Genomic DNA, 72,089 nt, shown 5'->3' on the forward strand with positions numbered 1-72,089 from the left:
CAGGAAAATATAGGGTGGAATAGCTCTCGTGAATATTAATACTGTAGGGTAAGGATTTTATGTTCTGATGATCTAGGATACATCAGAATGTTGAAGGAATACTTCACTTCAACATTTGCTTATCAGTCTCAACAATGGACTGAAAGGACACACAGAATATGTTGGAAAATCATACTACTGTATATTATATACTGTAGTTTTCTAACTGCTGTATATCTATACTGCAGGAATACTGGCTACTATATAGTCTTATACTGTAGTTCTGCCGGCATACTTCCGGCTAGGGTAGTACCTGGCGGCACTAACTGACAGAGAAAGAAAGAATGGGTAGAAGGGGTACCGTATTATTATAGTTTAGTACAATAAAAAGGGTTGTAGGGACTACTATCTCTACTGCCTTCTTTCCAGAATGAGGATTCAAATGGAAGGGAAAAGAATGTATTCATTCTAGCTTCCATCCAGCCACAATATCTGTTGCTGGCTGTACTACCGGTTACAGGGTTTGTGGATGGCAGTCCAAGAGAGGACTGAAGAATACTCAAAGTTCTAATGGGTCCCCCACCGGCAGCCGTAATGGCCGGCACAACCTTTCCCGGAGCTTTTTGCTTCCATTAGAGGGAAGGTCGAAGCAGCAATCTAGCCGCCTTTGTAGGAGCCCGGCCGGCATCGTAATCAGCCCGGCAAGCGGGGAGATTGTAGAATACCGGCCACAGATGTTGTGACGACCAGGCAGTCACTAAAGGACAAAAGGGGAAGGGAAAAAGGTCTTATATTTTTTCATAGAAAGAAGGTGGCATGTCTTCCTCCCACTTTCAACAGCAAAACAAGGAAACATAGTTTCCTATGTTGGCCCCGTCTTGGGGGGGCAGAATAATAACGATTCCTCAGCCTAAGACATTGCCGGATATATGACATGTCTTCTAGACCACAAGGGAGAAGGTGGCGGCAACTGTACTACCACTTTCGGTTGTGGACTAGGAAGCCGGGCTTCCTATGCCGGCAACTGTGAAACCGGCAGGAGAATGACTAATCCTCCATCAGTAGAGTTACCGACAACAAGACTGAATACTCTGAGTTACTGTTGTAATTCAAAGCCGGGATACTCACCGGCAAAGAGGATAAACAGAAACACTATCCCAGTCAAGCTGGAGTACACTACTCTATAGCAAGACCAAAGACAGGGTTGCCGCCTAATGGCGGCACTGGGAGGAAAGGAAGGGTTTATCCTTAAATCTCTAAAAGAGACGAGTATCAAATTATGTTAGTAATTCTAGGAGATGTGCTATCTCTGATTGAATTAATAAAACGATACAAGAGGATAAATGGGGATAACGTTACTAAAGTATACTTAAACGCATCAGGCTTGCCTAACTTGAGTCGGGATCTCGGCTACGCTACGTCACCGAGGCCCCTATCGTATACTATCGAAACATTAAACAGAAGAGGAAATATTACATGTATAATCTTATCTTCACTAGTATAATTTGCCTAAATAGCTATAATTCATTAAAGCTAAATACCGGGAACGCCGTACTACTAACTAAATAAAGAATTTATGTTTACTACAGCAGTCCAAAATGGCCTCTTCCGGTGATGGCTCTGCTCCACTAAACACATCTATATTATGGTAAATTAACTGTGAGAAGGGAGCCAAAAATTATACACAGGAAAGATTAAATACTCAACTTTCCAGAGGATGAAGATGCTGAAGATTGCATAGTAATAATCATTGAAATAGTAACAAAACCGAGAGCAGTTGGGAGATACACCGTGCTTAATTCGCTACTACAAAAGGAATAGTTTGCCGGGGTGGTACAGGGAGGGGATCCACTGAGTAACCTTGATAGCGGCTCCCCTTCAATTTCGCCACTCTTCCCCCTCAAACTCTATTTGGGGTGAAGATTGCCATGTGTTGTATCAAGAAATACGTCCCCTGATATTATGCGATATCCTTAAAAGATATATCAAGGATACTCGCGCCAGGAGTTACAATTCTAGAAACCTGTGGTTAATTCTCTGGGAGTATCACTGTAGCCAATTATCCTTTAGAAAGCTGCCTAAAGGAACCTTCCATCAGGACGACTTGGCCATCTCACCCAAAAATAGATTTTTCGCTTTGCTCAAAATCCGTTTATCCTTCTGAGTTATGATGTCCAATACCTCGTGATGCAGGACACACTCATCATCTTCCTTCATTCCTCATTTTTTTTTCAATGAAGCATGTTTATTAGAAGACGATGAAGTATTCATGATCCATGTCATTATAGATATGAAGAACAAAAGACAGGATGGGCTCCTCAAATTATTACAGAGCCAATAAGCTTCCTGAGGATTTTGGTAACCCATGTCCTTGCAAGATCTGTTACAAACCAAATTCATGTGAAAGCAGAAAGAACTCAGTATCAAGCTTAAGATTTTGTGCTTGTGGAAATTCAAACACATGCAAAAATAAAAATATATAAGGCCAGTTATATATATTGTATTTATAAAGGCACTGGTGGATGAGACAGCTAGATATTCGGCACCCCCTTGAATAAGTTTTGAAAGGAGTTTTCAGTCCATAGTACGATCGATTGATTGGTTGTAATTCCAGTTAAGGACAGCCCAATAAAGGCCACGGGACTTGCAGAATGTGGCACTGTATAATTATCATGCATATACAGTCTGATTGACACATTCACGGAGATTACAGATAATCATTTATACCTTTTTGCCATAGTAAATTCTTTATCACTTGCTTTAACTCTTTATTTATTAAATGTTATAACACTTATGTTCAGCTGATCCTATAACAGTTAATTCAAGATATCATGAAGTGAGTAAAGCTTTTGTATTGATAGAATTGATGAATAATAGGACAATTCATCAATTTAATCATATATTATATCCTTATATAAGAACAATTTGCCAATAAACTGCACACAAAAGTGTTCATATGGTTTGGAAAAATGTTTTGAACAAATTCAGTACCTTGTAGTTTTCATGAAGAAGCATCTGTTTTCGAGATATAGACGGTGTTCTGATTGGATCCGGCGGATATCTTGGCGGCCATTTTGGAGGAAATCTCCCCATACTAGAAATGTGTACCCAAGCCAGAAATCATCCCTGGACATCATACAACCCTTTTATGAAGAGAACAGCTGTATATGCTTCCGTGACACCTAGACTAGCTATTGATTATGGAGAGAAAGTTGGAAGGACTCTGGGCATTTATCAATAGAGAATAGATTGGAATAGTAGGGCGTTGGATCAGAAATCCTGATATCATTACATTTCGAATAAAATTAGGAACAAGTGTCTATGAAGGGTACAAAAAAGGGGTCTGGTATATCAAATGATTTATTGTAATAGGCTGACCTGTTGTGGTCAGATCATAGCTAAGTAAGTTACAGCTACATTATTTGTATCTTGAGTAGAATAAAAGATCTTGTCCTAGGTGGATTATCAATCATCAGCTTGTTCTTAGTCAATTGAAGTGCAGGGCAGGTTCTAGAAGTCCAAGTCCAGGCAAAACTGCCAATTTTAACGTTGAGGAATCACTCAAGCCAAAGAAGAAATCCTGAAACGCTCTTTGCACTTATTTAACTTTGCTCAAAGTTTATACACATGCATTCACTTTTATACCCTTACAGTCTAACATTACTCTTATCAACTCCCTTATATACACCCTAAACGAAAATAAATTATTTACGTATATCAAGAAATTAACATCAACACTGGACTTCTCAAGCATAAAAATTCCAATTTAAAATTATTCTCAAAGAATCTATCAGGTGATCTTAGAAAGTATCTTATTTAAAACCCCATAAACACTCAACCATCTTTTTTAATCCTAAGATGACAGTGAATTTGGTTACCATACCGTCCAACTGTATACCCAACATCAGTAGACCAAATGTCTCATTATTGGTACTCCTTCTCCACCGGGCAGTACAAGTTACTCTACTGTACTCTCTCAAATTCCAAAAGCCACTGCAAACTAAGCGGTCACTCAAAAATTCCATGACTCATTCATCAGCTACAAAAGAAGACACAATTAGTGGACGAGAGCAATGAGGTGCAGAAAAAAAAAATAAAGATGAATTCCCCCCTTTTCAATTTGCCTCACATTGTCGACCCACAATGATTCTGTCCGTCGTTTAAATTTTTTTTTTTCTTTGAAAAAGTCTTAATTACGCACATTCACGCTTTGGGGCAGAATCTCTACGTTGAATTAGTGAGCCCTCTTACTTTCTGATTCTAACAGATTTCTCTCACTCAAAATCAGACCTTACATTCAGTTCCATTTTATCTTTCATTCTAGGTTCTATTTGTCCTTTGTTCACCTTCTTTCCTTTCATTCACATTGTCACTCTCTTCACGCTCTTTGACTGTACTAAAATTACCTATTATGTCACCCAAGTTTTGTAACCTTTCTTTTTCATTTTTTTTGGTATCACATCAATATCTTGTATATTCTCATTCTTTCTTTCTTCAACGCTCTTCGTCAAACTTGCCACAGAGGTGTCTTGGCTTTCTACTGTAAACGTACAAAATATAAAACTTGTAAGTATAACTGTTTAGATATACTGTATAATGTATATTTCCTCCAGTTTTCCACATGAAAATTTTGTTCTACATTACTTACTCGTAAACTCTTATCCCTCCCATTGCTCTGTTATATTCTGGATTTCTACTTTCTTCTACTTTCATAAATGAGCAATTGCTTATTTTAGATTTACTTTTGAGTATTCATTCAAGGGAGACTTACTCAAATGATTTACTCTGGCAGTTCCCTCCGCCTACACAACTGTCTGCAGGGTGTCCTCTCTTCAATTATATTTCCATGCACAAGGCCCCATTCCAGTAGACAGCTCTAGCCATGTGACCAGATTTCTTTGTACCATACAGTAGCAAATTTCTCTTGCAGAATAACAATAATCAACCTTCCTTTTTTTATCACGGGTTTTGAAACTTTCTCTTTTTCTCTCTTCCTCTCTTGTATACCTTTCATTAGCTTTCTCCTACGTATAATATGCTTTTGGTCTTGTGAACCTCCAAAATTTCATTATATATATATATATATATATATATATATATATATATATATATATATATATATATATATATATATATATAGCCTATATATATAAAATGTGTGTGTATATTGTTTTGGTAATAGAATGGCATTTTAAAAACCTTGATATTTTATGACCAATGCAGTATTATCCAGTCTATGGAATACTTCGCTATTTGTGAGGTTTTCATCTTCATACCTCATCACCGTAGTTTAAAACCAAAGACAAATAACAATTATAAATTACAACATTACATAATTGTCTTTTGTAAACTAGAAAATAGACAAAATAAAAAATCAAAAGCTGTTGAAAATTTAAAGAAACTAATGTCGCAATAAACAATGTCAGGACGCTGTCTAGGGAGGATATTACTGTGTTACCACTAGAAGAGCTAAAATAAAGAAATGAGAATATAGTAAGATTGAGTGAAATTAGACGAACTGGGGAATCTTATATAGAGTTAAAAGAGGGTCATATCTTTTGCCTCAGATGACATGAAAGGAACAAAGAAAATGGAGCGGGATTTCTTATCTATCAAAATCGTGCAGGTAACATAGAGGAATTTTATAGTATCATCGATGGAATTATATATCGATTATCAAAGTAAATAAAAGTATAAAATGAAGATCATTCAAACGTATGCACCAATAACATACAATACAGAGGAAAGGGAAAAGAATGTATTCATTCTAGCTTCCATCCAGCCACAATATCTGTTGCTGGCTGTACTACCGGTTACAGGGTTTGTGGATGGCAGTCCAAGAGAGGACTGAAGAATACTCAAAGTTCTAATGGGTCCCCCACCGGCAGCCGTAATGGCCGGCACAACCTTTCCCGGAGCTTTTTGCTTCCATTAGGGATATCTGGAGATATCTTTAAAAAAACATGAGACTCTATTTGCATTTGGTTTCGGTGATTTCTATGGCAAAGTTATTCAAAAGAAGAGAGGAGAATCAGCTGCAGGCAAATTTGGAGTAGACACAAGAAATGACCTTGTAGAATTTGCTGAAGAAAATAATCTAAAAATCACTTTTTTTTTTTTTTTTTTTTTTTTTTTCTTATAAAAACGATTATAGCAAATGGTCAGCAAGAAGCCCAAGAGTAGAAATAAAAAACTAAATAAATTTTAGTCTCAGTGGAAAGGTTAATTCAGTTGAAGATGTAACTGTGCTAAACAAATTAAAGTTAAATGACAATAGAATTGTGAGAAGTAAAATTTGTCTAGATCTAAGGAAAGAAAAAAAATAATTCTAAGCAAGAAAATAAACACTCCTGTAATAAGAGAAAAATAGGATGGGTTTAGTTTAGCAATACAAAATAGGTAATCTAAGCTACATGACAAAATGAAAGGAAGTAAACAAGAAATGAACTGTAATTAAACCAAATTTGTATTGAAATCAGCACAAGAGATAGGTGGAAAAGTTTCTGAACAATATCAAAGAAAACTATTATAAAACACCCAAAATCTAATAAAGGGAAGATTGGAAATAAGAGTAAAATCCAAGTGAGATTCAATAGAATTCACAGAAATATCCAAAACAACAAACGAACTAAAATCCAAGACATTCGTAAAATCCATCAGACCAAACTTGTTGAAATACTAAAGAGAGGAAGAAACATCAAGTTAATAAAATAAAAGAATTGGAATATGGTGTTAACCGATGAAAATGGATGTTTCAATAAAAGATATGGAGTGATAAAAATTGCAGAGGATTTCTATACAATGCCATACAATGGTAAAATAAGAATAGCTTTGCAAATAGAAATAATGAAAAACCTGAGCCGGTACTGAATGTAACAGTAGGAGTAAAGAAAGCCTTAAAATACATGAAAAAACGCAAAGCTAACGAATATGGCCTAACAAATGATTTAATAATAGAGTGCTTGCAAGACTGCTCTATATCTTCAGGTTAAAATAAAAATCATCACTATATTATTTCACTAAAAGAGAGAAACAAAAGACCTGAAAAATAACCGCCCAATATGCTTTTCTCAGTAATATGTAAATTATTTACAAAGATCATATTAGGCAAAATGGAAAAAACTAGACTTTTATCAGCCAAGAGAGCAGGCAAGTTTTTGATCGGATATTCAACAACTGACCATATCCATGTAATTAACTAGATAATGGAATAATATACTTTAACATGAAAATGGATGTTAACAAAAACCTATTCGAGAAATTGTTTTTGAATGATAATTATTATGAATAAGTTACTAAATTTATGCATTTAATATCTTTGAATCTTTTCTGAGTGACTACATTTATGTAGTTTAATAACTTTTAATCTTTTCTGAAATAACAGATGGAAAAGTAAATTTTTTGGCAAAATAGGGGTCACTATATTTCCTCCCGCCCCCACCGTCCCCCTACTGCTACGTTTCTGCATATCTATAGATGGAGAGATACAAGGAATTCCCCTCATGAGATTCTTACGTCAAGCCACCAAGTAAGATCGTAAATGTAATAACTGCTGCATTGGGACAGGAAGGAAGGGGGAATCCCTGGTCGCTAGCCCTTGTTGCTTCAAACATCAACGAATCGATTTCCAGTGGAGAGCACTTAAAGCACAGGCTTCTCTAGAAACACCAGATGACCTAGGAGAATTTGTCAAGCTGAGTGATTAGGGACAGGTGTGCTACCTCCATGATCTTTCTGGGACAAGTCTCCTAAGGAAAGACGTTTCCTGTCGATCAGCTTCAGTACATCATCCTTTGTTTATGCATGATATACGACTTTGCCACTTTGATCACAATCCTCAGTTAATATAAAAGAAGAGTTGTTGTGATCCTCTCTTCAAGAAGAGCCATTGGAGGGAATTTATCTTGCCGATGTACGTCGTTATAATCAAGCAAGGAAGAGCCTATGAGGAGACCAGGATCAGCTAATCGTCAAGATACCTCAACAAATCAAAGTTCTATTGCTATATCTATTCAAAACATAATATAATGGGTGCACTAAATTTTCATTATTCAAATCAACCTTTTCAGCGATTCTAGTTATAAAGTCTAAGATTTTGTTCAACCGATTTGCTTCTGCTCTTTCACGTTTTCGTTTATCGTATTATTCTTGTTGTTCGTGACATTAGTTTAAAGTCTAGGAAACTCCTTCTTGAAATAGTCTTCAGGTTTAAAGCTCTCTGGTATTGCCGCTATAAACTGTTCTTCCTCCTTGAAAGAGAAATAGATTAATCTCAACGCTACCATCGAAAGGTTTGGAACTGGACTCAACGATATACACACGCAATGATACCACAATTACATTCATCAAAACGAATTTACCTTGAATAATGTTTTCAAACAAATACCAATCTTCCTGCTGTTAGACCAGACAATGATTTATCAAAAAATTTGGAAAGGAATATTGTATGCATTGCGTAAATAATGTATTTCCATGTGAATAATAATAATAATAATAATAATAATAATAATAATAATAATAATAATAAACCATTCATTCATTCAAGTGTTGAAAAGCTGCTCCAGAATGGCACTGCCTTAATCCCAAGCTGGAGTTTGCTGTGGACTAGGGCACTGAATATGATAGGAGAAATGAAAGTCTTCCAGGCCTTCCTCGACAGTATCTACTCATTATACAGCTAGTCACCAAAGAACGCCAAGGTGGTAAGAGGATGTGCTTACAACCTTCACATAATCCTCAAGAAGATCGGTAAAGGATTCAGTGTCCGATGTGTAGCTTCTTCATAAAGGGCAGTCTCTGCAGTAAGGCTGTTCTTTCCAGCCTTTGACAAACATTTCGTGGAACATCAGAAAATGAGACAAGGAATGGCAGAGAGAGGGCCCAATTCAAAAGGTTGCACTCCACGTTGTGCTCATTCAATTTCCCGAACAGCCTTGTATTGATTACAGATGTTATAAGATAAAAGAACTTATCTGAAAATCTCTAGAACATGGAGATCACACTCCAAGAGGGTCCCCATCACCATGACAATGTATTCTTAATGCATTCAAAGTCTTAGGGAGTACTCGGGTAAACAAAGTCGCTGCCAACCAAGCAGAAGCGATGGAGCTCAATAGAATGCAGCTAAGTGTGGGTAAGTCTCCCATCATCAATTCTTTCTATTTCATTCAAGCAGTGTTTGAAAACTGGAAATAAAAGCTTTTCACAATCACAGCAAACAGAGCATAGGCCAATGGCCAACAAAAAAGAGATCGGTGACACACTCTTCAATCAAATGGTAGTCCTTAGCTCTGACAATTGGAACCATAACAATTCTCACTTTGGAGAACAGGAGGTGGAGGTTTTAAGTCAGGTCCTAAATATGAATGAAAATAAGATCCACCTTGGGTTCATGGAGAGCAAGATAAATGAAGGCAGAAGAATACCTAACAAAATGAAGAAGCTGTTTATGGCTGTAGACACGCTCTCTCCAAGTAATGCAGGTTGTGAGAAAGGGATTAGCTCAATGAAGATGATAATTTCACAACACAGAAGCAAACTCACAGCCAAGAATGCAGCCAATCTCTTCATCAGCTGTATGGGACCACCGTGTATTCACCGTGTGAATACATGGCTTGGCAGAGGAAGAAAAGGAGTCATCTTAACAAAAGGCAAGGCTTTCCGCTACTCAGAACTCAAGGACAACTCCTACATCCCTCTCTGGAATATGTGGATATCTGTGTGATAACTATTACCTGGAAATGAATGCTTTACTATGAATTAAGTTATGTCCAATTTATACTTCAGGCAGTCAGGGACAAACTCAGGATTTTAGAGGAGCAGGAGGAGCTCAAAGGAAAATAAGTAGTAGTTTTTTGTATCACATGAGCAAGCAACACGGCACAAGCTCTTTTAAAATAGAGCAGTACAGTACCTGCAATAATCTTCTTTTCACCCCTATCTACCAGACAATAATGGCACTTAACCCAATCAGACCATGATATGCATATAGCCTAACCAGACCATGATGATTTAGTCCAGCATGACCATGTTAATACATAGGCCAACCAGACCAAGATTTCACATAGCCCAAACAGATCATGATCCCAATTAGCCCAACCAGTCCTTGATACTAAACAACTTAACTAAAACTTATTGGACCAGAGGCCGACCAGATTGTGATTAAATATAATCCGACCAGACTATGATTTCCCATAGCCGAACCAGACCATGGAACGCATAGTACAGCTCGATCATGACTATAAATAGATCAGTCAGATGTACATGCTGTGCAAGGCACCTGTTAGATAATAACTGAGAAGCAAGGTGAATCCAACTAACATTATTTCGACGGAGCATGAACCTATATACAACCTGTTCCAGGAAAGAATGGCACAAAAACTCAAACACCATGATTCGAGAACATTCAGTCTTTAACAGGTTATCAGTGTGAGGGGAGAGCGATAACGATAATATCCAAAAATCAGAAATACCGTTACAATGTACGTGCATGTGTGATACATGTGTGGTACATGGATCCCCCCTTAAAAAAGACATACATGTGAAATAGGTCGCCCACCTCTGTAGAGGCGCACTGTAGGCGGGTCATCTTGCAAGAGATAAGCAAGTTTAAGGTGATCAATAGAGACTCAGTCTTCTTTACCATGAACATTTAGTACTATCCCAATAGCGACATCGCTGGTATCAGTGGAGAGAAGGAGAGGTACATGTGGCACGGAAAAAGTAAGAGCAGCAGCAGTTGGTAGGGCATTCTTTGCATTGCAGAAAGCCACTTTTTGAAGGGCACCCCACTTCAGGTCTTTTGGCTTACCCTTGAGGGAGGCGTAGAGGGGGGAAAGAGTGGTGACGATGACTGGCAGGAAATGGTGATAATAGTTGATCATGCCCAAGAATTCTTGCAGTGCTTTGATGGTTTAGGGAAAGGGAAAATTCTGAACGGCTGCTACCTTCTCACGGAGTGGGTGGTCAACTTCAGGAGTGATGCGATGTCCTGAGAATGATATTTTGTTGACGCCAATGGTACACTTGTCGTACTGGATTACAAGGCTATTCTGTTGTAAGCCGTCGAACGTGATGCGTAGATGATGGAGGTGCTCCTCTTTGGAGGAAGAGAACACAAGTATATCGTCCACAAAACATACACAGAAGGGGAGGTCCCCTAAGATGCCATCCATGATACGTTGAAAATTGGCCCCAGCATTGCGAAGGCCAAAACAGGAGTAGTTGAAGGTGTATGTACCAAAGGGGGTGGTGTTGGTGATCTTGGGGATGTCTTCTGGGTTCATGGGCACTTGATAATACTTCAGGAGGACTAGTGTGGAGAAAACCTTCTATTTTTGCAAGAAGGAGGTCATGTCAGCGATGTTTGGGAAGGGTTAATGATCTGGTTCTGTCTGCATGTTCAGGCGCCTTTAATCTCCATCCTGACACAGAGAGCCATCTTTCTTTAGGACGATGTGTAAGGGTGACGACCATGGGCATGAGGCCTTTTGGCAAAGGCCCATTTTTTCCATTTTGGCGAACATTTATTCAGCAGCTGCCAAATGATCCGGTGTCAGACATCTGAATCTGGAGAACACTGAGGCCCCTGCCGTCTTGATATGGTGATGAATACGGTGTTTAGTGGGAACCGTAGGCATTTGACGAAGTTCTGGAAGGGAAACATCCAGGTACAACGTGAGGAGGTGGGCGTAGGCAGGCATCCGTGGGTACACTGATGTGGAGAGCGAGGCTGGAGGGGCCAGGTTGTAGAGTTTTCGAGGTTTACGAATCTGAGTTGACCAACCGATGGTGAGTGACAATAACCAGGAATTGGGGATGGGAGAGGAAGTCAGCACCGAGGATTGGCATTGTGACATCAGCTACGAGAAACTTCCAATTATATTTGGTGTTTTCAAACGATAATGTGAGGGTTTTATAACCATGGGTGATTATTGCTGATTCGTTGGCACCTATCAGGTGGATGTTAGCAGACTTCGACAGACTGCATCGTGTCCTGGAGAATGGCCTTGGTTGAAGAGAAGGGCAAGTACCGATGTCTACCAAACATTGCATGCCTTATCTGCATCATGTAAAAAGAAAAGATTAGTGACAGGGAAGATAACCATCGCAATTAATGGCCTACTTGTAAGTTTTTTGGCCACTGGCATCCACTCACAAATTTCTTTGCAGCATCCCCGAATCTGAAGTGGTAGTAGCATAAATGTAGCCAATGGGCAACAGGAAGTGGTTGTAGAGGTCGTTGGCTGGGGTGTGAGTGAGTGGTGGGTGGTGGGTGTTGGGTAGTTTTGTCGTCACTCCGGCGCATCACAGGGTGGACGTCTGTGTCCTACCGCATTCAAATTAGCTTCGGTTGATGCTGAATAATTGTCTACTTAGTCCGGAGTGGAGGCATTGATCGAGGACTTGAAGGTCGTGAAGTGGCTGTCCATAAGGGTGTCGACTTTGGCCATCAGGTTCAGGTAGGCACACCATGCCCAAAGGTCAAGGAGTAGATTCACTTCATGAGGAGAGCCATCTGTGGCAGGATACAGGCGGGTGATACTGGCAATTTCTCTGAGGGCTAGTGAAGCCTTTTGGTTCCCAAACGGTTGTTGAGAGAGCTGATAAGGTTTTGCTATGCAGGCAGCTGCTCTAGGAGGTATGATTTAAGCGAAGCTTACATTATTGGGGTTTCCCCTTGCTCGCACAGCCAATAGGAGATTTCTAGGAAAGTGTCCTTGGGGATTGCAGCGAGAATGTAATCTGCTTTGGTGATTGACTGGGTCATGCCCTTGATGTGAAACTGAACTTCAGCATACAGGAACCAGGCGAACACTACTCCGCTGACAAAAGACGATAGTTTCAGGGACTTAGCGTTGATAGTAGAGTCAGTGTCTGAGGGTGTCATCATCAAACAGTAAGACACAGCAGGGAGGGGGAAGTGTGCAAGGTGCCAGTTTGGTAATAACTGAGAGGTAAGGTGAATGCCAGTAACTTTATTTTTATGGAGCATGAGTTTATATACAGCATATATATAAATATATATATATATATATATATATATATATATATATATATACATATATATATATATATGTATATGTATATATATATATATATATATATATATACATATATATATATATATATATATATATATATATATATATATATATATATATATATATATATGTATATATATATATATATATATATATATATATATATATATGCATGTATATATGTACATATATATATATATATATATATATATATATATATATATATATATATATATATATGTGTGTGTGTGTGTGTGTGTGTGTGTGTGTATGTATATTTTGTTACTAAGAAGTTTTCCACTTGCAGTTCCATTATTGAGAAACCATACTACTATTTTTAGTTTATAAGATATTTTCTGTTGGTGGAAAGTCCTAGTTTGGCAGGAATTCTGCTGGTGTTTGTTGTCGGGGTTGCAAGGAGCAGCATGCACAGAGCCGACGATTGTGTTGCGTGATGGTCAATTTATCTATTCTTATCTTATAACCTTATCCTATTCCCAACTAACATTGCCCTTTCCTACCCAGTGCCATGTCTCATTGTTACTAGAGTGTTACTATAAGATACAGCTAAGCTGTGAGATATCGTTCTATGTAGCTGGTATGGACCCGGTTAGCCTGTGTCATGCATTAGTGCTAGAGTTTCAATTATCCAATATCCAGTTGTTGATATTGCATTAGCAGCAATTTAGTTTACCTTACCTATGCAGGAACTTATGTAGTCTAGCATTGTTTACTATCTATGTTAAGGGTTAAGGCCATCACAAATTGGTGACGAGTTTGATGCTAGACCGTGACATTGGTGTTATGCTAATAAACTAGCATATCCTACATATATATTTGCCTAAAATATCTATGGGGTTAGACTCTCGGGTAACATGATAAAATATGTTGATGGTATATTATTGTATCTAGGCCATGAGATAACTAGGCTTCTTGTGATTTCTCTAGAGTATGGTTAAGCCTTTATTGGTTTTGATAAGTAAATATGGTACTCCTTGGTAATTTTAGTTCATATGAAGGGACAGAGAAATTTTCTACCTTTGTGGATAGGGTCAAAATACTATTTCAAGCTAATAATATTGTTAATGACAGGCAAGTACCAGCATTCCTATCACTAATAGGTCCTAAAAGTTATGGTCTGGTCAAAGATTTATTAAGCACTAAATCTCCTAAAGATTGTACTTTTAATGAGATTGTCAAGATGCTAACAAATCATTACAAGCTCCAAGTAATAGCTATTTATTAGAGGTTTAAATTCTATAGGAGGTGTGAAGAACACCATGAGAATGTGTTTTTGTTTGTAGCTGCTTTTAAGCCTTTGGTAGCCACATATGAGTTTGAAGGCCAGATAAGCTATATAGTGGGATGGTAAAAGCCACTGGAAAGTTGACTGCTATTTCAAAAATGCAAAATGTTATTTGGGAAAGTGCACAGGGCACATTGCAAAAGTGTGTTTTTTCAAGAATAATACTGTAGTAAGTATGAGTCATCAAAATCTTCTGCAGAGTCTAAGTCTAAGACTGTAAGTTCGGTAGAATTTAGTGGTACAGGTAACTCTGGCAATGAAGTGGAAAGTGAGGGCATTTTCACAGATAGTTTTTCTAATTTGGGAGATCCATACAATGTCACTCTTAATCCAAATAATAGCGCTGATGTTAGATTTTAGGTACTGTAGTCACTGGAACTTCTCCTGCCCTAATTACTGAGCATGAGTACCGTAAGAGTTTTCTTAAGACTACCCCAAATTAATACCTTCTCCGACTAGATTGAAGAAGTATGGTAGGTCTAACATTCCCATATGTGGAGAGATTCATGTAAGGATTTGTTTATGAGGACAGGTCTTGGCGAACCAAGCCATAGTTTTTGTTAAGGATTCTGGTCCTAATCTATTAGGGCGTGATTTGTTGCCATCCCTTCATATTAGCTTGAATCTAATTGATAGTTCAGTCCTTGCTGGGACAGATAAGACAGTGGTGCCCAAGTTTCCGGATGTGTTTAAAGAGGAACTAGGGACTTTTAAAGGCATAGATGTTTCTTTTGACTTAAAGGAATCTGTATCCCCTAAATATTTTACGGTTCGTAATGCCCCCTATGCTATAAGTGCTAGGGTTGACGCCGCATTGGATAAGTTGTTGGAGCAAGATATTATTCAGCCTGTGGCTCATTCTAATTGGGCTACTCCAAATTGTACCCGTATGCAAAGGTAATGGTACTGTACATATTTGCAGTGATTATCGGTTAACCGTTAACCAAGCTACTCAGGTTATGGCATATCCAGTACCTAAAATTGATGACTTTTTTGCTACTGTGGGTAGTGGAAATTTTTTTTTCTAAATTAGATATGACTAATGTCTATAATCACATTGTACTTAGTCCTGAGTCACGTCCCCTGACTAGTATTAGTATGCATCGTGGGCTGTTTCAGTGCAATAGTTTGTGTTTTGGTATAGCTAATGCACCCAGAATATTCCAGCGTGCACTAGAGGATTTACTAAGAGGTATTCCAGGTGTGTGTGTGTGTGTGTGTATTTTCTTCACAGCATTTTGGTGTCGGGCTCAAACTCTTGTGAAGATGAGGAGCTTCTATGTGAGGTTTTAAGGCGTTTCAAGGAAGTGGGGTTGAGACTGTATCCTAAAAAGTATTCTTTTGGTGTTGATATCAGTATATGGGGTATACTATTGACTTGACCGGATTAAGGCCTACTAAGGAGAAGCTTGATGCTATTTTAAATGCTCCTGAACCTAAGGATAATACATTGTTGAGAAGTTATTTAGGAATACTTAACTTCGATAGGAGGTTTCTGACTAATGCAGCAGTTGTTCTGGAACTCTGGAACCGTTGAATGATCAGTTGAAGAAAGACGTTCACTGGTGGTGGAATTTGGAGTACAGTAAAGCTGTCCAGAAATCTGTCTCTGCTAATTGATCCTTCGCTACCTCTAGTTGTGTCTGCTGACAGTTCCAAGTAGGGGTTAGGTGCAGTTCTATGTCAAAAGAAGGATGGTGAGGAGTTACCAGTAGTTTTGGATCTCATACTCTAAATAAAGCCAAGCGTAATTGCTCTCAGACGGAGAAAGAAGTGCTAACACTCATTTTTGTGTGCTCACAAAGTTTCATCATTATCTATGCGGTATTACTTATTCACTGATTACTGATCATAAGCCCTTATTAGGCCTATTTAACCCTAATAAACCTATTTTGGAGATGGCTTCTGGTAGAATCCAGAGGTGGTCTTTGATGCTGCAAGTCTATTCATTTGAGTTGTATCACCGTTCAGGTAAGTCTTTGGGTACGGCAGATGCATTGAGCCAATTACCTCAATCTGTTTCCCCTGAGTCTGTTCCTGTTTGTGCAGACTGGATCCAGTTGGTAAACAAACTAGATACAGCTCCAGTAACTACTAAAGAGATAAAAAGATGGTCTAATAAGGATCCCGTAATAACTAGTGATGCTGTTTCTAGATTGTGGTTGGGCAGAGTCAGTGCAAGATGCGATAAAGCTATTTTTTCCAACTGAAAGAAAAATCAAGCGTTCAACAAGGTTGTCTTTTATAGAGATCTAGAGTGATCATTTCTCCTCAAGGGAGAGAGCAATTGCATCAAGAGCATTTGGGCTCTACTAAAATGAAATAGCTGGCTCGTAGCTACTTCTGGTAGCCTGGATTGGATTGCGACATTGAGAAGTTGTCAGCTAGTTGTGAAATTTGTTTGGCTAATAGAGCTCTACCTAAGAAAGCTCTTCTTCATCCCTGGGATTGGCCTAATAAACCATAGGTAACAGTACATGTCGATTATGCAGGTCTAGTATTAACTGGCTCACATTCCAAATGGATTGAAGTGTTGCCTAGTAAAGACACTAATTCAGTTGCCACCAATAATTTAATTATTAATATCCTCTCTCGGTTTGGGTTACCGTTAACTTTGGTCTTGGAAAATGGACCTAATTTTGTTTCTAGAGAGTTTGAACTCTTCGTAGAGAAGAATGGTGTTCGTAACATCACTTCTGCCCCTTAGTCCTAATGGCCAGGCTGAGAATACAGTCAAAAGTCTTAAGAGTTTTTTGAAACATTGCTCTGGCGAGGACTGGTAAATGAAACTACATAAATTCCTTTTGCAGTACAGAGTATCTCCTCCTTCTACCACTAGGGTGTCTCCAGCGGAGTTGATTTTTGGCAGTAAATTGCGTTCAGTTTTGGATCTAGAACATACTAGTAAATATATTAAGACGGATGCGTTGTCTAAGCAAGAGACACAAAAGTGTCACTATGATGCAACTATTGCTAAAGGTTTCCAAGTGAATCCTGAGTCACCGGTCATGGTACGCAATTATTCAACTGCGTCTAAAGATAGTTGGATTCCTGCAAAAGTGTTAGAGCAAACTGGTCCTGTATCAATTAAATATGAAATAAATGTCGGTGATATTGTTAAATGTCATCAAAACCAAATGATGACTAGATCGCTTAACTTTGTTCCAATCACACCGACTAAGACTTTTTCACATACCAAGAGTATACCTTAGCTCATTACCTATTGTCTCTGAAACTAACGAAGGAGCTGAGGGTGGTACCTAAGTGGAAGTTCAACTGAAACAGACTACTCCTCTACCATGTCTACTAGAATGGTCAAGCCTCCTGATCAGCTTGATTTATAGGGGAGGGGTGTAATGGAGTAATATATTTTATTACTAAGAAGTTTTTCAGTTGTAATTTTCTATTTATAAGAAACAATACTACTGTTTTTAGTTTATAAACTATTTTCTCTTGGTGGACAGTTCTAGTTTGGCGGGAATTCTGATGGTGTTTGTTGTCGTGGTCGCAAGCAGCAACATTCACAGAGATAACGACTGATTTATCTATTCCTATCTTATAACCTTATCCTATTCCCAACTAATATTATCCTTCCCTACCCAGTGCCATGTCTCGTTTTTACTAGAGTGCTACTATAAGATACAGGTAAGCTGTAAGATATTGTTCTATGTATCTGGTATGACCCTGTGTTGGTTCCTAAGAGGTTAGCCTATGTCATGTGTTAGTGTTAGAGTTCTAATTATCCAATGTTCGGTTTTTGTTATTGTATTAGTAGTAGTCTAGTTTACCTAACCTATACAGGATCTTATGTAGTCTAAGCTTGTTTACTATATATGTTAAGGGTTAAGGCCACTACACAACCTGATTAGACCCTAATCGTATATGTACTATGGTGACACAGCCTGACCAGACCAAGCATCGATCGACCAGATCATGATTGAACATCCTCCTATCAAACCATGATCACACGTAGCCTTACCAGTCTATGGGCACAAATTTCCTGACTATTGTCAGGAATATTGTAGAAAAGTATTCCACTACCTAAATATCCTCATCTTTCTACAAATAAATAAAACCATAAAATGTTTAGCTATATTTGATGAACATTGAACTTGTTCAAACGTTTACTTCTAATTTGGCTTTGCTTCTGTTTTCCCGCAATGCCTTCATTAAGAGATGGGCCTAGATCTTCTTTCAGGCTTAAATCTGACCATTTTTCCTTCTTAATTTCCCTTTTCGTCTATTAATCGATCGGAATTTTCAATTTTTCACAAACAAACTTGACAGGGAAGGTTAAATGCTTGTTTAAGAGAGAGAGAGAGAGAGAGAGAGAGAGAGAGAGAGAGAGAGAGAGAGAGAGAGAGAGAGAGAGAGAGAGAGAGAGAGAGAGAGAGCATATCGAAAAGCGCCTAAAAACACATTGTAATCAGCTGAAATAGCAATTATCTTAAGCATGCTGAAAAAGGCCACCCAAAACACTTATCATGCTTTATCACCCAGGTGTTTAGTTCACACGTATTCAGTATCATCGAAAGTTTCTCTTTAACACTTAAATGATTTATAGCAAGATTTAGACGAGATTTGCAACTTGGATATCTTATCTGAAACAAGACTAAACTGAAACATAGATATGAGTGCTTTAAAGAAATTAATGCTCTAAAAAGAGTGAATCATAATAATACTGTATTGTATTATCTATAACAAAGCTGCAAGTTTAATGATTAGATTTAGAAATCAAAAGGAAACGAGAGATTTAGCTGACATTTTACAGGGCAATTCATAAAAAGCGTGGAAATAAATTAAAAAGAATTAATAAGAAATCCTTTTTAGAAAAAATTAGATATATTAACACTTCTTTCATTGCAGTACAAAAGAATGAATTTGTTGAAAAAATACTAGCAAAAAATAAATACACAAGCTAGCTTCTTCACTTGAGCAAAGGTCTGCAGCGTTTCCTAAAAATAACATTAGCCTACCCATTTTATTCTACGGTTTCTTTAGGTTAACTCAATAATACAGTTTGGATACTTTCATAAATATCGTAATTAATATAGACTCTTTAAGGTCATATCATAGAGACTTATCATTCTATGTACATGAAAAAAAGCCCAACAGAATTTGATAAGAATGATGTTTCTTGCCTGTAACTGCCAATTTCGTTGGAGGCTTATATTGGTTTTCATATTATTACCCAAGGCCAGAAGAATATATGAGAACAGTTCAGTCAACCAGAGCACTAAACGTATCCCAAATTGTACACAGGCGGGGATTTAAGTGGTGTGACGTATCCACTAGGAAAAACACAGGGCTCACTTATTTAGTAGTGGACGGTGGGGGTGTAGCAGGTGTTAGGGGAACATCTGTGGGTGCCTACGTTTTACTTCTATTAAGTGGGACATTAAAGGAAATATGCCCAACTCCTGTGCACGTGGACCTTCAAGAGACTGGAAATGAGATATAGAAAAGAGAGAGAGAGAGAGAGAGAGAGAGAGAGAGAGAGAGAGAGAGAGAGAGAGAGAGAGAGAGAGAGATCACAACCTTTTTGGCGCCAGCTTTTTGGTGAACTAATTCTAAGAAGAATTGGTGATCTCCGGTGAATACAAACTTTATAGGAAGAACAATGGTGCACATGAAAACTTTTTAATAGCTGACAGTGGTCAATCAGACGATAGAATTCTAATTTTCGAAAAACAGTTTAATGGAAATTTATTGGTGGTCTCAGGAAAAAAAATCAAAAGATTTGAGATGTATATTATGAACAATTGGTTGCTGATTATGCACCAAGACAAAAACTCCTTAGATATGTGAAAGCTGATGAGCGCACTTTGAATATTGTGCGCCTATTTGGTGAGAAGGAACCATTAGAATACTTGCGTGATTTAGCCAACCATTACGAGATGCATTCAATTACTGAGTTTTCATTATCAATGTTTTATGCTTTAGCATATATATTTTACTGAGTTTTATTTGTTATTGTATTCTTTTGTATATATGTTTTAGATGTGAATAAGAGATTAGAGTTTTCATACCAGTTTAATATAATTCGTTTACTCTGTTTTAAATTTAATTTGGGTGACAAACTGTGGTGGGCCCCCCCCCAAAAAAAAAAAGAAAAAAAAACCGTCGCCAAGAAAGCTGGCGCCGAAATTATGGGGGTAAATAAAGAAAGAAAGAAAAAAATTAAAACGGCGAGAAAACTGAGCTAAAAAACGCCCGACCCTTCCTTGCAATGACGTCGCTACTTTGCTTCCTTTGTATACATGTTCAACAGTACTGTTAAGTAAGCAGAAAACTCGTACACCAAAACAAGTGTTAAACGGTTTATTGTTTACTGGTGTTGGTCTTTCTTCACTTGTCTCCTGAGTCTGGAAATAGGTAAGAAAATACATGTAGTTGCCAGTGTCGACGGCTATTTTTCACATTAAAGAATTTGCAAGTTATAGAAGCCTTATTCATCGAAAAAAATTAATGTTCTGCTTATTTAGTGGATTTCTCCAAGTGAAAAAACAACATGTCTCTCCTTGTCTGTATCGTGTTTTACAGGGTAAATAAAGCATTTATGCTATTTGCCCCCCCCCCCCCTAAACTGACACCCACAGCTAAGCAATGTCATAATGACAGAGACAGAAAAACCTGATTATCAACGGTACAATGTTTTGCATATTACATAACAAAGATAAACCTTTAAAGGTAAAAAAAAGGCAACGTTTCCTAGTGCATATGTTGCCTACATACCGTATCAGGGAAAATTTCAAAAGGCAATCGAAAGGCCATCTGGACGTGTTCACCTGCTTATCCTTATCTATATTGTCAAAACGAAAAATGTCTCGACTGCGGGTGGATGTGGTGGTAGAGGATGGGGCCGGGCGGCGATTTTAAAACAGCAAATTCCCCATACAGTGCGCCTATATAAGATAAAACTCCGACTGGTCTATTTACTTGGACTGCTTAATAATCAACCATGAAGTTGCTCCTTTTATTCACGCTCGTTGCTTGCGTTGTCTATCTCACTGGTAAGAGTTCTTGTACTGGACAATCATAGTTTAAGTAGGGAAAAAGAAATCGTACTAGACACAATATCTATCTATCTCTCTCTCTCTCTCTCTCTCTCTCTCTCTCTCTCTCTCTCTCTCTCTCTCTCTCTCTCTCTCTATATATATATATATATATATATATATATATATATATATATATATATATACACACGCGCACAAAAATACATGTATAAATTTATAAGTGTTCCTTTATATAAGAATATAACTCTATACATATATGTAATATGAACCTCTACAAACACACACACACTCATTTATGTATATATATATATATATATATATATATATATATATATATAAATTTATATATATATATATATACACACACACACATATATATATGTATATATATATATATATATATATATATATATATATATATATATATATATATATATATGTGTGTGTGTGTGTGTGTGTATATATACTCCTACGAAGCTGTTCTGGTGTAGAGTAAATATTTTACTCATGTATTTCATTTGTGTGTTTAAGAAGTGTATTGCCAGCACATAAGATGAGTTCCTTTCTTGTAGGTTCAAGTAACTGTATGTAAACTACGTAAGACTTTCGTTGTTCATTTAATTGTTTTCTTCATTCAAGTCAGTACATGTAAATTTACGTTATTTTTAAGAATTAACTTTTTATTTCATGTATTATGCTACTAAGTCTTACATCATCTCGATTAAGTATTCAGTAAGAACCAAACGAGGTATGAACAAGGGCTTATGTAATTTTTTTATGGTATTGTGTCATGTTTGTGAGAGATTACGCAATCCTTATATTTGCCAAGTGTTTAGAAGGTTCTTGAAAAACCCAGAGTTATTTTATCTTTTTTTTTTTTTTATTATTCTGAGAATGAGGGTGGGCCGAGCTAGCTGAGAAAGGGGTACCTTGCAAGCAAGGATTGTTCCCCTGAATTTTTATCTAGTTTGTAACTCTGGCCCTCTTAGAGATGGCCCTCAAACTTCTAGAACTCCTGACCTAGAAGAATCTAGAATAACTAAGTCAATATATATATGTGCCCCTAGGAATGCGTAGTGCAGAAGAGAACTAGCCTGTCTTGTGAAAGAGCCAAAGTTCATCCTCTCTCTCAAGTACCTCGAGTGTGTGTCCCCTCCAAAGTGAACAAGTCTTTACCCAACGTATACCGTGTGTAGTGTGTTCAAACATTAGAGAAACTTTAAAAGTGATTACAAATTTATTGCGTTGTTGTAAGTGCTGGTACTGTGTAAGTTTTGTAACTGGTCCTATCTGGTTAAAACTTCGTGTGAGCTAAAATCTCATAAGTTTATCAGTTACTTTATGAAATTTCTATAAGAGTTAAATCATTAGAGTGTTAAGTGTTAACTATTTTTATTAATTATCAAGATCAAATATTTGTGTAAAATTAAATTTCCAGTGAAACAAGAGATTATATAATTTTCAGAGTGTAATATTTTCTTGTCTTAGTTTAAGATTTTGTTCAGATTTAAAATTTCGAGTCAAGTGATTATATAATTTTCAGAGTGTAACATTTTCTTGTCTGAATCTATGTTTTGTTCAGATTTTATATTTTAAGTAATTTATTTTTGGTGTAAATTCTTCAAAGTGCTGTAATTTTTCATAGAATATATTCCTTTTTATAAAGAGTGTATTATTTAGATCACCAGTGTTCTTTACAGAACTCTCTCGTATCCCTGTTTAAGAATCGAAGTAAGTGATTGTTTTGAATAGTTCTTTATAATATTTACCCAGTCTATTTTGAATGTACAAAAGAGACCTTTGGAAATTCAGTGTTTTCATATATTACCGTCTGGGAGTTAAATAATTTCCTCAGAGCTCGGGTATTAAGTTTTTCAACTGTAACAGAATTATGCAAAAACAAGGAGGTGAATTTGGAACTCAGTAGGTTATGTAACTTTCCAACCGTAATATTTAATATATATTTTTGGTACCCAGACCAGGGAACATAATATATATATATATATATATATATATATATATATATATATATATATATATATATATATACATATATATATACATACATATATATATACATATATATATATATATGTATATAATATATATATATATATATATATATATATATATATATATATATATATATGTATAATATGTGATATATTTATATATATAATATATATATATATATATATATATATATATATATATATATATATATATATATATACTCACACACGCACACACACACACACACACACACACACACACATATATATATATATATATATATATATATTACCACAAGTATGTGAAATACGTTATTACATATAATTCCTAGTAAATTTGTACACTATCGGTTACTTTAGTTACTATGCATGATCACTAAAAAATGCCAGTAAATATGCATAATTCCTAAAATCTTAGTAATTTTGCAAAATAATGGTTATAAACGTGGTTAGTATCATAAATAACTGTTATTAACTGTTAATAGTTTACGTCATAGCTCTAGACAATTAGATAGTGGCGACATTGTGATATTAAATAAGTGATATCATTCTTTTGATCGAGACAAGCACTTATAGTTTCAAGCAATGGAGGAAAGGAATTAGTGCTTTCATTAGTCCCTCCTGATGAATAAAGAAAAAAAAAAACAAGCAAAACATGTGGCTTGATGCAGAGAGAGGAATACGACAATGATTCTCAAATGGACAATATCAAAAAGACTGTAAAGGATATGCGTCTCTTTAAAAAGTACGATGTAATGAAAATAAGAGTGAAGAGCACATCAAGGAAAAAGGGTTCGTGCCTTCGTTACATTTGTGACAAAGACTTATTTGAAACCCTCCAGTCTATTCATATAGCAAATGGACACGAATGGCGAGACATTCTATATAACAAGACAAAAGAAATATTCGGAAATGAATTCTCATGAAATGCAATTGTTAAAAGAAAATACTACTAATAAAAGTGTCATACTAAAAACACAAGTTACGTATTTATAAAAGAAACGTGAACAGAAGGGTGACTGCTCTGGAGAGATAGAGTGAAATAGATACTCACGCAAACGACCATGGTTTCCGTTGGTCTTAACCTTTCGACTATATACATAGTGGATAGATACATGTCCATCATTTTAGGAGTTATGAAAATATTATGGAATTTTTAGGTTATTTTGCATAATAACTCCTTCTGTAATTGTCTTTTTGCAAAATTGCTAAGATTTCAGGGAATATGTATATTTACTGGAATTTTTTCAGTTATGCATATAAATTGAAGTATCTGCTAGTATGCAAATTAATAGGAATTATACATAATAACGTATTTCGTTAATTTACGATAATATATATATATATATATATATATATATATATATATATATATATATATATATGCATATATATGTATATATATATATATATATATATATATACATATATATATATATATATATTTCAAATAAGCCATATTTCTCATTACAGTAATGTCTGGATTCTCTTACCAACCTCGGGATCAGAGTCTCAAGGTGAAATCACACAAAGACAATAGCATCTGACCGGCCGGGAATCGAACCCTGGTTCAGGATGCTTGTATAACAGTGACCGTACCATTTAGTCACGAAGAAAGATAAAAGTTAATGACAATTCTTCTGTACATATACCTGTCGAATTCAGTTTTGTTTTATTTATAATTGAAATCATCCCATCTTCACCATCGTAGCTAATTGGTAGGTTTGTAACTTGGCATTCGATTGATGATAAACTTTGCACATTTAAACGTGTTTTTTTTTATTTCAAATAAGTGATATATAATGATACACTAATGTCTGGATTCTCTTATCAACCTCGGGATCAGTCTTGAGGCGAAATCACACAAAGACGATAGCATCTGACGGGCCGGGAAGCGAACCCTGGTCCAGGATGCTTATATTACAGTGACCGTACCATTTAGCCACGGAGAAGGATAAATAATGACAACTCTTCTGTACATATAGCCTACCTGTCGAATTCAGGTTTTTGTACTTAGAATTGAAATCAACCCATCTTTACCATCGTAGCTAATTACTAGGTTTGAAACTTGGCATTCGATTAATGATAAATTTTGTAGATTTAAATGTGTTTTGTCATATTTCAAATAAGCTATATATTTTGATACATTAATATCTGGATTCTCTTAATGACCCCGGGATCAGAGCCCCCGGTGAAATCTTACAGAGACTATAGCTTCTGACCGGCCGGGAATCGAACCCTGGTCCAGGAAACTTGTATGACCAGTGACATACCACTTGGCCAAGTGTTACGTCACCGTTCATACAAGATTCCTGGACCAGGGTTCGATTCTCAGCCGGTCAGAAGTTATTGTCTTTGTGTCATTTTGCCTGAGGGTCTGACTTCGAGGCCGGTTGAGAGAATCCAGGCATTAACGTATCAAAAATATATGACTTATTTGGATGCATATAGATATATATATATATATATATATATATATATATATATATATATATATATATATATATATATATGTATATATATATATATATATATATATATATACATATATATATATATATATATATATATATATATATATATATTTATATATATATATATATATATATATATATATATATATACACACACACACATATATATATATATATATATATATATATATATATATATATATATATATATATATATATATATATATAAACATATCTATCTATCTATGTATATGTATATATATATATACATATATTTATGTATGTAAATATATATATATATATATATATATATATATATATATATATATATATATATATATACATATATATATATATATATATATACACATATTTATATATATGTATATATACACATATAATATATATACATATATATATATATATATATATATATATATATATATACATATATATTTATATTCTTACAAATCTGTCCTACTGTAGAGTACATATTTTAATCATGCATTTCATTTGTATATTTAAGAGGTGTATAGCCAGCTCATAAGGTGAGCTCCTGTCATGTAGGTATAAGTAATTATATGTAAATTGTGTAAGGTTTTCGTTGTTCATTTCATTATACTTTTCATTCAAGTCAGTATATGTAATTTTACGTTATTTTCAAGAATTAACTTTTTAATTCACGAATTTTGTTACTAAGGCCTATGCAATCTCGATTAAGTATGCTGCACGAACCATACATGGTATGAACGAGGGCTTATGTAATATTTTTCTTTAAGGTTTTCATGATGTATAGCGTCATGCTTGTGAGAAGTTATATTTTCACGTGTTTGGACAGTTCTCGAAAACCCGAGAGTTAGTTTAACCTTGTTTTTATTGTTCCGAGATGGGAGGTGGGTGGAGTTAGCTGAGAGAGAGTTGCCTCGCTGGTGTATTGGTATGCATCTGAGACCTGATTGTTAGCAACCTTACGTCGCTAGAGCCTGCCCCCAAGCCACAGAATAATCTATTTAGAATAATCTAGAAGTTTTTAAGTTAATATATTGTTCCATTGAAAGAGCCGACCACATCTCTCTCCCTCGAGTACCTCGAATGTGTGTTCTCTCCAAAGTGAATAAGTTCATACCCAACATATATCGTGGGTAGTGTGTTAAAACGTTACTGAACCTTGAAGGTGATTACAAATTTATTGTGTTATTGTACGTGCTGGTATTATATAAAATTCTATAACTGGCCCTGTGAGATTTATGTGAAAATGTGAAGTGTATTTGTATTGTTCTCCGGTCCGAAACTTTGCGCAATTTTATAAGTTACTTTTATGTAAATTTCAATGAAAGTTTGATAATTTGAGTGTGAAGTTTTCACTATTTTCATTAATTATCAAGAATTAAATATTCGTGTAAAATTTAATTTCCAGTGAAACAAGTGATCATATAATTTTCAGTGTAATATTTTCTTGTCTTAGTCTAAGTTTTGTTCAGATTTAATATTTTGAGTAATTTGTTTTGAGTGTAAATTCTTTCAAAGTATTGTAATTTTTATAAAATATATTTAATTTTGTAAAGAGTGTATTATTTCGATCACCCGCATTTCTTACAGAATTCTCTCGTATCTCTGTTTAAGAATCGAAGTAAGAGGTTATTTTGAATTGTTCTTAATAATAATTACCTAGTGTGTTTTGAGTGTACGTAAGAGACCTTTGGATATTTAGTGTTTTTATGTATTGCCGTCTGGGAGTTATATGATTTTCTGGTATTAAATTTGTTTCAAGTGTAACAGATTTATGTAAAAACAGGCAAGTGAGTTTGGAACTCGGGAGGTTATGTAACTTGCCAGCCGTAATATGTAAAATAGAAATTTTGGTGCCCAGACCCGGGACCATAATATATTTTTGGTGCTCAGACCAATGGGACAGAGTGAATCTGTTTTAAATATTGGTGATAACAGGGCCGTGTTTTCATTGAAGGTTTGAACAGTATAGTATTCATAGGATTCTGTGTACTGTTAGGATATATTTTTTTGGGAGAGGTAAAAGTTTTTGTTAAAGTACAAGATGGCACAGTTGAATATACAAGAGTTTTTGAAAAACCCAAATGTTCAGGAATTGTCAGAAGCTAATGTAACTAAAGCTCAGTGGCTCTCTATTTTAATGGCATGTGGTGGCCATGCAACAAGTGGAATGATTAAAGCCCAAATCAAATGTCTAGCCTTAGAAGCATTGATAAACTTGGGGATATTGTCGTAAGAAGATATTGTAGCAGCTCGTGAACTGTTAGATGAAGCTGAAGAAGAATTTTTAGCGAAGCAAGGACCAGTTGACCCACAAACTGAAGGCATGAAAGCAGAAAGGGAAGCAGAGGCTGAGATTCAACAAAATGCAGCGGAAGAGAATTTGACCAAGTTAAAGATGATGGCAGAACGAGAAGAAATAGAGAGAAGATGAGAAGAAAGAGTGACAGAACGAGAAGAAAGAGAGAGGGAAAAAGCATGACATGTGTGAGAAATGGAAGCAGGAGAAGCCAGAGAAATTGCAAAACATGCGAGGGAAATGGAAGCAAGAGAAATTGCAAGATGAGAAGAAAAAGAGAGAAAACAGGAAGATAAAGAGATGGAAGAAGCAAGACGAGAAGAAAGAGAGAGAGAGAGAGCAAGAAGAAAAAGAGAAGGAAGAGGCAAGAGAAATAGTGAGACATGCAAGGGAATTGGAACTTGAATGCTCGTGTAAAGTCGGCAACGCAGACAGAGATGATCCCTGCTTTTCAAGATCCCGTGTTTAATGTGATGACCGCCCAGAGGTTAATTCCAAAGTTCACAGAAGAAACTCTCGATGAATTTTTCAATTATTTTGAAACGGTCGCATCAACAATGGAATAGCCAGAAGATAAATGGTATGTGTTATTGCAGTGTTCTCTTTGAGAAAGGGCGCAGTGATTAACTATCCTTATCTCAGGACCAGAGGAAGGAGTATCAAGAAGTGAAGAGGAGCGTGCTACAAGTGTATCAGATGACCCCTGAATATTATAATTAAAGATTCTGAAGTTTGAGGAAGGATGGGAAAAGGACTTTCTTGTAATACGCTTATAAGATACGACGATGTTTAAAGAGACGGATAGAGGCTGCTAACGTGAGGGAGATGGCTGATTTAGAAGAATTGTTAGTACTAGAACAATATTTACGAGGAATTCCTGAACATATTCAAACGTACTTGAGAGAGAGAGAGAGAGAGAGAGAGAGAGAGAGAGAGAGAGAGAGAGAGAGAGAGAGAGAGAGGTGAAGAAACTTGATAAAGCCGCTTCGCTAAATGAAGATTATAAAACTATCAGTCGTAATCCTTCCTCAGGTATGAAGTTTCAACCATCGTTCCGACTAAGTGTTAAGTATTCGCCGAACCATGGAAACCAGTTCAGTAACAACTATGTGAACAAGTTCAATAGTTACAGTGGAAGTAGCACTGGCACTGTTCCAAAGCAGAATGCGATAGTACCACAGCAACAATCATCAAGTTGTCCTCCTTTAATTATCGTTAAAGACTTGCAGAAGGTTAATATTGTCTGTTGTAAGTGTGGCAAGAGAAGCCATATCAGTATGGAATGTTGGTCGAACCAACCAAAAGCAGTCGCTAAAGAATGCGAAGATGAACAAACAATCAGGAAAGGATGAAGAGGAAAATAAACAAGCTAACGTTTACACGATAAACAGGATAAACCCGAACAGTGTGGATGCCTTTAAACCATATATTTATGAAGGTATGTTAGCAGCAACAGACAGGAGTGAGCAAACCCCAGTCAAGATATTGCAAGACACAGGTTATAACCATAGTGTGGTGATACGATGTGTACACCCGTTAGTGGAACAGTCTCTTACAGGAGAATCGGTTATTTTGAAGACAATAGGAGGTGAGTAGGTTACCCATATTTGCTGTTTGAAACTGCCATGCGAGTTGGTGACAGGTAATGTTGATTTTGTGATAAAGGATTCATTGGCTGTCAAAGGAGTATAAGTCCTGCTGGGTAATGAGGTTGGTGGAGCGCCGTTTGTGCCTTGTGCTATTGTACCGGAAAAATCGTTGAAGTATAGTCCTACGACTGAACTCGAGCAGGACTACCCGTATCTGTTTCCTAGTTGTGTTATGACTAGGAGTATGACAAAGAAAGTGGCTGAAAAAGAAGAAAAAGAAACTGAAGGAGCGATGAACTTGAAGGATTTGTTTTCCGAGGAAGAGAATTCCCTTGACAGTATGCAAGGATAGAACTCCAGAGTAAGCCCGAGAGAAGAGAAATGACAGACGAATGAACAAGAAGGAAAGGAAGCAATGGATTTGGAAGAAATAGAAAACTCAGTGTTAGAAGAAGGACAAGTGAGTAGGAAAAGGCTGATAGGATTGCAACGGAAGGATGCAACGTTAACAGAGTTATTGTACTGTGAAGTGGATGAGATGGAGGCACAGCAGTCTTCCACCTATTATTATCTTGAAGACGGGTTGCTTATGAATAAGTATAGGCCCGCTGATATCCCTTGGAGTGTCGAATGGGGGATATACTGTATGATATTTATTACCACACCGTTGAGATGGCAGGTGATCGCCGTAGCACACGAGACGGGACATAGGAATAAGGAAGATAACAGAGAAGACTAAGAAGCACTTTTTTGGCCTGGCACGTATAAGGACATGGGCCAGTCTTGCCGTGCATGTCACGTTTATCAGATGGTTGGAAAGCCAAACAAGTACATTAAGAAAGCTCTCTTACACCCGATTGAAGTGCGAGGAGAACCCTTCAACAAGGTAATAGTCGACATTGTGGGATCATTACCAAGGACGAAAAAAGGTCACGAATATATGTTAACCTTGATGTGTCCAGTGATGAGATACCCAGAAACCATACCTGTCAAGAACATCAGTGCCAATATAATCTCCGAAAAGTTACTAGACTTTTTGTACTAAGTTTGGTATTCGGGAAATCGTTCAAAGTTACCAAGGAACAAATTTCACGTCAAAACTGTTTCAGGACGTAATGAAACTGTTAGATATGAAACAATTATCCTCCGGAGACCCAAGGTGCATTCGAGAGACTTCATCAAACTCTGAAGAGTATGTTAACGAAGTAATGCAACGAAACAGGGAATGAATGGAACATCGGACTTCCGTTGATGTTATTTGAGGTACGTAATGCTTGGACGAGAAGTACGAGGACCGATTAAAATGTTAGCAGAAGAATGGAAGGAGCGAGAGGAAATGGATGGAGAATATGTCAAGAATTTGAGGAAAAGGATTGGCGAGATAAGGAAATTTTCCCTAAAAAACCTTAAGACGAGTAAAGAAAAAATGAAGGAAATGTTTGATATGAAAAGTAAGGAAAAACAGTTTACGGTAGGACAACAGGTATTGGTTTTCTTGCTGATAAGGTGATTCCCACTCATCAACAAGCTCCAAGGACCATTCAAGATTTTGGAGGAGATCAGTGTATTATTTCGATCACCAGCATTTCTTACAGAACTCTCTCGTATCCCTGTTTAAGAATCGAAGTTAGAGGTTGTTTTGAATAGTTCTTTTGAGCGTACATAACAGACCTTTGGATAATCAGTGTTTTTTGTATTGCGTCTGGAAGTTATATCATTTTCTCAGATCTCGGGTATTAATTCTTTTTTCATGTGTAACAGATTTATGTAAAAACAAACAGGTGGGTTTGGAACTCGAGAGGCTATGTAACTTGCCAGCCGTAATATATAAAATATATTTTTAGTGCCAGACCCGGGACCATAATAATACATTTATACATACATTACATACATAGAAATCTTAATGTTCCATTGTTTTACTTTACAATGGGTATAATTATTACAAATGCACAGACATCTTGATAGCAAACAAAATGAAACGTTAGCTTTTTCTGTGCAGTTTTAACAAATATATAATTTCATATAAGAAGCTATAAAGATTATATATGTATCTGCGATAGTATCTTTAATTAGCTCTAACAAATTGGTCAATCATATCATCTATATGTGAAATGATAAATGGTATAGAAACCATGGCAATAGTCTTCAGATCGTAAAAACTTTTGAAAAATTATGACCTTTTTTTTCTTTATTTTTTTTTTTTTGGTCAAACAGAATCGAAAGCTTTGGTGTGTTACTACAGTTCTAAGGCGGTGTACAGACCGGAACCTTTCAAATACGAGGTGGAGGACAATGACCCTTTCCTCTGCACCCACTTGAATTACGCCTTCGCAGGACTAGGTGAGGATTTTACCATCAAGGTAAGACGCCCATTGGAGTGAATTATCTCTCTCCTTTATAAGACTTGGTTATTAGAGTTATAACAGTTTTAACGTGTTTTTTTTTATGAATCTAAGGTTGCATCCCATTTAAGGTAAAGTTCATACCACTGTTCAAGACCTTTGATCTTTACTCACATAATGCTTGAAAGGAAAAGGAGAACTGGAAATATGGTTCATGGGCGGCTGTGATCAATAAAGAAATCACCCATAATGTTCCTATCCCATCACTCCTTTGGAATGTAATATCACACTTATTCCGTTATCACATATGTATCTACAAGCTGTTGATTCGACACGAAATTTAGGAACTACATAAAAAAAAAAAAAAAAACTTTAGAATTCGTGGAGTTCGGCAACTCCCTTTCGCTGGTAGCAGCGCGCTGTTTGTGCCCTGATTAGCCGTTATCCGCTTCACCTTCATTTATAATTCTAATTATAATAAAGACATTGCTCCTAATCAATGGGTGTTGCTGGAGCGAGGGAGGATCGACTCCTCAAAGGCAGCTGCTCCAACGGGTCAAGCAACCGGGTGCTACTATATTTACAGAGCGTTGGGTACTTCCTGATGATTCGCTTTTGACTAAAACTATTAATACACAGGACAAATCATATATTTAGATTTTTCTATAATTCTATTTTAACCATCAACCATACATATCTATTATTTTCAGGTGTAATTTTGCGAGGAGAGTTGAATAGAAAATCCGATAAGTTTGACTTATGGTATTAGAACAATCTAGTTGAAATACTATGTAGATTCTTGACCGCAATTTCTACCATTTATTTCATAATTGCAATTATGGAGTTCATCTGATGTTTTTATTGATAACCTTTGACATTCATACAAGGTTCTTGATCCACGTAACGACCTATGTGACGATGGAGGCAAATGTGGCTTCGATCGCTTCACGAGATTAAAAGAGCAAAACCCCGAACTCAAGACTTTGTTAAGCGTCGGAGGAGCGAGCGAAGAATCGTCCAGGTATTCAATGGTATGTCAACATCGTTAGAATCAATTAAATTTCTCTCTTATTGCTGCCATCCATTTGATATAATTCTTGTTTTTTAATCACAGCCCTTCCATCAGTGGAAACTGGGATGTTGGATTAGTGGCTTTCATGGTTTCTTCCAATCGAAATAGATGAAAATAATCTCAGAACATTTGAAAAATTCACAAACTTCCATTGATATTTCAAGATGGCCGAGGACCCAGCTACAAGAAAGATCTTTATTGACTCGACTTTAAAGTTACTGAAGGAACACAAATTCGATGGAATCGATTTGGATTGGGAGTACCCGACGAAGAAAGGGGGAAGTCCCGATGATTACGTGAGTCTATGATCGTGTCTACGTTTCCTTTCATTATCATTTTATCTCCCTGCATAAGCTGTATAACTTCTAAAATACAGAATAAAGCCAATTAAAATACCTGCCCACCTACTGTAATTTCAGGAGCCTTTTTTAAATTTCTAGTTTCTATCTATCTGTTGCTAATTAGCATCGCAAAACACATGTACCAGTTGATGTATTTCAACAAAGGTGTTGATTTGACGAGATTCGCCCAGCTAAAGAGGCTTTTATTTATGTCGTTTTGTTCAATTGGTGAAATGGCCAATGATCGGAATCTTACATGTTTTCTTTAGGTTAACTTCGTCACCCTCCTGCGAGAGTTCTCTGAAGCTCTGCATCCCGAGGGCATGATACTGACAGCTGCTGTCTCCGCCGGCAAGAACACCATTGACCCGGCTTACGACGTCCCAGGCATGTCCAAATACCTTGACCTGATCAATCTGATGACTTACAATTTTCATGGCAACTGGGAAAAGTACACACATCACCGCTCAATCCTCTACGCACATCCAAAAGATGAGGGACGCGCTCTCACCCTCAACCAGGTCAATGTTCATCCATTTTTCTGTAATTGTATTTTCTATCACGTAGGCCAGTACACACCAGGAGAAAAATTTTGTATATAAAAAAAAAAACTTCACAATAATGCTTTGGCTAACCTCACATAATCTAACTGTACCTAAGGTAAACATGTAGAATGACATGCACAGCCGTATTATAAACTTTATTCTCAAAAAAAAAAAAAAAAAAAAAAAAAACTTTTTCTTCACCTTATTAAAAGAAGTAAAACTTTATTGGAAATTGGATACAAACATTACCCTAAAACTATAGATTACCATTGATGAATTATTTTCTGTGTTGTCTTTCAGATTGAGAACAGTTCTGTGTTGCAAGCATGTTCAGTTGCAGAAAACAAATTATTTTAACCAGTCTGTACAATGACTGTAAGATATTAATAATATAATGAATGGACTATTCAAATAATTATAGTTTCGTCTTTTTGTACATTTATCTATATCCAAGGATAGCTCGATTTCCTAACCTGCCAAGGTAATTCCACAGTGAAATACTTTTGAGTAAGGAGCATCGCTATCATTTACTATATATGATCCTTCAGGACTATGCTGTGAACTACTGGATTGAAAAAGGGGCTCCCAAAGAGAAGTTAGTGTTGGGCCTTCCTTTCCACGCTCACACATACACACTGGACTCAGCTGCTGAAACGGGCATCTACGCTCCAGCGTCAAATCCTGGACCCTCTGAAGGAGGATACAATCAGGTAGTGTATCATTATTGTTATCGTTATGATTGTTGTTATTATCATTACAAGCTAAGCTGTAATCAGAGCTGAAATTACAGAAACCACCCTAATAAAGAAAAGAAAAGGACTACTAAAAATTATTCTAAATAAAAGAAGAAAAAATAAAACCAATTACTGTTTAAAGTTAAATAAGTGATAAATAAACTATGAAACGAGACGTATAGTCAACCTGTTCAACAAAAATACATTATCACCAATTATGAAGGTTTGCTGTTCCCGTGATTCAACAATTTGAAAGGGAAGGACATTCCACAATTTGGTCAGACTTATTTTTTAGCATTCTGACCTCTGTCCTGCTTTATGGGTCCGTCTATATATATATATATATATATATATATATATATATATATATATATATATATATATATACGTATATATATATATATATATATATATATATATATATATATATATATATATATATACATTATATGACATTTTATATTTCAACTTCAACAATCATATTTAATTTAGGTTAAGAATTGATGTTTGCAAAAAAATTGTTCTTCTTTTTGGGAATTTGGCAATGGAAACCCTAAGTATAAAATGATACCGTATTCAGAAAAATGGGAAATCTTATATAGCCTGCACAATGAGCTCATTGGGCGACTGTGCCAGAGATTAATATCCGTATCGGGGGTGTGGATGGAATTTAACTGACCGGGGACTCTAAGCTTTTGCCCACATGAGATAATAATACTTAAACATGGCAGAATAGAAAACAAGAAAAAAAATTTCACAGGGATAGATAGATCTCCAAAATTCTCGAGAGATTTTCTCAATGTACACATTACTTTTTGTGAAATTCAAGAAGAAACAGACTATACATGTTTCTCTGAGGTAACCATGCAATCAAGAATCACACCTAGAATTTTAAAGAAACTGGATGAGAGAGGAATTCAATAACCCACATACTATACACACACACACACACACACACACACACATATATATATATATATATATATATATATATATATATATATATATATATATATATATATATATATCTGGGCTCAAGCCATGTCGTGCTGATGGAAGTTCCTTAAAGTATATGTACTACAGTGATATTCCCAGAGAATTTTACCTTTAGGTATCCAGAATTCTAACTCCTGGCGCGAATATACTTAAATTTTCTCTCAAGGATATCGCATAATATCAGGGACGCATTCTTGACACGCCTCATAGCAATCTGCACCCCTAATAGCGTTTATGCTTCGAGGAGGTGTGGCAAAATAAAAGGGAGCCGTATCAAGGCTACACCGTTTCCGTACTACTATTGAGTATGATAACAGCGCCATTCCCACGATGGCGGACATTCCTTTTTTTGTAGCGATTTCGCTTGGTAGTATTCCCTGGTGATCTAACTTTTCGATTGTTTTACAGGATTATAATTATGCTTTCTCCATCTTCTTCCGACTCTGGAAAATTGAGTATCGGGTCTTTACTATGAGTATATTTTAGCTCCTGTTTCACAATGAAATTAGAGTATTTTATTATGCCTAAGAGCTAGGCGAGTTACTGAAGGCGCCATGGGCGCCGTCGTTTGTTAGGCATGTGTTATTCAGATAGCTGAACGACTTCCAGTTTTAAATAGCCTTATTTAATTATTTTAATTATTTAGCTATTTAGGCAATTATTCTTGTAAAGATTTGATAATGTGCATAATTTTTTCCTTTTTCTCTGTCGATCGTATAGTTAGAGTTTCGGTGATTTAGGTAACCGAGATCTAGTCTAGCCTAGGTAACCTAACCTAGACATTTTACTATACGTTCAGACATTCCCCGGTTACCCTCTTGTATTGTTTTCATTCAGTGGAGACTGATACCTCCTAGAATGTTATGAAAGATTACACGTCTCTTCGGAGATTTAAGGGTAATCTCTTTCACTCTGAGTGTAGCCTCAGACTACAACCCTAATAGCCGTGCCTTGAATTTTATTCAGACATGGCTAACTTAGGGTTTGTCCTGCCTCTTCCCTTAACCGTCGGTTGTGGTATACCAGCAGGTTTTGGGATTTAGTCAGAATCTCAGAGTATTTAGTCTTATGTTGGCGACCTGCTGGCAGGGTGAATGGGTTGTAGGATACCATCATTTCCCTGCCGGCTAGGTGGCCGGCAATGGAGGTTAGCCCTCATTAGCCGCACTCGAAGTTATGGTAGGATACCATCTTCTCCTTGCGACTAAAAGACTAGTCCTGTGCCTCAGTATTCTGGGCTGAAGAGTAATATTCTTTAGCCTAGGATAACGTGGCACTGGATCTCTGTTTCTCGTTTGTTGAGAGGAGGCGGCAGTGCCGCCATCCCCTTAACTGTGTCGGCAATCTCTGGGATGGAGAACTGAGTCTCTCCTGTCACCTGGGATTCTGCCGATACTGATACAGAGTTTCTTTTAGCAGGTGGTAGGACTGACAATTTTGCCAGTTCCTTTCACACTCGTTACAGGACCCTGTTCCCTACCCCTCTGTCCACTTTTGATGGCTGAGCCATTGTCTTTCTTTAGGCCGGCATCTTGCAACCTACCATTGCCGGTAGGTTGCCGGAGCCAGCCAGACTCCCTCTCTAGCCATGACTTTGGCTGACGGCAGGGCATACTGCAGCCAACCACATCATCTGCCGACTGCGATGGTCCCTGCCGTTAGCTGATGACTGCCGGCAGCCATCTTGACAACTGGAGACTGTCGGCAACTGCCGGCCCAGCCGGCAACTGCCGGCTCACCCGGCGGCCAAGATGGCTGTCAGTAGCTGGCGGCTGCCGGCGGCCATGATGGCCGTGAGTGGGAAGTCCCTTCTGTCCCCAAGGTTCTTCAATCCTCCCTTGGACTGCTGCTACAGGTTCTGTTGCCGGGGTACTGCCGGCCAGGCTGGCAAAGATAGTGCTGACTCACTTGGCAACACGCCGACTGTACAAGTACTGCTGGAGGCTTGCCGGCCGGCAGTGTATCGGCGGTACCTTGCCGGCAATAGTACTGTAGCTGCATGGAAGCCTGAATGGTACATTCTCCCCTTCTATTAGAACCTTCTTTCTGGAGAAAGGCAGTCAAATTAGACTTTTACATCCTTAATTACTGTATACATTCACAGTAAGGAGTATCCTTTTTTCCATGCTATCTCTCTCTCTCTCTCTAGCTAGCATGCTTGGTATGCCGGCAAGACCTAGCTATGCCGGCAACATGCCGGCTGAACTACTGTATATGTTATACAGGTAGCCAGTATATCTGCAGTATAGAATATACTGCAGATAGAAAACTACTATATATTTTATACTAGAATCTACCTCGATATGTAGCCCCATACGAGGATCCTCCAGTGAGGCTGATAGAAGATGTGAAGAACTTGAAGATGAGGCTGGTCCTAGCTCTGATCCTAGGTTTATTTCCGAAGGTTCAGAAATTAACTGCCTTCGTTTTATCACAGAGAACCCAAACCCTTCATTTCATGATTTTATTACTCTAGCAGTTAGAAAAAGATTTGGGATCTCAAAAGGCAATATAGAATTCTTAGAAGAATGCAAGGCTAAGTCAACTAGAAGACAATATGAGTCTTCCTGGAAAAAGTGGGTTGCGTTTGTGAAAGCAAAAGGACCGAAAGAAATTTCAATGAACTTCTGTCTGTCCTTCTTTGTCCACCTTCATACCCAAGGTCTGGCGGCCAATACGATAAATACGTGCAAGTCAGCCTTCACTAGGCCTCTCCTATATGCTTTTCAAGTGGATCTGGCGGATGAAATCTTTAATAAGATTTTGAAGGCATGCGCTAGGCTTAGGCCTGCAGTACCACCAAAGCCCATCTCTTTGTCTTTGGACAAGGTCCTACATTATGCCTCATCTGTGAACAATGAAGATTGTTCTCTTAAGGATATAACCCAAAAGGTTATTTTTCTATTTGCTATAGCCTCTGGGGCTAGAGTTAGTGGAATAGTGGCCCTATCCAGAGATGAGGGTCACATTCAGTTCACGGAAGTGGGAGAACTGAATCTCTTTCCTGAAGGAAGATGTCTCTCTATGTCCTGTAGAGTGCCTAAAGGTCTATCTTCGTAGAACTCCAGACTTCAGGGGAGAACAGCTCTTTAAAGGAGAAACTTCTGGATCAAAATTATCCCTGAAACAACTAAGGGCGAAGCTCACCTACTTTATTCGTAGAGCAGATCCGAACAGTACACCCGCAGGTCATGATCCGAGAAAGATTGCTTCATCACTGAACTTCTTTCAGTATATGGACTTTGAGCGTCTTCGTTCATACACTGAATGGAAATCATCCAGAGTGTTTTACAAACACTATGCAAAACAAGTGCATGAACTGAAACACTTCGTTGTGGCAGCAGGTAGTGTATTAAAACCTGCCCCCTAATTACTGTGGTACACAGTTAATAGCTTGGGACCTCACATGTCCTCACACATGTACTGGGTGAGAATCATCCAGAGTGTTCTACAAACACTACGCTAAGCAACTCCATGATCTGAAGCAGTATGTGGTGACGTCGGGTAGAATACTTAACCTGCCGTCTAATTCTACGATGAACAGATAATTGACTGGGACTGTCAATTAAAGGGAGAAGTGGTCACCCTTCCTAGGTGTGACCTCTCTTGATAAAGTGTTACCATGGTGACACTAGCTATGTTCAAAATCCCAGGTCTGGAATTATACAGATAGCACTAATGCCAGTGTACGTAGTACACAGTGCAGATAGAAGTAACCAGTACAGGAATTATGAAGAGAAATTGTTTTATAAATTTTCTTCAGTCTGAGAGTGGCACTCATCATTTCTTCCCTTTAAGAAAGAAATATAGTCTCTGTACTGTACTTGTTACAGGTATAATCCCATTGTCATACTACATTAGTTTTACTAACCATCCCTTTTAGTCATTTATTAGGAATAAATGTCTATTAGAATGTAGTGCGTCCGCTTTCGCCAGACAATTGTATGTATACATGCCAGAGTTCTTCAACTTACCAAAGTAAGTATTCCTCATATAATTGTATGCTCACAAATATAGATATAAGAGACACTGATGTTAATTCAGCAAATATATAACTATGAGACTATTTATATATTCAGTGTATATTTATGTTTGGTCATACAATATATGTTAACCTCGAGACCCCTTTTCTACTGTCTAGATGACTCTTACCTGTAGGAGGCAGGAAGCACTAACATTGTTTATGATTAGTGATGATGACGAATAACGGTGACGTCACTCGTCTCAATTGGTCCCCATGACCATAGAAAAGGTTGCTATAAGGTTAAGGCACTGATGAAAATCCACAGATACACTAATGTTCTGGTATGCTTCCATCAGCACGACATGGCTTGAGCCCAAAAAACGGAATCTATTTTTGGGTGAGATAGCCATGTCGTCCTGATGGACCCACCCATCTCTTCTAAAAAGAAAAGATCTTCACAGTATCCCCCCCCTCCATGGTACTGTATCTGTAACACCATGCTCAATGCTACAAGGAATGTCCGCCATCGTGGGAATGGCGCTGTTATCATACTCAATAGTAGTACGAGACCAGGGTAGCCTTGATATGGCTCCCTTTTATTTCGCCACACCTCCTCGAAGCGTAAACGCTATTAGGGGTGCAGATTGTTATGAGGCGTGTCAAGAATGCGTCCCTGATATTATGCGATATCCTTGAGAGAAAATTTAAGGATATTCGCGCCAGGAGTTAGAATTCTGGATACCTAAAGGTAAAATTCTCTGGGAATATCACTGTAGTACATATATCCCTTAGGAAGCTACTTTAAGGAACTTCCATCAGCACGACATGGCTATCTTACCCAAAAATAGATTTTTCGCTTCACTCAAAATCCGTTATATGTATATATATATATATATATATATATATATATATATATATATATATATATATATATATATATATATATATATATGTGTGTGTGTGTGTGTGTGCGTGTGTGTGTGTGTGTGTGTGAGTGCGTGTGTGTGTGCGTGTGTGTGTGTGAGTGCGTGTGTGTGTGTGCTCTTCAAAAAGAAAAGCTGTAAGAAACCATCTCAAACAGAAGTTGTGAACGTGGGAAATTGGCTCTACAGAGATGACTAGATTTTTTTTTTTGTAATAAGTCGCAAACAATAACTGATCCAATAATGTATTATCTTATAATGGTTTTTAATACCTCAAAACCCCTGATATATAAATGATTGTTCTGATGATATTCTATTCATTAAAGTTTGTTTTATTACTCAGAAGAATTTATCTGAAAGTTTCCCTCATATTTTGAATGGTGTTTGATATGGCTGTTCCAATGATAAACTACCTCATAGAATTTAAAGTCTTTTAAATGAGAGCCTTACAAATAAATTTTTTGCAGACAAAGTTTATACTATAAGTGAGAAGACTCTGATTAGAAACATCAGAATAGAGGTTCTGATATATGTAGATGATATGTTTCTTAGTAATAATAGATACAAAGTAGGAAAAGCCATAAGCAACAGCCGAAGTTTTGAAATTTACTCTCAGCACAAATCTACAGAAGTCAGCGATGTTAGTAAATAAATAAAAAAAAAAGTTAGAAAGGTTAACGGGTTAGTTGGAAATGGAAGGTTAGAAACAGTTAAGGAATATAGATACTTAAGAGAATGGTACTCATAAAAAGGAGACTATGGTCTTAGCATAAGCAAAAATGAAGTAAAAATAGAATACATGGTGCAAAAAGCTGGGAAGTATGGAGGCAGTAACAGAGTAGGAGATTTGGCATTGCTGGTGAGAATAAAGATTTATGAAACAGCAATGATACCGGCAATAATTGCAAATATTGAGAGATGGGGGGCGGGGGGGGGGAGGCGGTTAATAAAGTACAAGAAATGAAAGAACTAGATAGTATACAGTACAACGTTATGAAAGGAATGTTTAAACAAGTTTCAACTATACCTTATTGGGGATTAATAGTGGAAATAAGAACATGGCCAGTTAAGAATAGAATACAAAAAGGTGATGTTGTTTCATAACATCGTTACATCAGATGATAAAAGATTAGTTAAGGAGATAGTGGAAGACCAAATAAGGGATTCATATGGGGAATGCTGGGAAAAAATGTTTTTTTTTTTAGAAATATGCAAGGAATATGATATTGAAATTGAAGTAAAAAAGTATAGAAAGTAAAAACTCAAGAAAGAAATAAAATGTGATAATTAAGATAAAAGAAAAATAGAAGAAAAGAAAACAGAAATAACTAAATTGAGGCTTGTAAATGGTAATGCAGAAGATATTACGTAGCTGAACTTAACACTAAGGGAGCTTTGTTACAGTAATAATGAAGCGAAGGTTGAATATGATAGACTTGAAAGAAAAGTATTGATACAGGAAAGGAAAGGATAGGCTTCGTGTGCTGTGTAGTGAGGCAGATGATACAACAAAGCATATGTTTAGCTGTAAGGAATTAGGAAAATTTGAAGCAGTATCATAGAATTAAGGGTGTTGGAATCACCATCCTAAGAAGTTACCCGATATATTAGACAGGGTCTGGCAGTTAAAAGTAAAAGTATGCAAGTTATGCTGTCCGTGTAGGAGGTGTGGCAACGTAACTGTTAAGTGTTAACAGAGAGGTGAGGTGAATGCAAGTAACCTATATTCAACTGATAAGGGGCTTATATGCAATGACTTCTGAGCAAGAATATCACAAAATTCAAACATGAAAAAAAGCACGAGAAAGCAAGAATAAACAGGTTGGTCTATTACAAGTGTGGGAGAGAGAGCGGAGGATAGCAAAAGCAATAGCATTACATTGTATGAGAGTGTATGAAACGCGAGTAGTACATGGCTCCCCCCCTAAAAATGACATACAAATGAAATAGGGCACCCTGCTCTTGAGTGACGTACTTTAAACGGCTCATCTTGCAGAAGATACGCAAGTTTTAGGCGATCATTGGAGACCCAGTCTTCTTTACCATGAATGTTAATTAAGAAAGCCTTCTGTGTGTGATGACCTATGTAAGGGGGTGTTAGCGGTGGCTTGCTATTGTCGTTACGCAGGAAGAAGTGTTTTGCGGTGTGTAAATTTTCTGGTATGTGGTTTTGCTGGGGGCTTGTAAGTCTAGCGACAGGGATAGATTTTTCCATAGCGTGACATAGACACTAGAGATTGTCGGAGAAGGTTGCAACGTTTACATCGCATCATCAAAGTAGTTTTGATGTCCTGATACATTGTACAGGACATCAAAACTACTTTGATGATGCGATGTAAACGTTCAACAATTCCGTTGGCTGCAGGGTTGTAGGCAGTTGTCTGATGTTAGGGTGAAACAGGTAACGATGTCCTTTTAATTTAAATAGGGGACCTACTACATCAATGTATATGTGGGCAAATCGACGTTGAGGTTGAGGAAAGGTGTCCGCACCTGAATCCGTGTGTTGATGTACTTTTGAAGATTGGCATGAAGTACAGGTGCATCCCCAATCCATAGCATTTTTATTAATGCAGTGCCAAATGAACTTTGTCTTCAGTAGCTGTGTAGTAGATCGGCGCAAGGCATGTGAAAGGTCATGAATGAAATCAAACACCTGTCAGTGCATGGGAGTAGGTATTCATGATCGTGGTCTACCAGAACTGATGTCACAGAGGAGGATAGTGTTGGAGTCTTCGAGGGCGACGTTTTTCCAACGGAGGTATGTGCAGGATGTCTTACATGCTTGGTACTCTGGATCTTTACGTTGGGCTTTTGCTAGAGCATTGTAATCCAATCCCAGGTGAATGGCGGCCAATGTGTTTCTTTAAGGTGTCTTGTGTCGGAGAGGCAGGTTCAGTGGGTGGCATTATAATAAGAGTAGGGCAAATGGTTGAGTGTAAAAGGCAGTGTGGAGTAGTCACTCTGGTGGTCACCAATGTGGTAACTAACTCTTAGGTGTTAATAAAGAAAGAGGCAAACTGAATGCAAGTAATCTTTATTCAACTGATAACGAGCTTATATGTAAGCACTTCTGAGCAAGAATGTCACAAAAATTTAAACAAATTAAAGCATGAGATAGCAAGCTTAAACAAGTTGGTCAATGATCAGTGTGGGAGAGAGCAAGGGATAAAAAAGCAATAGTATTGCATTGTATGAACGTGCATGAAACACATGCGGTACAGATGTAAATTAATGACAATGACCTTTCTACAGAATGCAGCTCGTTGCACCTACACACCTAGTGGTGTGCCTGCAATAATAGTGTTGTGTAATATGAGCAACGAGGAACCTGGAACCTGGAAAATATTATATGAAAGACCTAAATTTCATCATTTCGTGGCTCGAATGCTTTTTCCTTCTATGGCATACATTGGAAGACAGTTTCTTTATGCGACCCCTTATTAACCGCCCTAATTGTGGTTTGTTCTGCTTCAAGATTTGTGCATCCCAAATGACGGAAGACTGGACCATAGTTCACGAGCCTGACATGAACGAACCTTATGGATATTACGGCCTCAACTGGTTTGCTTATGAAGACTCTATTTCACTTGGTATCAAAGTAGGTAGTTCACTTGTATACATGTATGTAGCCTATGTATTTATGTTAACGCATTTGAAGGACAGAATTAAATTGATTGTGGTTAGCCTGCAATCTATATCCTCTAATTGTTATACATATCAGTTTTACATTTATAAATTTTATAATGAGGCTATCGAATCTACTTTTCGTTTTGTTCATCCGCTTATGAAATGATAAACACGAGTAGGCCTAAATGTGTATCTGTTGACAGGCCAAATATGCCGTGGACAAAGGCTTAGCTGGCTGCATGGTGTGGAGCATTGACGCCGACGACTTCCACGGCACTTGTTACGGCAAACCTCGCCCTCTGCTCAACGCCATCAATGATGCACTAAATCTGTAATTGGTTGTTAAATTCGCACATAACTCTTTGGTAAATGCAGACAATCATTCTAGGCATTTTCTTTAAGAAATCAGAGAATTATTTCAACCACTTTTCTTAGAAAATCTGAATTTTTTTTTTTAATATATACTTTATATCTTAATCATGTAATCATTTAATGAATTTTCTCAAGTGCATCAGAATATTACTTATAAAATTCCATCTCATGATCGGGCATATTTTTGTTGATATTTCCATTTGATAACATGATTATATCAAACATTTTCCCCACATGAATAGAGCATTATTTGGTAGTTCCCCTAAATAGTCTTAGCCGCACAGAGTGGAAGTGCATGTCTATCTGTATGTCAGCATCAACAGTAACTCAAACAATGCATGAAACTAAGTTTTTGGAAGTAAAATTTGAAGTTTGTTTGATGCATTTTTTTAACCGTTTCCGAAGATTTCTACTTTTCCATAGTCGTTGGCGACGGGGCTGTATAAGCAGATAGTCTTCTGTTTGTGTTTTTACCATGATAGAAGGTTCGATTACATCTAAAGTTATACACATTATAAGGCATAAATATTACTCAGATATAATAGCTTATACGTATAAGAACTCAGGATGAAAAGAGATATAATCTCTTTATGGAATAATTAGCGTCTTTCTTCTATCAACCAATTACAAACTGATTTTGCCTTTGTTACCATCATCCTGAAGAGAGACCAGATAAACAGGCGGCCCTGACAACTGTGTTGTGTGTGCTTGAATGAGCTTTCCTTGAAGAAAAAAATCATGGCTTTCTCATTCAGTTTTCCTACAATTTTTTTTAAGGACAGTGACATGAAATCAGCTAACGTCTATCTACATCATCATATTCAATCTTTGCTGGTTCTTAATAATTCACCCATCTCACTTTAGATAGTCAATAACAGCATACGGACATAGAGGAGATTCTAAAGTCAAATATGTTTAGGAAAACTTCGCAAAGTAATGCGACTTATCAAATTGCTAAACAAAAGATCTTAGTGACAACTCTCTTAACAGTCAAGCAAGATCTTAACATTCGCAGATTAGATTGAACAATCGTGCAACAAAAGGAAATTTAGAAAAAACCACTAAGTCTTATTCACAATACAATTATTAATCTCTATACTCCGTGCAGCGCATAGGCCTACGTCTTGTCCTGACAATAGTGTTGATGAAATACTATCATAGCACATTAAATAATTTATCATGTCTTATGTATTAATAATAATTTATCATGTGTAATGTATTGATAATAATTTATCATGTCTAATGTATTTGAAATAATCTATCATAACTAATGTATTCAAAATTAATTTAACACGACTAATATATTCTAAAATAATTTATCATGGCTAATATATTTAAAAAGAATTTATCATGGCTCATGTATTAAAAAATTATTTATTATGACTAATGTGTTAGAGCGTAGCGAATTTCTCTTTAATTCAATGGATTTCGTCTTATGTATCTACGTATCTTTTTCAAACAAAAAAGGACAACTTTGTCATAACTTATTATCAACCTCTGACCAATGAAGGTTAAGATATAAAAGTAAGAAAAATGGGAAAAGATGAAACTACTAGTTAATTAAAATCAGCACATCTATCATAATTGATAACAGATGTAACAGTAGCAGTGAATTACATAAAATTCTCTTATACATCACAAATATCACCAAAAACAAAACATATGAAACCAATGTTGCACTAAAGTGAAAATTGTAACCATATTGGATATAAAATTACACAAAGTATATAAGAATTCATACCCTGTCAGTATATTGTCTGCTATACCGCTGAAAATTCAATCTGCGAAGCTAAGAAATAACCTGTATGGTACAGTACCTGCCAAGAAAACTAGACAGCCTTAAACATACATGGGTCCATGGAGCAGGGATTGAAGCTAGCAAACTTCCACATAAATACTTAGAATATTGAATAAAACTACGTGAGTTCATGGATTAGAAGTGGGATGCTGCAGTACAGTGTTGATAGTGTGCCTAATTAGCAGATCAGTTTTAGAAAAGGTTTAGACGAAGGAAAGATTCTAAAGTTATAATGTTCCTATGTATAAAGACCAATGTCATAAAGACGACTTTATTAGATAGTTTTATTATGATATACCATGGAATGTAAATGGTAGATTTTTTATTGAGGAACTAGGGCAGATGACAAGGATTTATAGGGGAAGAGTAGAGTGGGTTTATATTATGAAGAGAGTGCAACGACCCGTATTTGTTAAGGATTCTGTTGCATGAATAGTTTGGAAGTACAAGGAAAAGCTTTATGTGCAATACATAAATCTAAAATAAAAGAATTATAATTTAATCAGCAGAAAAGAAATGTGAACGATATTGAGAGTGTATGGTAAGTTGAGAAATTAATAGTTTTAGTGATGAAAGTGAAACATGTGTCAGGTCATGCTGGCAGGAGAGTGACTGGTTTAATGCGTAAAGTGGTCTACGATATAGGTGTATTATGTCTCCATGACTCAATACTGAATATCTTTATGGATGAGTCTTGCAAGAAGCCAGAGAAAGAGCAGTGTTTGTAGGTACAAAGTTACATGATTAGAAAACCATTAGTGAATGGGACGTGGAGTGAATGGTGTTTGTACTGGCACTGTGTTGATTGGTTATATAGTAGAAAAACTGCAGAAACTGGGTGAAAAAAAAATTAAATTATTTACAAGAGGAGAAAGTTACAAACTATTGTGAGCAATTAAAACTTAATTTGGATAATTAAAAAAGGAAACCAAGACGAAAGAGTGATGAATTTTAGTATAAATGAGGGAACAATGGAAGTGGCTAATTTTACAAGCATTTAGAACTAAATATAACAAATGGCGGTAGGATGATATTGTGAAGAACAGTTTTTCCCCACCTTGACGTTTTATTTTAGTTTGCCAAATCCTGCAAAGTGCGAGAGAGGGAGAGCGAGTGAGAGAAAGAGGTCGTTAGCGTAATGAACGTTTGTAGTAGTGAGTAAGACTGTTGGTATAACTAAAGGTTTGTTTGTTTACTTACTTTTATATTTAGATAGTTACGGATGATAGCGGAAGACGTGAGCAATTTTTTTTTTTTTTTACTTTTACTGCTGAATGCCGTTTTGAATGCTGGGATTTATGCAATTATTGGAAGTGTTTTATTCATTTATCAGTAAATATTATTTTATCTTTACTTGGTTGGGTTGTGAATGATATAAAAGGTTTATTTATATTAAGCTAATTATAGTATGATAGTTTACTATGCATTTCTGGCAAAATATAGTGTTTTTTCTTTAACATCTCCCATACTAATTACTTGATCAGAATAGTACATTGACACAGCACTTTCTAGATCTCCCCCTAATTTTTTATACTTTAATGCTTTGGCAAATCTCGTTAATTAAGGTGTTTACTCTCGTCATTATAAAGCCCAAACCAAGTGAACTAGGTAAGTGGGTGAAGCAATTCGAATACCTATATTACTCCTTCCCTTCCTCTGTCTAGACCCTCCTCCTATCCCTCCAGTAATCCCCTTTCCGCATACTCTACCTTTTCTGTAACCTGTTATATTTGTTAATAACTGATAGAATTGATATGTTGGATTCCTGTTATAATTATTATTAACCTTTCGTGTTATTGTTGTATTTCGTCAGGGTGTATAAGGAGGTTTTAGCCTTTAGCCTGATTATCCTACTTGCTGAACGTGTTATGAGGGCTTCTTTTAACTGTGTATGAATAATGAAACACATTTTCCAAAGGCTGGATTAGATTACGGGAAAAGAGGACTGAAATTATTTTGAAATTACTCGACTATAGATCATACGAACTTCCTGACCGCAAATAAGGGATTTCTGTACAGCATTGGAGATTGCAAGAAGGGCATCACATGCTCCAAGGCCTTTACGAAAACCAAATTGCTAACTAGGGAATAGATGATTACCTTCAAAGGAGCAGAAAAAGAACAACACAGATACAAGAGCAAATTAAACTAAAGAATATTCTAACAACATGTAAGAAAAAGAAATGGACATGGGCAGGAGAATGACAGATAAAAGATGGACAAAAAGAATAACAGAATAGGTCCCTGGAGATTGTAAAAGATGCAGGGGAAGGAAGAGAAGATGGTTGATTGCCGAACTAAGAAAGTTTGCCGATGTGGACTATCACAGAAAAACCATAAATAGATGGAAGTGGAACGACATGTCTGAAGCCTTTGTTCTGTAGTGGACTGGTAACGGCTGATGATGATGATATAGAAGTGTATATATATATATATATATATATATATATATATATATATATATATATATATATATTTATATATATATATATATATATATATATATATATATATATATATACATGCATACACACACACACACACATATATATATATATATATATAAGTATATATATATATATATATATATATATATACATGCATATATATTTATATATATATATATATATATATATATATATATATATATATATATATACATATATATATATATATACATGTCTGTATGTATGTATGATTCATTCATTTTTCATAGTAATCCATTTCCTTTCAGATTGAAATAAAACAATAGTCACTACCATATTCTTCCTTTATCTTCTAAATCATGGATGAAACTTCCATACAGTAAAACGTCCATAACATTGGCTTCTTCATACACCTTCACTAAAGGCTCATCGGCTGTAAAACCTTCGTAAACACACTTTGCTATCCTTGTACGTCTTTCATGCCATCAACCAAACCTAGCCAACCTCCGCCCCCCCTGTCACTGGGTTCTCTTAAAGGAAACATTCTTTGCACTAACAGTTCTCCGTCTTTTCGTTCCTCTACATGCCCGAACCACATCAAAATACTCTGACCCAACCTTTCAACTATGCCGCATTTCTCCTCCTATCACTTCTTCTTACAGCATATAAACTGCGTAAACAGTTTTTTTTTTCTACTGCTTAAATTCTTTCTTTCCAATAAAAAGCCACACTTCAATTGCATAAAGTTTATTTTGTTACACAGTACACTTCCTTTATTCTCAATTTGGCTTCTATGTGCAACCTAAGTCTCTTTAAAGGTTGTAAGGCCACTCGTGAATAGTAGAGGCAATGGACAGTGACATTGCCCTAGCAAGCAGGACAATGCCCCAGAGAATGGCCACATAATCATGTAATCAGTGCCCAAGACCCCTCTCCACCCAAGTTAGGTTCAGGGAGGGCTAGGCAATGGCTGCTGATGACTCATAGTCATACATATAGTCTCCTCCATACTGTTGGTGTCCCTATAACCCCCAATTCTTAGCTAACAAGGATCGTGAGTTTGCAGACACTAAAGAAACTATCGAGTTTGAGCCTGACTCGATCACCAGTCTGGCGAGCGCCAGGTATCTGCTACCTTTCTTGCTATGCTTATTGTCTGGGTCGTTTCTTCTTTCTCCTTATCATTATCTGTCATATTTACTTTAAAGATACTTATATGAATCAAACATTTTCATTGTCCAACCATTCATACTGGCTTTCACTACTCTATCTTCATGTCGTGTTTCCCTTTACACTCAAATTTACCAAATTTTCTTTTCTTGTAAACAATTTCAAACTTTTTCACCTGTAAAGTATCTTCTACAAACACCAACTCTTCCATACCCCAATTTCTTATCCCTGTACCATTGTCCTTTCTATGACTTTTCGCAATACTTCATGTATAAAAATATTGAAAAGCTATGGCGCTTGAACACATCCAGTTACTCGCCAGCCAATACCACATACCTTTATTTACATAATTTTTATTCTAATTATTCTTGATAATCTATCGCGTATATTCATGATATGTATGTCGATTTTATCAAAAGTTTTCCTAAGTCCAAGGATGGTATGTTTGGCTCTTACCCTTAACTCTCAATCTTGTATCAAAAATTTTCCGTAACAAGCATTCTCTGCTTTGTCTAAACCTACATTTTTCTTCCTTTATCTGTCCATCTGTCATCCGTCCCACTGTTCCAATCAAAATCCTACCATACCATCCCTGCTATTCTAAGTATTATTCTTCCCGTATAATTTCCACAGCTATATTAACCTCCCTACAATAGAATAAATACTCCTATCACCCATTTATTTGGAATCTTTCCTTCATCCATGTATATCTTACAAACCTAGGTAAACTTCTTACTCACATTATCACCACAGTAAGGCAGTATCTCATTATCAATCCCATTGACTCATGGAGTCTTTACTATCTTCAACCAAATGATATCCTTTTTATATTCTCAACAGTCCTTTCCAGACGCCTCCTTAGCCTTGTAGTAACCCCTTTAAGTACTGCAACATTCAGCCCTACTACCCCAGACAGTATTTTAAAACTTATATCTTTTGTTTGGTCACCTACTGTTCTCTCTGCATGTAGCTACTTGTAAAATGACCTTCAAATCCCCTTATAATTATCAATCGTCTTCTGTCCTGTTCTTGTTACGTGTCCTCTTTTTCTTTTTCTCTTTAACTCTTGACTGCATGTGCTTCCTCTTCTTTTCAATCATGCAACTGCACCCCAGAAAATGTTCTTCACTAAACTTTCTATTTCATCCGCCAATCACTTAGTGGTCTTGATCACATTTGCAACCTTAATTTTCATATTCCCCTCTACCTCTACTTTCACTTCAACCAAAGAAAGTTAAGATATATCTCCACTCCGTCCTCTTGTCAATATCACATACATCATCTTGCTCTTCCATCTGTTCTTTCCTTGGCATTTTTTATTTATCAAGTATATATGCTCAAAATCTTTTGAAGCTATGCATTTCCAACAACCAATCCTCTTTCTAATCATAAGTCCATAGGATTATTTTTATTCCTAGAACTCCATACCTACCAACAACTCCATTTCTTTCAAATCATAAAAGAGAAGTAAGAGGAAATAGATCATATCTCTTTTGTTTTTATAGGATATCAAAACAAAAGAGTTATACTGCGCATTTCCCCATATTTACGCCAGAGAACACAAGCTAATGCATTAGTACATGTGTACTTCGTTTAATAATTTCTCATCTTCTTTATTCATGGGAACACCAATGGCAAAGAAAAAAGAAGTAAAAAATATTCAGTTATGACAAGATGAACTAAAGGTACCGGAGGGAATTATAGCAGGTGACAGACAAACAAGAAACTTCATTCTCTTTGATGCGATTAGCAATGTGTGAGCTAATGCATCTTTCTTCGCGTAGGTGTATCACAAAAATACATTTAAGCAAAAAGAAGTTTTCTCCTTACAAAAACATCATGATTATTGGTTAATGCTGATAAAACGAAATAAACGCTTTGGTTACACGACTCATCAGGTGATCTATGGGCGAGATTGTTTTATAAAATGTGTTTTAACGAGTACACATGAATATGAAATTATGATAACCTACTAATACGGTAAAGAAGAAGAGTTGTCTTCAGCTCAAAGAAACTTCACAATCATGTTTTATCCTAACGAAAAATTTAGAAAACATGTCATTTCAGACTACCTCCAATTAAAGATTCTTTTTATTTCCATGTCTTCTCAAACTGTTACCCTCGTTTGTCTTTCAGCTTTTGTCGTGTCTTGTTTTACAGCATTACTACAATCAACCCGCTTCAGTACTTATTCTATAATGATAAGTAATCTATGCATTGTTTAAATCAGGATATTATTCGTTATTGCCAAGCTATGGATTCCTATACCATGTTTATTTTCCCTGAATGCTTTGGACTCCCTTATTGCAAGAGATGGTCCTAGGATTTTTTTTCCTTTTTTTTTTTAATTTTCGACAACATATCTCCTCTCTCTCTCTCTCTCTCTCTCTCTCTCTCTCTCTCTCTCTCTCTCTCTCTCTCTCTCTCTCTCTCTCTCTCTCTCTCATTTTGCCAAAGTTGATTTGTAGACACTATGAAGATGACATTTAAAAGAGACTGGACAACAAGATGAAAGAGGGAAGCAAGCAAAAAAATTTAAGCAGCTTGTGACAGAAGATACTCCAAAGACCCTTTTGCACACTGCCAATGGTTGAATTTGTGCAACTGGGCAAACAATTCAGGCACTGGGGTTTGGGAGGTCAATTAAAGATAATATAGGAGTCATGGAAATAGGGCGGTAAGCAACAGGACAAGAGCTACAACAAACACATTTACCTAATGGAGTAACATTACCAATTCTCCAAGTGAAAAAATAAAAGAACTTCTTCTTGCTTACTCACAAAATATAACAGTCAGCTTAGTGGCTAAGAAATCAACTGTCTTTGTTAAAGAAAAAGAGAAAAGGCCATTTGGCTCTACACCTTCATAAGCATCAAGATGCATTAAGCGTTTTAATTTAGAAGAACCAAAAACTAAACAAGTTAGTTTAGCTCAGTAAACAGTGTTGCAGTTCACCTATGTTCAGTGAGTGACACATCCTTCTGATTTATGCAAAAGAGGAACTGTCCCCGGGTTGTGACAAAAAGGATTCCTTTTATGGTCAAATTGCAAGTAGCAGCTCTTAGCTGACTACAGTTTTTCCAAGCTCAATCAGATCTACTACTTTTCCAAAGATGATAATGCTCCTGTTTCTAAAAATAAATATGTCTACAATCATCATTGAACCAGGGTTTGTCGTTCACTTGGCATTTTGACAATTTCGTTGAACGCATTACCATTTAAGATAACAACAGGCTCAATCCCTTTATACAACTGATACCAATTCAAATGCAAAATATCACTCAAAAATCCCTTCCCGTTTTTTGGAGTTGCAAAACACTGCAACGCCCATTTGTGGAGAATATTTTATAATAATTGAATCGCTTATAACCCTCAGATTATATTATTTTCGAAATTTCACTCTAAAAAATTTGTCTACGACTTGAAACTTTTATCAAAATACAATAAAAAAAAAATCTACTACTGCTGTTACAAAACAGTAACGCAAAAGTCACTCGTAACTGGAAATCATTTGCCCATGAAGAAGAGAAATGTCGCCTTCCAATCGAGTATTCTAAGAGCGTCCCACAATGCCATGAATTGCTTGATCTGCAGAAACATCAAGGGAACCTTGTGCACTGGGAATGAACTAGTTCACTGTATGATGAAGAAGAACTCATCCCATTGTGTCAGCACTCAGGTCCAAATGGGGTAAATATTGAGGTTGCAATAAGCAGTAAACTTGACGTTGGACTGCACGATGCAAGGATGGAAGAGGGGACGGAGTTTAACTACAAGAAAAAAATTACAGTCAAGACCTTAGGTAGTAACTACAGTGCACAGTATAAATGCACTGGCGGAATGAAACCCTCCCCCATCCCTCTGCTAATTCATTATAAGATGAAAAGTTTTGTCAGCATGCCAAAGAGGTTACTAGTTTACGAAAAGAATTTTTAGCAAAATGGCGAGTTTAATTTTACTTCTTGCTGATGTACTGTATACGATGGCAAATTCGTACAAATAGAAAACGCAAGCTGACGGAAATTGCCTTAATCGTTTGATGCTTCAAGTGCCTGTCATAGAAGTCTATTGACTTTTGATTTTCATTTGAATGTAGTTTTGTTTTATTTAATTTTGACAAAAGAAACCATCGAATCATCATTTTGAAATGTCCTTTCTTCATTACATTTCAGAATTTTATTAATCTCTAAAGTGCAGTTAATAATCCGTACAAACATTCTGTAAGTATTTCATTCTGAATATAAATGGCGCAGCTTGTTTAAAAGTCCATTTCCAAACTGCTGTTGATTTTTTGGAGAGGCTTCTTGTGTGTCTTCCCGCTGGATGCAGAAAGCATCACATGTCCACAAGGTTACTTTGTTTATCGCAGCTATAAAAAGGAGAAAGGATAAACTGGCTGTATTATGCTTGTGGTCGAAACCAGGTGTTTTCAAGAAGTACGTTGTTCTAAAGTTTGGTTCTCACAATCCGTTCGTAAATTCATTTTGACTTTTTAGAAATAAAACTGCAGATTATCTAGGTCATAAAATGAATAAGTTAAACTAACATAAAATGTTCCATTTGAAACCTCCGAAAGTGGTTGAAAAATAGGATTGCACTTTCCGTAGATACATTGAACCAGCATAAATATTTTACGGTACAATTGACAAGGTGAGATTTCCATTGTATTTTCTAACATATTGGAAGGGGATGGGGGTGTGTGGAGGGATTAAAGAAACCCTTCGCCATATGTCTCCACGGAGTTAAATTTTTAACCTATTTGTATCATTCATTTGTCAACCATTTTAACTCGAATAAAATTATCCGAGCAGTTGGTGAACAATGATGATTCTATATTTTGCTATTAAAATAGGGTTTTCTTCAATGAATCTTTTTAGGATGGTATTCTAATACCATATTGCACCTCTCAGAGGGGCTACAGAGATAACAGTTTAGTCAAATAACGTATGAAAATATTATTCATCATTTTCCAATAAGTTGATTGACAGCATTCTATGAAATTAGAGCCAAAAAGAAAATTTCAATGAGAAGAGTTGAAACGCGATAGTTTCACCCTAAAATCAATAGAGCCTCCAAATCTGAATTCATGCTGGATGCCAGTAGTTTGTTTTACCTCTTCTGCACCAATTACACTCACACCCAAAACAACAAAACACGCCGGGAACATGAGGAGTAAAAAACACGAAAAAGAAACAATTTCATCTTAACTCAGCTGTCGAAGTATTTTTTTTCTAATCGTAATTAGTATCATCAAAGGATAATGTAACAGTTACTCGCGCTCTCCTGTGCGGAATCACACCATAGACCTGCGTCACAAAAGTTCTCGTACGATTATCGCAACTACAAAACAAGATAATTTTTTTATCCTAGTGCGAGGGCGGCTGGGCTTTATATAAGAAATTGAAGAACTGATTGGTCACAGGCAGGCTGCCTTCGCTCCATTCACCATGAAGTTGCTACTATCGCTTGCTCTTCTCGGAGTATCCCTCTACCTTGCAGGTAAGTGCACATCATTAACACCATAAGCCACAAGCAAATTTTCTTCTCTCTGCTAGATGATCAGACTGATGTCATAAACATTTATCTTTAAAAGTTTATTTTATCATTTTGACTATCTATTTATTAAAACAGTCGTTAGATATTACTTCAGATGTTTGAAAATACTGGTATTACACGTAGCATTTTTAATACGCTTCTTATCTTTTGATGGAAAGCAAAAACAACTTTCTTCAAAGTCTATGCATGCACACACATAATTCTAATATATAGTTTTTCAATCAGGTATGAAGACCTTTTATTAGTAAACCATGCTTATAATAAAACACACACACATACAAATACACATTTCTTGGACAAAACACATTGGTTTTATTAAATCATCATCAGAGGAGTCAACATCAATGATAAGTAAGTCTAGAAATTTATCCCTGGCAATACCCTCCTTTGCATCTTCATGTTGCAAAGCCTCAGCATGTTTAATAGCTTTATTCCAATTTTCTTCTGTTACTGTATCCAGTGATTCGTGCAGTAGTCCCTTCAAGTCTCTTATTGTGAAATTATTTCTTCTCGCAATGTAGCTCTTCACTTGGCCCCATGTAAGTTCAGTCGGGTAGTACTGACAGTTATAGGGTGGAAGACGAATCACCTGATGACCTTACTCTACTTATTTTCCACGATCCATTGTGCCTTTTCACCATTTTTAGCATTTCACTCTTTAGCAGATGTTATTTCGGATTCTCCCTATTTCTGATGACCCATTCTGTAATGGTATCTGTTTAGATGACGTCGGTGGATTGTCTATTTTACAGAGTGAGGGGGGGGGGGTTCACTAACTATAACAGACGGTGCGGAAATGTTAGGAATGAGTTGAGCACCGAAGCACTTTTCAAATACTGCCGTTCATGTGGTGATAATCTCCATCGTTTGTAGCAAGTGCTATTAATTGTGCGCCCAAAGGAAAATCGTGTTTCAAGCCTGCACGCGAAATATAAAGTGGCCCCCTTTCCCTGTTGGTTGTTTAAACGTGTTGCCTTTAACAAGCTTCTATCTGTCCAGTATTTACCAACACTGTAGTTTTGGTTTACTCAGGTTTCGTCTAAGTATATAATTGGGCAATCTTTATTTTGTGCATCTCTTAATTTTTGTAAAAAAAAGTTGTCCGCAAAGACAGAACATCATCTTTCTCCATTAAGAACTGTTGACCTTTTACTTTTGCATAGAGAAAACTTATTTTTCTGATCACCCTTCGAAAAGATTCTCTATTTTCACTACAACCAACATTTTCTCTCACTGCTACCAGCACTCAGCCAAGAGTAGGAATTTCCTTCTTATCTTAGAAACCAAGAATTGTTCTTTGCAGAACATTTCAATTAAATTCATCAAAGCCAGGCACTGACCTCACTTCTGTCTTTTTCTTTTTTCTTTTTTTTTCTTTTGAACACTTTAGATTCCAATATATTTCCGTCTCTACTGCTTCCTTGTTCAGTCAGCGAATAGTCTTTTGTGATACGTTTGTTGCTTCAGACCTTCACAACATCAGTTAAAGGACTTCCTCGTTTTTTTTTTTTTTTAAATGAGAAGTGTTTCAGAGCATTATAAACAATTTCCTTGGCTTGGGTGGTGGGTAAAGGAGTCACTTGGGTTGTCCATTGTTATCACAGTGAGTTATCAATAGCGAGTGGCCTTTAGTAACAATGACCGTGACATCATAAATCCCAGTACAACGAGTAGGACCCTTACGCTCAGATCTGGCAACCTCAGGTTAAAATTATGCCACATACACATTTTTAGTAATGAAATTTATGTTTTAACGAATGATAGATAAGATAAAATACACTGAAACTATCTGTTGAAAAAGCACATCATTTCAAGATATTAAATCTATGTCAACAGATTCGCGTCATTTGGCTCCCTTTGTCATCACAGGTGTTTCACAAAATTCATGGAGTTTTGCTTCGCTTACTTTGCCAAACGCAACATACAAAAACACAAACATGCACATACATGTATATAAATACATACCAACATATGCATATATCTATTCCAAATATTATGCCACAATTACCTTTCAATGTCAAATTCACTCTAACTTGAAAATAACTTCTATCCAAAGGGGGATCATATACAAGGGCATCTACTCTGGCTCTAATTCTAAACGCTTAACTTCTATTCAGATCAAATTAGTCTAAGGGATAAGTCACCTGTCTCTCCCTGTATCAAAATAAAAAAGAAAAAATCTTAAGTTCGAGTCCTGACCAAGGAAGATAAACCTATTGTATATAATTCCCCACTGAATATACATAATCCTAGGAAGAGTGAAATTTGTGTTAAGAAATATCTGTGGCTTAATATGTGAAATTATAAAAGTTCAAGAATGCCTCAATGACAAAACTAACATACAAGAGCAACTGTATTTGTTTGGTTGGATGGTTTGGTTTGAATTAAGGGCTGTTTTCCGGATCCTATCACACAGGGCAACACTGTCCCTTACAGGACCTAAAAGATCTGTTTGCTATATTCTTTCTTAGGTATTTAAAGTATTACACAGCGTATTCCTTGTTAACTTAAAATACACATTATCAAAGCATTTAGAAAAAAAAAAAATGCCTTCAACTTCTTGAAAGTCTTAACATCTTCAGTCTTTCATACATCTAGTGGAAGCTTTTTAAATAGTCTTGGACCACTTATCTGAAAGCTCCAAAACCTACAGTAAAAGTACATTTTGACTCCAATAACTTGAAACTTTCCGTAAATATTCTCGTATCGACACAATGCGTTGGCTGCACGATGTATAGGAATGATCTTAGATAATTTAAAAGGCTGGTTCTGATTACTTGATAGCTTATTGCACATATCTTAAACCCTATTCTGGGTTTACTAGAATGCCATTATGATTCAGTTACTACAGGAGTAATCTTTTCTTTGGGTGGGACACCTTTTGTCAATCTTGCACCTTTGTTTTGTAATTTCTTTAGATGTACTTGAGTAGATTGTAATAGATAATCACAGTAGTAAATCCTGGCAATAGCACAATTAATCGCAAGTTTCTTTAAAGAATATTCATCCAGATCTTTCTTTACTAAAGCAATATTTCTAAAGTGATATCCAACAATTTTTATTACATTGTTCATTTGAGCACCGAGAGACAAATTGAAGTCAAGTCACGAACTCCAAGTTATCAAGACCAGGTTGTTATCAACATTTATCTGGATGTCAACCAAGCTTCTTAAGTTGTTTTTCTTTCCAACCACCACAAACTCAGTTTTATTTTGATTTTGTTTTAGCTGTTTAATTGCCATCCATTCCCTAACACTAGGCGGTCATTTCAGCTATCTTTGCCCTGGCAAGTTATTAAGCCAACTTTTAGATATCGATATTTCGAAACATTTCTCATTTATCAATTTTGAATTGTTTTATTACCAACAGATTGAATAATTACATAGCTGTAATTTATAACATTCTTAGCATACATGATCCGTATTTTCTGCTCGTCTCGTCAATATCATGTCTAAAGCTTTGCAATTTCTTGAATTCATTATATGATCACTGTTTTTGTCTTGGTGTAATTTTTACACTTTACTTCTTAGCAGTAACATCCCTTTTTGTTATGATTTCGTGAAAATTTACTGCACACTTTACCATCAGTGTTGAACTTGCAGCCCTTTTCAAAATGTCCATACTTTTGACAATGGAAGCAGATGATTGAGTGGTACATATCACATATGATATACAGTATGTGCCCCATCGCAACATAACTTTGTCACCGTAATTATAAATAGCCTTTCGGATTTCAGGATCACATTTCCGCACGAAGTTTATATGTGTTTGGTATATCTAAATATATATCTAACAAGAATTAATTCTTTTGAATACACATTTATTTTGTAGGTGGGCCTAGTAATACAAACTAATTACCTTTTAAGCTCCTTTTTCTATAAACTCTTACTTTTCTTCACCATTTATTACGATTAGGTATTGCAATGTCCGATGACCACAATTATCGCTGGTAATTGCATAAAGCATCAATGTAACCTTCTCTTTTCTTCTCTTTCGTTCATTTCCCACCAACAGAGGGGCTCACACTGGTATGCTACTTTAGTTCCTGGGCAACCTACAGACCGGGAAATGGAAAATTCACAGTAGAGGACAATGACCCTAGCCTCTGCACACATCTCGTCTACGCTTTTGCCGGTCTAGGCAGCAACAACAAAATCAGGGTAAGAAAAACGCTGACGTTTCCACATTTCCCACTTCTCGTTAACGAAGTTTGAACACAAAATCACAGTTTAGTAATAACCTCCTTTAATTTGGGTTGCCATGCATCAGTTCTGACTTTACGTAGGTCATGTATGAATGTAAAATACTAAAATGAATCAGTTATAATGTTTTACGCGATTTTATGTAGGTCTCAACGTCGAACCATTGCAATAAACAATGAATAATTAATATTTCTGTTTATTAGATTAATATAAATGTAAAGTATATATGAACTGCGCTAGGGGGTATATCTCAGCAATCCATATTTGCCAACGGTTATATAAGCGGATGAGCAACCTGGTGGAGTAAGGAGAATTTTGGGTGTGTAGGAAATGCTCCCCTAAATCTCCATGAAGTCGCTGGCAGCATGGTGACAGATTGGGTTTAAGGCGATAGACAAGATGTCTTATCGGCTTCTACTCTTGATGCCTGGGGCGGATGATCTTACTGCAGTTAATATGACCGGCAGGGGTCACTTGCCTTACTTCGATAGGCACTGCGCATCACAAGGAACTGGCTATCCTTTGATGAATTTAGTCAATGAATCCTCAATGGATTTAGTCAGTCTATGGAAAGTGAGGATGACAGAATGGCTCCCAATCCCAGGCGTAGCAGGATGTTAAGAATCTCCTGGTTTATAAATACAATAGAAAAATTTAAGAATGGGAATTAGAATGTTGGAACGATGAATCAGATTGGGAAGTTACAGTAAGTGAAGAGTGAATTTATGAAATATAGTTTGGATATCTTTGCCCCAAGTGAAACACATTGTAAAGGGATTGGTAAAAAAATCTTAGACCTAGGCAATATATAAATATCTACTCAGGAAGAAAAGATGGAGTTGGAAGAAAAGGGGTAGGAATGACGATGACACCAAGAGCAGAAAATCCATTAATGGAATGCAGAGCTGTGAATAGTAGATTGCTACTTGCAAAGTTTAATTCAAAACAGTGCAATATGAGTATTATAGTTTACTATGCCCCAACAAATGATTCCCCTGAAAAAAGGAAAGATGAATACTATGAAGAACTGCAGAGTGTAATAGCTGAGATCCCAGAGAGAGATAGGAAAATTGTAATTGGTGACTTCAATGCTAAATTTGGAAGGAATAATCAAGGTATAGAGAATGTGATGGGTGTTGAGGGTCTTGGTGAAGTTGCAAATGAAAATGGAGCACATTTCATAAGTTTTTGCTCAACAAACAATCTTGTCATTGGAGGTACTCTTTTTTTCAGCACAAGGACATCAATAAATATACATGGGATTCTCCATGTGGCAATTACAAAAATCAATTAGATCACATAGCCATTAATAAAGAGAGAAGGAGTCTGAGAAATGCAAGAAGCTATAGATGTGCACACATTAGTAGTGATCACCAGCTCCTCATTGCCACATTGAAATCATTGAAATCAAAACTGAAAGCACCCAACAGAAATATAGATAGAATGCCTAGGTTTATACAACAAAGCTTCTAGAAGAAGAGCAGAGAGAAACATTTGCAATTGAATGTAGGAATCAATTTGCAGTCTTAGAGACTTAAGAGGCGAAAAGCAGACAATTAATGAAGAATGGTGTGATATCAAGAATATATAACAGTCAGTTGGTAGTGAAGTTTTGTGACATGTATTTACAAAGAGAAAATCATGGATATCAAATGATACTTCAGATAATATAAAAAGCAGACATAGACAGAAATTGATTGTTAAAAGTTTTCGAGGAAGTAATAATAATTACAAGGTAGAGAATGCTAAGTATTCCAGTATTGATAGTGAAGTCAATAGAAAAGCCAAGAATGACTGATGAGAATACTTACAGTAGACAGGAAAACAGATGAGGCTGACAAAGCTATGAATTCAGGAAGTGGCTATGGTGTAAGAACTGTTCAGAGAATTATTTATGAAATTCCTACAGGGGCAAAGAAGAAGCATATGCCTATCAAAAAGAGAGATGGATCTGTTATAACAACAGAAGATGAAGAATGGCAATGCTTAATGAAACACTTTAGTGAGGTCATGAATAGGAGATACGAAGGGAATAATTTGAATGATATACCTGAAACTGAGGATGACCTTGATGTGCCCATGAATGAATTTAGTGTGTTTGAAGTCGAAGCTGTCATTAAAAAACTAAATAAATGGGAAACTCCTGGATACGATGGAATAATTGCTGAGATGATATTGGCCAAAAATGAAGCGACTCCCAGAATACTTTCAAGATTATTTCGTAGAATGGGGTGTGAAGAGGCAAAGCCTGATGAATGGGAGCTAGGAGTGTTGGTGAACATGGTAAAAAAAAAGAGATCTGACTGACTGCAATAATTACAGAGGCATCATAATTACGTCAATTGTCATATAAATATATATTATGATCATTCTAAAGAGAGTAGAGATAAAGATTGATGAAAAGCTGAGAGAATAAAAAGCACGATTTCAAAAAGGTAGAAGTTTTACTGACCAGATTTTCCTTTTAAGACATGTTGTACAGTAATATGTAGAATATAGAAATCCAATTTTGATGACATTTGTGGACTATGAAAAAGCCTTTGATAGTGTGCATCGGCCAAGTTTGGGGAGAGCCCTGCGTTATTATGGAGTTCCGCTTAAATATGTAAATTTGATTAAGTCTGTTCATGAGCATAGCAAGTGCAAAGTTAATGTTAGTGGAGTCCTATCAAATGAATTTCCAGTGAACAGTGGAGACCTCCAAGGGAATGTGTTGTCACCTATGTTGTTTGTCCTCCTCATGGATTTTGTAATGCATAGAACCGTTGGGGATGGTAGAGAAGGATTGGACTGGATTGGTAACAGGAAATTAACTAACATAGAGTATGGTGATGACGCTGTCCTTATTAGCAGAACATCACAGGACTTGCAAAGCTTGCTTATCATAATGCATGAAATATCACATAAGGGTGGACTCAAGATAAATAGAAGAAAGACAGAGAGGATGAGAGTGAAATATGCAATGGAAGATATCGTGGAAGGAGAAAGGATTAATGAAGTGGAATCATTTAAATATTTAGGAACTATGATCTCTAATACAGGGTCTTTAGAATTGGAGTTTAATGAAAGATAAAAAAAAAGAAATCAGACAATAGGTAAGTTAAGTAAAATATGGAAATCAAATCGCCTGAAATTACATATAAAAATAAGGATATATATTAGTTTAGTGAAATCGTTGTTACTGTATGTAGATGAATCGTGGTATGACAATGCAACAATATCTAGTTGATTTTGTAGATTTGAGAACAAAATCCTCAGAAGAATATTGTGAGTTAAATGGCAGGACAGGATTAGAAATTAAACTATAAGATAGATTACTTGAGGGCCATATGTGGATGAGATCATTGACGGGTAGATGGAGATGGTTTGGACATGCTCTTTACACTCCTCGAGAGAGATTAGTTCACTAAACTTTCAACTGGGCTCCACAAGGCACTAGAAGAGTTGTAAGACCCAGGCCTACATGGCTGAGGACTGTGAAGCGTGAAGTAGGAGATGATGCATGGAGAAGCATTGATTTAAAAGCCTACGATAGAGACGAGTAGCGAAATATAACAGAGGCTCTTTACGTCAGTAGGTGTAGGAGAAGATAATGATGACAGTGTACATTAATTAAGAAAATATTAGTCTTATATAGCGTTAAACAGATGATATAATTACTTTGAAGGAAAACATGCACTAAGCTACGTCTAACAACTGTAGGCTATATTGACTCTCAAAGACATACAGTCAGTATCGTGCAGGTGATAGCGTGTAACTTTATCCCGATCCAAACAATGGAACACTTATCAGGGTGCCAAGCCCCGTTCCAGTCAGCAAAACCATCACTATGAAAGCGACAGCACTCGGGACTCCTCTCGATGTTGGCTGGTTACCACATCCAGCCTGAACATAATTGGCTTTATTTTTATTCGTCTATGATAGAAATTTTATTTCGGCTTTGTTACTTTTTAAAGTCAAACAGTTACTTCGTAAATGGTTGTTAGCAGTATTATTATTATTATTATTATTATTATTATTATTATTATTATTATTATTAGAAGTCAAGCTACAACCCTAGTTGGAAAAACAAGATGCTATAAGCCCAAAAGCTCCAACAGGGAAAAGTAGCCCAGTGAGGAGAGGAAAGAAAAAGAAATGAATAAAAGAAAAGGAAATAAATGAACTGTAAGAGAAGTAAAGAACAATAAAAAGAAATAAGAACAGTAACATAAAAATAGATCTTAAAACTTAAAACTTAAAAACAAGAGAAAGAGATATGAGATAGAATAATGTGCCCGCGTATATCCCCATACAAGAGAACTCTAATCCAAGACAGTGGAAGGACACAGTACAGAGGCTATGGACTACCCAAGACTAGAGAATAATGGTTTAATTTTGGAGTGTCCCTCTCCTAGAAGAGCAGTTTGTCATAGCTAAAACGCCTCTTCTACCCGTACCAAGAGGAAAGTAGCCGCTTCACAAGTACACCCCTTGAGCGATGAAGAATGGTTTGGTATCTCAGTGTGTTGTGCACGATTTACTTGAGTCGCCCTCTCCGTTTTCTATGCTATCTATCGAAATCCCTGTTTGTGACGTCACAACAGGTACACTTCTGGAGTAATTAGCAATCGGCATGAATATTTCCTTATTCAGCGTATTCTAGGGTAAATAATTTTTCTGCTCTTGGCTGCAAATTATACGTTAGAATTTATGATATTTACATCTTTCTGCATAACGTTCAAGTTTGTCTTTCATGCACTGCCTTTACCGATTTTTCTGTTAAATCAGTTATTGTATAAGACAAACAATTAGGTTTTATTTTTATAAATATTCCCCTGCAGCCACAAAAATTGATCCTTGTGTTTTATATAGACACCCTACAAGACATTTTCTGATCCCAAAATGGTACCTCAAGACTGTATAGGCCTATAAGACGCATGTTGGTTTTCTTGCTTGGGGAGAGATGAACGACCTCCATTCTTCAAACTTCTACTCTAGATGAATAGTGCGCATGGAACGTTGAACTATGTCAAATATCTCGCAGATTCATATGGCCCGTCTTCTGTGAACATCTCCCCCCCCCTCCCCTCGTGTATCCAGAGGAGGAGGAATCTCAACTGTAGCAGCGACAAGGCTCCCTTTATCCTAACGACGGTGGTTGCAAGGGATATCTCGTGGACACTCAAAAGGAGCTACAATTCTTTATCTTAGCAAGCACCCAGTCTAGAGCACACCGGGCCATTGGAATCTATAACCCCAGGATGGTTTAATTGGTTCAAGAAGCTATAATTTACAAAAATATTAATATTCAAAGTAGCAGCAGCTGATGCTGAAAAGGTTGCAGCTGAAGAATTTCCTTTATCTCTGGAAAAAAAATGTAGATGAAAAGCCGACGAAACAAAGCTAATTTGGAAGAGAATGCCCGATTAGTCATTTATTTCTAAGGGAGAGAAAACTATGCCTTTGTACTATGTAGCCAAAGATGGGCTAACATTAATGTTAAGGGGTAACATTACTGGCAATTTTAAACTTGAGACTTTATGATTCTACCATTCCCTTAAACCCGGTCCATCAAGAACATCTTGAAGTCCACGTTTCCTGCTATATTGATGGCTAATCCCAAGGCATGGGTCACCATTGCCATTTTTGGAGAACATTTCAAAAGCCATATTATACCAGCAGTAAGGAGTATTACAGGGGTTTCAAGGCTATGTTGATCCTTGATAACGCCCAGACATCCCAGGCACCTGAACAACAGGGATCCGAGTGTTAAAGATATTTTCTTTCCACCAAATACTACCTCTCTTATACAACCCATGGACATAGCCATTATAGCGCTCTGCAAACAGCAGCTTACTATTTACGGCGTACCTCGTGTCTGACAATTAATGCTATTTCGGCAGTGTACGGGAAGAATATTTGAGATTTTTGGAAGGGATACAATATTTATCAAGCAGGGCTAAACTTCTAGGGCAGAAATTACTCAAATAGTGATGGACGCTATATTAAAAAAAAAAAAAAACTCTGCCCTCGATTTGTGCAGGATTTTAAAGGTTTTGAAGAGCTAGTCAAACACATCGAGGAATTTGGTAGCATTGAGTAATGAACTTGAGATAGAATTGGAAGAGGAAGATTTTGAACAGTTGAAATCGAGGCTCAGAACAATCGCTGACAAACAAAGAATTTTCATAATTTAATTTTGTTTACCAAAATGTCTCATGGCCTGGGAAAACGACGTATATTCATTAACAATCTATAGATATTCGTCCATAACCCTTTCTGCATTTTCATTGAACATTTCCTTAGCTTTCCTCATATCAATTTACAGTCTTACATTTCTGCTTACTTTATTTAAATCTTCTATTATCTTTTGCAATTCCTCCCATGATTTAAACTGAACTATGTCATCTGCAAATCTTAAGTTGTTGAGGTATTCCTCAATGATGTTAATTCCTACATTTTCCCATTCTAAATTCTTAAAATCTTCTTCTGGACATGCTGTGAATAAGTTACGTCTCCCTCTCTAACTCCTTTCTCAATTGGAATTGTCTCCCGGTCTTTATGTATATTTAGGATTGCTGTACTTCCCGTATAGATATTTTCAAGTGTTCTAACATAAGATTCCTCTATTCCTTGTCTTTTAAGGACTTTTATTACTGCTGAAGTTTTGACAGACTCAAAAACTTTCTCCTAACGTATAGCTACAAAATGGAATTTGACAGAAAAAAAAAATAGTTTAGATCTTCAAATATCTATATAACCACGGAAAAAAAGATTAACTAATAATGGATTTATTTGTAGCTAGAAATATGTAGGTGTTACTTTATTGCCTTTTTTAGTTTTCAAGACATTTAGCAATCTTTTCTTTCCGAATTTATTTAGAAAATTTTGGGAAAAAATGTATTATATTGTTGCTGAGACTATCTTGTTTTTTCATCAGTGTTTACTCGATGTAATCATTGGTAAAACCTTTCCTCGTGGTTCTGAACTAATGGATGCATGACAATTGTGACTAGTTATGAGCATGACTATGAGTCAAGCTTCTCGTTGTGCAAAGGCTTCGACGACTCCCTGCAGAAATAGTCAACGGTAGCCTATTAAATTTTCGTTTAACAGATTTGTGTTTTTAATACTAGTAAATAATAATGTTAACTAAATCGACTAGTCTACCTTTGCGGTGTGACGATTTGTCAATTACTCTAAAGTTAAAATTCCTGATATTGTTTATGAAACAAGTAATACATGGATCAGGAATTGTTGTCAAGATCCGTGTTACAAATGGTGAAAATAGGCGGGAAGGAAATTCAGTTTGAAAATCAGTCAAGAGGAAATGCACAACATATAGATTCTGTCACCGTTAAAACATTTAATATCAAATTAGTCTCAATCTTATCGTGACGAAATTTGAGAATATCGTTTAATTACTGATGACTATCAAACTTCGGAGCTCATAATTCTTGTATCACCATAACTCGTGTTATGTAAACAGCTAAAAATACTAGAACGACAACAATAGATAATCAAATTCGTAAAAGTAGTCTTGAAAATACAACTATAATAAACACATCAGCTAAATACCATATTATTTAGAAAAAATTGGCCTAGCTTTTTAGTCGATCTAACATAGGAGGATAGTTTAACAGCCTCCATTAAAGCTTCGAAAATTCAGTTGTGATTGCCTATCAGAGGAATGGAATCGGCCAAATCGTTGATAAACAAAAAATGGAACCTAGTCGAAAGGTAAAAAATGTACGGTACCTGCTTTGTTTACAATCATTGGGCACTAAACCCTTCTGTCTACTTTACATCAACACGAGGATTGGCCAACATAACACTTGTACTCACACCCATAAATAACTTACACGGGTAGATGATGGTAGACGCTTCCAATATACAAACTTTGGTTTAGTTGCTAAAAGAAAACTTTCACTTTTGGAATGTTGAATATATCTTTATACTTAAGACCAAATTGATTATATATATATATATATATATATATATATATATATATATATATATATATATATATATATGTGTGTGTGTGTGTGTGTGTGTGTGTGTGTGTGTGTGTGCATGTTTGGATACCTTGTGTTTCTGTTCAAATACAGACAGTTGCAAAAGAAATTTTTGTTTATAAAGTTAAAAATCACCATACAACAATTTCTCATAAACCTTTGGGTGTTCTTTACTAATTCATCTTCTCCTTGCCAATCAGGTACTGGATCCCTACAATGACCTCTGCGAAGACTACGGCAAATGCGGTTTCGATCGCTTCACCAACCTCACCAGAAGAAATCCCAAACTAAAGACCACTCTGGGTATTGGAGGATGGAATGAGGGTTCAACCAAATATTCCAACGTAAGTTGAAGAGGGAGAGGGTGGTATTTGTCGTCTTCAAACTCTGAAACACTGTACGAAATGAGCGATGCGAATTAAGGTGCTTTTAGGCTTAAATATTTCGTACACCTTATCAACACAAATAATCAAAATCATAGGCAGGTGTATTTTCTAGGTATAGGTAGATCTAACGTACATCGACTACATTCCTATTTGTATCCTCCTGAACTAATTTAGTTATTTTGAGCCTTCTATTTGCATACTGCTATACATTATCAACTTTTTTTTATTACAACTAGGCGTACGTTTTCCCTGAGAAGGGTGTCGTCAAGGGAAATTGTTCCCCATGATTTTATCTTTCAACTGCCGAGTAAGGGATAACCAACCTCATTTTCCTGTCTCTATTTCAAGATGGCAGCATCTGCGGCATCCAGAAAAATTTTCGTCGACTCTGTTCTGGTTCTCCTAAAGGAACACAACTTCCATGGTCTGGACATGGATTGGGAATATCCTACACAGAGAGGTGGAAGTCCCGAGGATTATGTGAGTTACCCTTGTGATGATATTTCGTTTTAAAAAGTCTAATGATACGATGACGACAGGGTATTTCCTTAAGAGGAAGACTGTTCTTTCAAGGTAGGAAATTCACGATATGTTGACAGCTTAAACAGCTATGCTAACAGTGCATCCTATAAGAATATTTTCCGCCTCTTGATTCCAGGTTAATTACATCAGCCTGATGAAAGAGCTGTACGAAGCCCTTCACGCCGAGGGCATGATCCTCACAGCTGCAGTGTCTGCTGGCAAGGCCACCATCGATCCAGCCTACAACATCCCCGAGTTGTCCAAATACATCGACATCCTTCACCTCATGACCTACGACCTGCACGGAAGCTGGGAACCTTATGCTCATCATCATTCTATTCTCTACGCTCACCCTGAGGACACCGGAGATACTCTTTGGCTCAACCAGGTAATGGATTTTGAAGTATGCCACTTGAAAAGAAATTAAGGCTTTCGGCTTACAATCGCCACCAAACTGAAATACCTATATACCTAAAGTTGCGAGAAGTTCTACCCATTATTAAACAATTCCTTGCAACTAAGAAAATAAGCAAAGATAACTATTTTCATCCCTCAAAACAAAATCCATTCCGTGATTTAGACCGAGTGATGAACACAAAATATCCTGCAGGACTTTGCTGTGAACTACTGGATTGAAAAGGGAGCCCCTAAGGAGAAGCTCGTTATGGGTGTACCTCTGTACGGCCGTACCTTCAGGATCAAGGATGAAACTAACACCGGAATCTACGCCCCTGCCACCCAACCTGGCGCTGCAGGACCTTACACAAGAGAGCCTGGATACCTCGGATACAATGAAGTAAGTCACTGGCGTTGTATAGTGTGAATTTCTTATAATAAAAGGCTATTCAATATAATGGATGGTTATATATGGCAGCACTAAACAGTCAGTCATCAGATCATAAGCACCTGATGTGAACTTTTTGTTTTTTTAATCATATTCCTTACGCGAGAAATAGTCTTAATCAATGAAACCATTTCATGCAATTAAACTCATTGGTTTACTATATGAGCGGGTTTTTTTTCTTTTTGTACACAAAGGCTTTGGTATGTTTTAGCTTGATGTATTTTCATTTACTCCCAAGATCTGCGAGTACCAAATGACTGAGGATTGGACAGTGGTACATGATCCAGCCATGAATGAACCTTATGCCTACTATATCCCCAATAACTATCTGTGGGTTGGATACGAAGACCCTGATTCCGTTGCTATCAAGGTAATCCAATTCAAATCTTACTAGGCTACTTGGTTGCAAATACTGAAAACCTATTTTGAGTCCTTCTTTCCTAATCCGTACTGTTATTTTAATGGGACTCCAGAGTAAGAAAATGATCTTGATTTTGTTGCTATAAAGATATATTTTCTCTTTCGAATGAAAATGTTTTTGATATTTTTTCCTATCTATTATTGTAATATATTTCTTATAATAATCTGTAGGTTTTCATTTCATCCGAGTGTCAAGTAAACATCTTGAACCAGTATTTAGCTTTATCTCATTTTTTTCTATAGAAATTAATAACTTTCATTAATGCTCAGGCATAAAGTGATTATCTATTCTTCCACCAATAAAAGAATCTTAATTACCGTTCATCTGAACCTTGTAGGCACAATACACATTAGACAAAGGCTTGGCCGGTTGTATGGTCTGGAGTGTTGAGACTGACGACTTCCATGGCAAGTGTCATGGCATGAAATTCCCTCTTCTGACCACCATGATGGAAGTCTTGAGCGGAGGAGTCTATACTAAGCCTTCCACTCTGCCACCTACCACTTGGGTAAGGAATCATACTCATACAGTTTATATATTTTGTTTTAGTTACTCATATTTCAAAAACCTTCTATATTAGTTAATAAAGTTACACGAGAAATTCATTTTCCTTTTAGTTGTTAGTCATCTTTTTCTAAGACGTTTCCCTATCATTTTGGAGGTAATAAGTACCAAAATGACACTCTATGCTTGAATATTTCTAGGACCCATTCAGAACTTCCCCCGACCCAGCTGCACACTGCAAGCAGGCAGGACCAAACCCTGACCCCAACGACTGCACCCATTACTGGTTCTGCAATATGGTAAGATTTGAATTATACAAATTTTGATAATCTCAAAGTGATGCACTAATCTTAAAACAGGTCTCCGTCTTCCCAAATACATAATCTGGAGCAAAAGATGGTTTGAATAGAAGTGTAACAATTACATATGTTTTAATACAGCAAATGAAGCCTTTAAACCTTTGAAATATAAATGTAGAAACCTTTAGATCTGAAATTGTAATCGTATATATTTGCAAGCCCATTGTGTCCTTTTAAACACAATGGCCACTAAAGTAACTGTAGGCATACAACTTTGAAACATTCCTCATCCCTCAGTAGTGTTGCGAGAAATTGTGTTCACTTGAGTTCATTATAAAATTCTCAACATTAATGACAATAAATCCTAATAGAGATCAAATATAGTGTTTTCAAGATATAAGAGGCTTACATAAACACCTTCAAAACTTCTGTCTCCTTTGCAGGGCGAACAGGGATGGGAGGAATACGAGAGGAAGTGTGATGCTGGCACCCTCTTCAGTCCCACCAACCTCATTTGCGACTGGAAAGACAATGTCTGCAAGGCTGGTTTCTGTCCAAACGACTGCCCATGAGCAATTAGAAAGTGTCAGATTAATGAAGCTGTTTACCGTGTGTTGAAATAGGCCAACACAGTTTCCAATGCAACGCAAAGTACATCGTGCCTTTTGAACACTAACATTTTCTCTTGACATCCTGTTGCTATGTAAAATCAATAAAGGATATCAAACCATACTGTGAAAAGAAATATCCTAACGCAGGTAAACTATTACGGAAACTGCAGTAAATTAATCATACACTTCAAGTTCAGTGAATTTTGGTGGGCGGAGTGTCTTTTTTTCTGGAATTTCTTTTTTATTTGTTTTTTCTCTTACGGGAAATAGCGTTACAGCAATGTATGTTGTGTCAAAGAACTTTAAATTCCCTTATTATTATCCTAATATATTTCCAATTTAGGAGCTATATTTCCAAACTGGCAATGTCAATTCCTGTCAATGTCGAGAGAAGTTTAAGAAATAGTAGCCATTCATATTGTGTAGGGTTACAACTACAAGATTTAACATGCTTCCATCTCTCATACGACTCAAAATGTAGGACTGGAAGCGACTGGGTGTAGCTAAAGTTAATTAACATGCTTCACCCTCAAGCACTGTGATTGGCCACCACCTTTTCACATATTTATGCGTGTTTGTATGTTTATATACAGTGGTACTTTGGTTTATTTTGATATTTTGATTATGAGCAAATTGGGATATGATCATACAATTTTACATGACAAACATTGCATCAGCACGAGAAAAGCATGGGATTTTGTTGTGGA

General features: G+C 36.5%; 2 protein-coding genes across 2 annotated transcripts; both read left to right on the forward strand.

Moving 5' to 3' along the window:
* The first annotated feature begins 21,183 nt into the window (after positions 1-21,183).
* Positions 21,184-45,021, forward strand: LOC137652516 (acidic mammalian chitinase-like). Its single transcript, XM_068385971.1, has 8 exons — positions 21,184-21,341; positions 31,942-32,087; positions 32,957-33,100; positions 33,306-33,437; positions 33,752-34,003; positions 34,576-34,737; positions 44,123-44,245; positions 44,478-45,021. Exons 1-8 carry the CDS (start codon positions 21,290-21,292, stop codon positions 44,607-44,609), a joined length of 1,143 nt encoding a protein of 380 aa, XP_068242072.1. The 5' UTR covers positions 21,184-21,289; the 3' UTR covers positions 44,610-45,021.
* Positions 45,022-55,391: 10,370 nt separating this feature from the next.
* On the forward strand, positions 55,392-71,503 carry LOC137652524 (acidic mammalian chitinase-like). The gene is made up of 10 exons (XM_068385983.1): positions 55,392-55,539; positions 59,611-59,756; positions 67,996-68,139; positions 68,530-68,661; positions 68,840-69,091; positions 69,314-69,499; positions 69,786-69,917; positions 70,306-70,476; positions 70,673-70,771; positions 71,215-71,503. Exons 1-10 carry the CDS (start codon positions 55,488-55,490, stop codon positions 71,341-71,343), a joined length of 1,443 nt encoding a protein of 480 aa, XP_068242084.1. The 5' UTR covers positions 55,392-55,487; the 3' UTR covers positions 71,344-71,503.
* The last annotated feature ends 586 nt before the right edge of the window (positions 71,504-72,089 follow it).

Source organism: Palaemon carinicauda, chromosome 1 (assembly GCF_036898095.1).
Source record: "Palaemon carinicauda isolate YSFRI2023 chromosome 1, ASM3689809v2, whole genome shotgun sequence".
NCBI lineage: Eukaryota > Metazoa > Arthropoda > Malacostraca > Decapoda > Palaemonidae > Palaemon > Palaemon carinicauda.

What these genes read in the sequence shown, in the direction of transcription:
- LOC137652524 (XM_068385983.1), top strand. Translation starts at nt 55,488, where the DNA reads ATGAAGTTGCTACTATCGCTTGCTCTTCTCGGAGTATCCCTCTACCTT. An exon ending in AGTATCCCTCTACCTTGCAG is followed by an intron (nt 55,540 to 59,610) that starts GTAAGTGCACAT and finishes TCCCACCAACAG; the next exon opens with AGGGGCTCACACTGGTATGC. An exon ending in CTCTGCCACCTACCACTTGG is followed by an intron (nt 70,477 to 70,672) that starts GTAAGGAATCAT and finishes GAATATTTCTAG; the next exon opens with GACCCATTCAGAACTTCCCC.
- LOC137652516 (XM_068385971.1), top strand. Translation starts at nt 21,290, where the DNA reads ATGAAGTTGCTCCTTTTATTCACGCTCGTTGCTTGCGTTGTCTATCTC. An exon ending in TTGCGTTGTCTATCTCACTG is followed by an intron (nt 21,342 to 31,941) that starts GTAAGAGTTCTT and finishes TTGGTCAAACAG; the next exon opens with AATCGAAAGCTTTGGTGTGT. An exon ending in GCGCTCTCACCCTCAACCAG is followed by an intron (nt 34,004 to 34,575) that starts GTCAATGTTCAT and finishes ATGATCCTTCAG; the next exon opens with GACTATGCTGTGAACTACTG.